The sequence below is a fragment of the Diuraphis noxia genome, unplaced genomic scaffold, assembly GCF_037042655.1.
Source record: "Diuraphis noxia isolate RWA-SAM2 unplaced genomic scaffold, SU_Dnox_SAM2 contig0002, whole genome shotgun sequence".
NCBI classification, from domain to species: domain Eukaryota; kingdom Metazoa; phylum Arthropoda; class Insecta; order Hemiptera; family Aphididae; genus Diuraphis; species Diuraphis noxia.
The window spans coordinates 26,956,401-27,028,489 of NW_028301712.1; the positions used below are offsets into that span (position 1 = coordinate 26,956,401).

General features: G+C 27.5%; 4 protein-coding genes across 6 annotated transcripts in view; 2 read left to right on the forward strand and 2 right to left on the reverse strand.

Moving 5' to 3' along the window:
* The first annotated feature begins 17,109 nt into the window (after positions 1-17,109).
* LOC107168817 (Ral GEF with PH domain and SH3 binding motif) lies at positions 17,110-37,624 on the forward strand. Of its 2 annotated transcripts, XM_089219746.1 has the most exons (13): positions 17,111-17,828; positions 25,099-25,201; positions 29,523-29,692; positions 30,437-30,716; positions 30,777-30,940; positions 31,002-31,144; positions 31,219-31,450; positions 31,523-31,702; positions 31,908-31,982; positions 33,734-33,853; positions 33,938-34,096; positions 34,167-34,279; positions 34,353-37,624. In XM_089219746.1, the coding sequence occupies exons 2-13, from the start codon at positions 25,124-25,126 to the stop codon at positions 34,481-34,483; spliced, it is 1,845 nt and encodes a 614-aa protein (XP_089075872.1). In that variant the 5' UTR covers positions 17,111-17,828; positions 25,099-25,123; the 3' UTR covers positions 34,484-37,624. The 2 variants fall into 2 exon arrangements, with proteins under 2 accessions (XP_089075873.1, XP_089075872.1); XM_089219747.1 differs by lacking the exon at positions 31,908-31,982 and having other exon boundaries at positions 17,110-17,828.
* A 2,212-nt stretch (positions 37,625-39,836) lies between these two features.
* Positions 39,837-42,106, reverse strand: LOC149058288 (uncharacterized). Its single transcript, XM_089221256.1, has 2 exons — positions 41,713-42,106; positions 39,837-40,130 (listed from the first exon to the last, which is right to left on the reverse strand). The coding sequence occupies exons 1-2, from the start codon at positions 42,054-42,056 to the stop codon at positions 39,866-39,868; spliced, it is 609 nt and encodes a 202-aa protein (XP_089077382.1). The 5' UTR covers positions 42,057-42,106; the 3' UTR covers positions 39,837-39,865.
* A 4,095-nt stretch (positions 42,107-46,201) lies between these two features.
* LOC107162000 (farnesol dehydrogenase-like) lies at positions 46,202-52,556 on the reverse strand. 2 transcript variants are annotated; one of them, XM_089219943.1, is made up of 7 exons: positions 52,163-52,556; positions 50,720-50,888; positions 47,831-47,957; positions 47,496-47,628; positions 47,016-47,081; positions 46,534-46,656; positions 46,202-46,464 (listed from the first exon to the last, which is right to left on the reverse strand). In XM_089219943.1, exons 1-6 carry the CDS (start codon positions 52,292-52,294, stop codon positions 46,591-46,593), a joined length of 693 nt encoding a protein of 230 aa, XP_089076069.1. In that variant the 5' UTR covers positions 52,295-52,556; the 3' UTR covers positions 46,202-46,464; positions 46,534-46,590. The 2 variants fall into 2 exon arrangements, with proteins under 2 accessions (XP_089076069.1, XP_089076068.1); XM_089219942.1 differs by having other exon boundaries at positions 46,944-47,081; positions 52,163-52,535.
* Positions 52,557-63,007: 10,451 nt separating this feature from the next.
* Positions 63,008-72,089, forward strand: part of LOC107162009 (doublesex- and mab-3-related transcription factor A2-like) — a 16,005-nt gene continuing 6,923 nt past the window's right edge. Inside the window, exons 1-2 of the mRNA XM_015508690.2 lie at positions 63,008-63,329; positions 69,190-69,385. Of these exons, the coding sequence (XP_015364176.1) occupies positions 63,165-63,329; positions 69,190-69,385 (361 nt within the window). The 5' untranslated portion in view covers positions 63,008-63,164. The remainder of the gene's footprint in view (positions 63,330-69,189; positions 69,386-72,089) is intronic.

A 72,089-nucleotide genomic window follows, 5' to 3' on the forward strand; every position in this document is an offset into this window, starting at 1 on the left:
TTATATAGGATAACATTAGTAAATTTGACAACTTGCATAACATTTTATACGCAATCGTGTTTATTTATTTTTCCTTAAAGGTACTTTTAAAGTTTTAACCCATTTACAAACATACGCAATCGTGTAGCCAAAAAGGATAAACGTACGCAATCGTGTTCTACCTGACTTCCCAAGGTCCTTAACCCTTCGTAAGTATTGCTCCTGAACTGTAATAAACATTATAATTTAATGTATAAACCTATAAACATACATAGTATACCTACGATTCGTAGTCTACGACTAATTAATATTCTATTCTTGCATATGATACACATTACACCAATTACGCTGTGTAATATTATAAAGGTTTTATGCGTATAATATGTAAATCGTATAGACGTCGTATAGTATAGGTACGTAATACAAAACATATTAAGTAACTCGGTGGTACTAAGAAGCTCATATCCCACGATAAGTGGTACAAAAAGAAAAACATTTAAAAAAAAAAAATCAGAAATATTGATAAATTAATCTATTATTATTATTATTATTAATATTTAATAATAATAAATATTAAATTGATAAACCTTTATTATAGTATTATGCTAATTGCTAATAGTTATTTAGTATGCTACTAAAGGTGATGTTGTACTATAAACGTTTACCTATCGTTATTATTACGTTTAATGTGATTGATTTTAAATTTTCATTATTATAATAATATTTTAGTATTAAATAATGAAATCATATGATTCTGTAATTCTAAAGTGTTCTAAGGGCTTTTTAAGTAGTTCATTAGGGTCGGCATATTTAATTTTATTTAAGCTGGGTAAATCATTTTTTGTATAAATTTCTTGAGAATACCACTTTTAACTTTTCCAGAATTATAATCAGTGGCGCACAGAGGTATTTTAAGAGCACATGCAGTTAAAAAAAGTTAGCCACCCACCCACCCAATTTTTTATTTATAACAAATATTTTCACTTATTATTCACTGTAATTCAAAGAAATCAATTAGGTAGTATAGACTATAGTTTTTGCTATAAATGTTTTAATTTCCCTGTGAAACCTACAGTAGTACACACCCACCCCCCTCGATAACACATGCAGTTGCATTCCTTGCTAACCTGTCTGGGCGCCGCTGATTATAACTTTTGTAATTGAAATATTACACATTACACACAAGGATCAGCATCGCTGTACGACTAAAATGTATAACTTCATAAAATAAAAAGTAAAAAGTAACTCATAGTTACAAAGTTACAAATTGGGATAAATAACCGACAAAATTATCAATTAGCTATTAGTGATAACATGAAGTACCTATCATGGTATGATCGAAGGACAGACGAAGACGATTATGATATGATTATCAACGGATTATGAATGAATTGAATGCACTCGTCCATATAATGGTCATCATCACTACAAAGCTTGAATATTGCACCTACCTCAATAAAAGGTCAAAAAACACTTAAAAAAAGTACTGCACTCGTAATGAATTATTATTATTATATTTTATTTTTATTGATCAAATAAAAGTACAGAAGCTATATACATGTAAACTTAATAGGTATATATTTTAGTAAATAATAATATGACTCTTCCATATTATAGTTAGTAAAAATATGGCATAATATCAATAAAAAAATAAATAAAATATAGTATGAAGTTAAACTATATTAAAAATATATTTATGCTATTGTATTATAATATCTAAAACTCTTAAATTAAATAAAAATTGTTCGGAATTTTAACACTTTTGACTTTCATAATTTTTCTTACAAATACACAATAGGTAACTAAATTCGGACAGACCCCTCTCTAAAAGACAGCATGCAATTTGGACATTCCAAAATTTGTGTTTAATTTTTTTGGTATGCAATTTGGATGCACGGATTGTCTACTACAAACGACACGACACGCATTCCAATAGAGAAATTCGAGTTTGAAAACAGCCGAACTGAATCTTATATGTGCGCCGACAGTTGCAGTGCATGCGAGTTTGCTGCAGTTTGGCTGTAGTGATCCACCGATTGCGATGGAACAGACCAGGTAACCGCGACTGTGTTTAAACCCAAATGCCGTTCAATGTGAAAATGGACGAAGCGCTTTATTTAAGTATTAATCAAATAACAACAAAAATTAGTGTTTCAATAGTATGCGTGGATGAAGTAAAACTTATTTACATAGAACTTGATAAAAGAAAAGAAGGTAAACGCGCATCATCGTCAAAATATGTTAAGTTAGTATTGGAAGAATACAATTTTCTATTGAAAATTTGAAATTAATTTATTATTATTATCATCATACAAATATAAGACAATTAATGGATTATTTATTAATTATTATCATAGAAACCATAGTGTAAGCCTCGGCCCGCGGCCTTAATGATTTTTGATCGCGCATGAATCCTACTTATTACCTATACAGGCTATATACCTACCTACTACCCTTCACTAAACTAAATAGTTCAGTCTTCAGTGACGCTACATCACCTAAAAATAACTCTACATCAACAAATGCACCCTGATCAATCGGGGTCCACCGAATTGAGTTAAAAACTAGGAATAAAATAAAACAAGATTATATCCAGATTATGAGATTATTAAGCGACAAACTCTTTTATGATTTACGCAAATAAACGTTTTGGCGTGTTACCTATATTTAATTGGTTTTTATTTGGTATTATTATTATTATTATGTTATTGATTATTATTAATAAACTCGTCAATGCACTTGTGGAAAATTAGTAAAAATATGCTTCTTTTTGGTAGATGTACCTATCATAATATTATATTAAATGTAGGAAGAAAGTGGTTGAGACAAATATGATAAATATATAATGTTATAATGTTATAATATTGTATAATATAATATAATATTATTTTAAGTGAATAAAGTGATATATTTTACATGTGTTTCGATAAGGAGTGTGGAAGGGAAAAGCCCCTCACTGACCTGTTTCATTTAAATATGTAAAGCCCCTACAAGTCAAAAACTGAAATAATTTGCCCTTGTGTAAATAATAATAAAACGTATAGGCCATTCCTATATACGCCTACTAACAAAATATAAGCGGTCGAGATTCAGAATGTGGATGAGAGACAGACTGTTTTAACATAGCTAGTGCTCTCACTCCAACAAAGGGGTTTAATCGTTATTTTTTTTTTTATTTAATTGATTATAGATCCCTTTAAACCTAAAAATATCAAAATGTTCGTTTCAACATTATAAATTCTAGTGGCATATCCATTTGTATTCTTTTATTATTACCTATGAATAAGACTAGTAAAAGAGTAATTTAAACAAGAAAAAATGTTCATATAAATTATTAAAATTTAATTTCCTTCCAAACACGTTATCGAAACATCTGTACGACTATTAGATGCTTTATTTAATATCGAATGGTCCTATAGTCAAACCGGGTGCGTGAATATTTTAAAACTTGCATTTGGTACTGGGAATAAAAAGGTGTTGGGAATCGTTGAGGCACTGATCTAAACCTGACCTAACTAACAATATATTATGCTCTTAGCCATCATATATAAGTTAGACTAAACGTTATTAATATTATATTTTATTAATTAGGTCATATTATAGTGTTTCAAACACTGTGCTTGTATATGCATGTTTCATTTGACCTATACGAACTTCTACTACGTGTTATGTTAGATCAATGACTTCATTTTATTGATATAAGTGTAAACAAAAACTACAAATTATTATAATATCGATTGATAACCAGTTTAGGTTTGAAAAACGATAACAAACTGTCATAGTACCTAATAATTTATAATAAACTTATAATATTGTATACGCACCTACCTATGTGTTTATATATAGCTACGTGTAATACCTAACTATATATGCTATTATATGTTCCGAATGCGAAACGAGTGATTATAAATATTGCGTTTCGTTATTTATATGTTTAATTCTATGTAAAGTCATTAAGATTATTTAAAAAAAAAACATATCATACAATTATGTGTTTAATAAAATAATAAGTCTATAATGTCTATTTATTATTCTTAGTTATATACCTATACATTTCAGAAACACGAAACAAATTATATTTGCCAAAAACTTTTTTTCAAAAGGTCAATGTCAATATAAGTTTATATTGAGTTTGGGGAGGGAAGAAGATCGTAATTCAGAAAGGTCATCAAACCTTTTTTGTAGTGAGTAACCTCCTATGAAATGAATTCATGATGATAAATCGATAAATGTACTAACTTAAAAAAACATGCCAAGCCTTATTTAGCATTTTATAACTTAATTAAATATTTAAATATACTATTTACATACTGGTAATTATAATGTTGATAACACAATAAGCCGCGAGAAAGGAATGTACTGTCATATTTTCAAAACAGATTAAAACACTTCAGAAGTTAGAATTTAAACGCAAAAGCCATGTATTTTATATTTATATAATATATTTGTAAATATGTAAGTTAATTTATATTTCTTATTAATTGCGTATGTACAAACAATCATTGTTACAGTTTATAGTTTGTATCTAGAAAAGAAAAAAAACAAAAGGAGTCATTCGATGGTGACATTTTTCGATCCTGGTCATAAAGACTTTTTTTAGATTTATAATGAAGTGTATTTTTTATTCGTCATATGAACACTGAGTCGTATAAATATGATTCTATACTTCACATTGAGGTTGGTTTCTGTTTGGATTTTTAAAAAGAAATTTTAAGTTCAATTCTTGACGAAATTAGTTATATTTTAGTTATAAAACAATGATTATTCTTTTAAGAGGACGCGCTACACAGGCATTATTGTTAGTCTTACAAGTGTGGAACATACCAAGTTTACGCTCAACAGATCACGATTAGCATTGTTAGCTAAAAATTACAGTGAATGTACTTGTAATGAAACATTGAAACTTAATAGTAAGAACATTGTCTGTGTTTGTAATTTGTATGTGAGTTATTTACGATAGTTCAATATTTTAGCAAGTTTTCCGTATATATAATATTGTAATAAAGCGTAAATTAAAAATGCTTATAACTCATTTAAAAAATGAATTTGGTATCGCAAAAAAACCAATAAAAACACAGATAATGTTCTTACCATCAAATTTCATAATAGTTTGATTAGCTCTATTTTTTTAACTAACAATACTAAACGTGATGAGCAGAACGCAAATTTGTTATGTCACGCATTTGTAAGACGGATACAACAAAATATGTCTGTGTAACAGCAATGGTATTTATTATTTTGTTTTAATTGGACCATTTGCAAATATTGCCAATTAAATATTAAAAATATTAATACTTATTAAGGATTAATGCTAATTTTAAGTTGTTTATACCAGGTTTACCTAAAGGTACCACGATTCTATTTACTAATCACATCATTCTAGGTAGGTACTAGGTACTTTGCTACTTTCCAATTTTTTTATTCCAATTTATTAATTGATAAGTCCATATGAACAATATATGATATAAGTATTAAGTATATTATTTTAATAATTATTGTATAGTATATATGGCAATTTTTCAGTTCAATCAACTGTTATAATCTAATATATTTAGAAATAATAGAGAATGACACCGTCTTTGCTAAGAATCGTTAATGTACCCACCTATATATAGTACACGCATGTCGCATACATTTATTGTTGAATTCAAATTTAATACATTCATTATTGCAATGCACTATTTTTCACTATTATTTTGTGTCGATGGTACATTTATGAACGATATGTAGAATCAAATCTTCCTACACAATAAAACGAATTCTCCGATTTTTTTAAAGAGGATGTTTATAGTTACTCGCTTATGTTTTTACGTTAGTTTATAAGTTTTTTGCACCAACGTCGAGTTCCTGCAGATTAAAACAATTTAACGTTGGAAATGTTCCAAAAAAATGCAAAATATTAGCAGCATATCATAACACGTAGGTATTGTACAATTTAAAATTTAAGCACACGTTTATAACTTACACAAATTTGTATAATATATAATATGCAGACACTATATAATTTGAAATATAATCAAAACAAAACAAGCACGTATTGTGTTATTTATGAGTTTTAATGATATATTGTTCAATAGCATAATAACTTATCATATATAAAGGTGATTACTGATTAACTAATTCATATTTTAAAATATTCACTCGATTATAGTTGTAAATAATTAATAAATATTCTTATATTAATCATTAGGACTCTATAAAAACAAACTGTAGATATAATAATACATTAACATACCGTAACAATTATTAATTAACTAGGTATGTAAATTAATTACATCGAAGCTAAAGATTATTTAAACATACATGTATTTTAATCGATTCTTCTCTGTCATATAGTGAAGATATCGAGAGGAAGGGGTATTAGCAGTCATCTTTCACAATACTTTCTATAGTTTTTTTGTAATTAATTTTGCTACATAACTGAACTATTTCTGATTATATAATTATTATTAAAATTACATTCGAATGATAAATTCGTTTTAAAATAATGTAAGTCTCTAATAATAAGTTAAATGGTTATATTTAAATAAATTAGTCTCCATCTAACTATAGTGTTTAAATTTAAACGAAAGATTATTATTTAGGAAACATGTAGGTAGATTTTTTTGTTATCATATGTTAATAATTTTAAAATAACAGTAAAGTATGAACATTTTAAAATTGTAATTTTTTTTAATTTTAAAATACTTTTAACTTGATTCAAGATTAAAATATAAAAAGCGGATCTACAAGATTAAAGAATATTTTTACCTTTAAATCTGATGACGGGAAATTGTCAATTCCCTACAATAATATTAAAAGAAACGTTAAATTTATTATTATAATATCTAAATATTTTCCAGGTATGTTATTTGTTAGTAAACCTAACCACTGACAATGCTCTCACTTGGATGATGTATTGTTTTATAATACCTCATAAACATTTACAATTTAAAATTTTTACTATTATTATTAATAATTTTTTTTTCATTCAATTTTATTTATAGCAATATTGATAATATTTATTTTGCTATATTTTTTTAAAAATTAAAATCAGATAAACTGTAAAATAAATAATAATTACGTTAACTATATTAATGTAAATTAATATGTAAATATGTAACTATTAAATAAATTGGTAGGAAGCTTTTACTTATTTGTTGGACACTAGAGCCAAATATATAGTGAAATAATTAATAAAAATCAAATATTTAACAATATAGTGAAATGTTTCAGATTCAAACACTAAATATATTATGTAGAAATGTAGGAATAATTGTGGTGTAGATTTCGATATTAATTTATTTTGTGTAGTTAGAACAACTGAAATGACGTAGGTTAGGTATGTACACTAATAAATTATTTCAATATTTCGTCATATTTGTATTAAATCTACCCCCTCTCTGGCTCTCTACCTCTTAACTTTTAAACCTTACAAAGAATGTTTATGTAGGTATATATAACAAACACATGGGTGTAAAAACAATATTATGTAAATAATATATTAATATATACAACATTATAGTATATAATATATTTATAACATACAATATATATTATCTACTATTTGACATTTTGTTGATTTAATAAAATATAAACATATAATATGACTCAGTATGTAATTTTATAGTTCCAAAACTGACTATAAATAACTGTATAGTCGAGGTGGTGTATTGTATTATTGTATAAAATATTAAGTTTATCTATTATTATACTCTATTCTCAATTGTAATTGAAATTTTAGTGAAATAATATTATGATAATTTAAAGTGTAGGCATATCATCTATATGAATAATTTGATATTACAATTGTAACTGTTGTAAATTCGAAGGGCAAGTTGGAACACAGCAGGAAAAATAAAATAAAACTGTATGAAGTGACCTAGGTTTAGATACCTACGCATTGTATTTTATCTCTATTATCTGTAGGTACTATTTTTTTCCTATTGTCAAAATCCGATTTAATAGGTACGTATTATGTTTAACTTTTAACTACAGACATAAAAGTTACAATATTATACTTACCGCAATAACTATATACTTTAGTGTGGCAGTCACATAACATCTGAATATATTTCCAACAGTGTATTTTAAAAAGATTATTTTTCTGTAATATAGTATTTAATGCGATGAAAAAATGGAACATACTCGTAGGTATTATATTATCTACGTCATATAGAAGAAATAATTAAATTATCATATTGCTTATTTTTGATATACTTAGATACTTGTTTATGTAGTGATTTATTTTTTACTATGATTAAAAATTATATTGCTCAGTAGTTAATACTTTAACTATTATTGCATATATCAGGGTGTAACTTCATCTCCATTTTAATTCCAAACTATAAAAATTGTCGACCGTATTTCTTTTGAACTACAGATCAAATGATTTGAACGTAATTGCATGTAGATACCAAGGGATCCACAAGGGGGGGACATCATCGAGCACAGGGTATATACCGGCTATATTAGAGGCTCGCTGAAAAAAACTTTAAATTTTTGAAATTTTGACATTTTGATAGGAATACTTATTTTATATTAAATCATATTTTATGGTATAATTTATATTATATGCAATATATTGACACGATAAGTAAAAATTGTTTATGGAACACTTCACACTTATATATTATATCGCTTAAAATGAACTAATATGTCTTATACTTGTATTTTATTGGGAGTTTTGTGTATAGAGCCTGTAAAAACAATTAATAAAGGAGCCCTGCAAAATTTGATGTGGGGAGACTGTGTCCAGTAGGCATAAATATTAAAGAATGGATAGGTCATTTATGCTTATCATACGGGAACGAACATGAAAATATTTTAATGTTATAGAGGTCTTAACACAAATATAATATATATATATATATATATAATTATTGTACATAATATATGAAAATAATTTGATTTCCAAAAGAAACATTAAATATAAATAATAGGTAATAGTGATGATAAAATAAATGGTCAACTTATAAAATTATAATATTAAATACAGTTTAACTATAAAATACCAATCAGAATCAATATAAATAAGAAAATGAAACAAATAATGCAAGAAAAAACCGGCAAAATAAAATGGATATAAGATTCCCTTTCGTCATAGAAGCACAACTGGACTCTTCAAAAAACAAAAGCTGGAGGAGAACCTTCAGCATTTACAACAGTTGAACTGCAAACTATAGAATGAGTTTAGGTGAATACATGAACAACAATAAGATAATATTTAGAACTAAACTATAAGAACAACCTTTTTTTATTTGAAATTATACTGTATATAGTATATACTCACTAAACCCAAAACCTGATTTCCGCACATAGCCTCATATAAATCAGCTACAAAATTTGATCAGACAAATTTGAAATTTCGATGTAAACACTACTCTTCCCGACATGCACACACACGCACATATTATCAATAAATACACTGTGTGCCACTGACAATATGTAGATTATGTACCTATACCCGTAACTTATAAACTACAATATTATAATAGTTTGTGATGCCGCATTGCCGCATAAATGATAAATAATATTGGCATATTATATATTATTTACCTTATACAAATTGCAGAAAACCTGCTTACACAGATTTTTTCATCTAATAACCGAATGAAGAATATAATATTTATTACGAATACAGTTTTTAATATAAAAGTGATCGAATTAATCCAATATATCGATTTTATTGTAAAATCAATAATTTTAAATTTATATTAAGTATTATTATAAAGAATTTTTTTTAAGTATGCTAAAAATTATAATTATAGATAAATATACCTATGCATTAAGATTATTCAACGACTAAACACCGTGCCCTCATTAGAATATTATAATAATGTGTCCACTGTTCAAATTGTGTCATCACTAATCACAAAAAATGATTGTCATACAACGCAATTCACATTTAGGTAAGTACATTTATTTTTAGGAAACATTTTTGATGTAAATTGATTCCTTTTAGATTCTGAACGAAGTGATCCTTGGTGCATTATAGAGGTCAAAAGTAAACATTTTCCAACAGTTTTCAAAAAAAAATGAGAAAAACAAAAAAAAATGTCAGAAAAACGGGAATTTTTACGCAAAATCAGTTTTCGACCAAATCGATTTTTTTATATGGTTGTAATTCAAAAATAATCACTGTAAATACTTTTACTTTTTATTTGAAGTGTCGGTAAAAAAATGCTGGACGACCAAAAAAACTTGAAAATTAAATACAAGGTTCCTTATGAGTTGTTCTTATTGTAGCTAAAAAAAATTAAAAATCGTTAGTCACAATTTTTTTTAATAAGCGTTTATAGTACAAAATTTTACGAAAACGCGAAAATTTGCAAGTAATTTTGAAGTTGAAAAATCATAAAATTTGTTGAGTTTATAACTAAGGATTAAAAATACAACACTAAGTTTTCCTTCAAGTAGCTATAGAGAAAACTCGAAACATCATTATAGGAAACATTTTAAGTGCGTTTGAATTTTAAATTTTTACGAAATAGCGTAACGATAACGATTTTAAATATTTGTTATTATTCAAAAAGTATAAGTCGTAGATACTTGAAAATTTTATCAGTTATTTATATTGGCATTTTCTTTACATGATTTAATTTTCAAAATATTTTGACTTTTTTTGAGATATTTATAGACGACTGAAATTTTAAATTTGTCTGAAATTTTTTTTTGAAGTGTCGATAAAATTTTTTTGGCCCTATCAAAATACTTGAAAATTTAATACAGAGTTCTTCATAAGTTATTCTTATAGTAAATAAAAAATTATAAGAATACATAGTCACAATTTTTTTTTATTAGCATTTGAAGTTCAAATATGAACAAAAATTCGTCAAAACCATGAATATATTTTTTTTGTGTTTGTCATTACGTTTTGGGGCAGTAAAAATGCTTTGACTTTTAACTTCAGTACCTTGTTAAATCAGAGAGTGAATCTAGTTGATACTTTGGGGGATCAAAAGTAAAAAATTCTTAATATTTTTCTAAATAATCGGGATAAACAAACTAAAAATTAACGGAAAAACAGGAAATTTTACGTACAATCAGTTTTTGACAAAATCAATTTTGATTTTTTATGTAACTTTAAAACGATGGACCATTGATACATGAAATTTTCACCAAATGTTTATATAAGTACCTATGTTCTATCCACCATGAAATTTTTAAAAGAATTTGACTTAAATTGAACTATTCATAGGTATATGAAATTTTCAATCATTATTAATTTTTTTTTAAATTAAAATCGATAAAAATTTATTTTTTAGGTACCTACTTATTCACATTTTGATTTATAGCATTTTATTAATATATAATAGTTTAAGATACATATTACATATATTATCATAAAGATATACATAAACCTAGTAATGATACATAATAAATATATATTTTTTTTATTGATCACGAAAAAATAACATCGACAGCAAAGGTCACTATAGTTGCAAAAAGGTTAAGACGTTTATATAATTAAATACAAAGATAAGTTAAAGTGATTGGGATACCAATTTTTTTTTTTGAATAGTTGATTGAACAATAGATTTTGATTTTTTCGTAAAATTCAGCCAAGGTATATATAATTAACATTCGAATTGTTAAAAAATTCATATGTTTGACGGATATGATATATTGTATTTATATGTATATATAAATGCATATATAATATATACCATACACTTAAAACTACTATAGTTTATATAAGTGACTGAAATAATATTATATTATCATGATTCAATTAATACTTGAGTTGAGACTCCTAACATTTAATTTTAGTGTTTCAGTCCCTCTTCGTTATTCCATAGACACCTTTGCATTTATAACATAACGTTAAAAATGTAAATATTCTTTTGATATGTACTAAAACATTATTATGGTGGAATGTGGAACACGTTGCAGTTTCTTAACATATAGGTACACCGAAGAGTGAGGGCTATGCAAAGACGAAGGGTTCGAATTCGATAGGGCGCTGATTCGACAATACTATTGTACAATATGATAATATTATATTGTAATTTATTGTAATGTATAATAAACACATTACGGTTTTACAAATGCTGCAAAACCTCTCACGTCTCGGCGTCTCGCCACAATGGAGATTTCTGATTTACCCACTCGAGGTCACCAAGCAAAATATTCACCCTTATACAGTAAACATATATGTGTATAGATATACAGTATATAGGTTATACTGTTAATTTAACACACACAATATAAGCAGCGGCTAAACTACTGTGGTTCTTAGAAGTGCAGTGGGTGCAGTGTTAAAGCATCATATTATTATTATGTAGACATCGTCAAACATACGCGTCGTACCTCTATATAGTTTGCAAGCGACTCGTCTTAAATATTTTAATACGAGTATGATACGAGGTATTCACAACAGATGGTTTGAAATAAGGTTTACCCGAGACGTAGTGTACATCAAGAATTAATATAATATTATCTATAGGCCAACAGGTGAAATTATCACCTGTAAAATCGTTTCATGATGATTATACCTAAGCATTAAAATAACTATAAAATATTAATATCTCTTGGTTGTTTCAATATCTAGTTGTCAGTATTACAATTTCTTAGATAAAATTAAAATATACATACTATTATTCTTGTAATAGATAAATATGTTATACTCTGTACCTATTGCCTAACAATGTACATAATATTGTCAAATATTATATGGTACCTATATAATTTATCATGTTATTATACAACCTATATATTATGTATAATAATATAGTATACATATACACTATACATATCATGTAGATTATTATTAGATTTCAAAAATTTAAAATAATTATAAATTATAATCCTTTGTCCAATTTTGCATCCTCATTGATATGAGACTATACAAGGTAGGTAATCGTTAAAAACAAAGAGAAAAGGAAAACACGAGTACTATGGTTCATTTGTTTGAATATTTGATAAGACTAAGGATTTTTTATGTGATAATTGTTTAAAATATAATTATAATTTCCAATTTTACCCTATTTCACATGAACAAAATAAATTGTTTACAATGTTTATAGTTATAGAAGTTTTAGCAACCTAATTATTTTTAATTTTTTCCAAATTCATTGTTGAATGATTTTTTTTATAATATAATATAGATTCATTTACCACATAGCCTGTATTTCTGAATTGCTAAACCTATATTAGTATCTAAAAAGTAGTAACAATCTAATTATTTTAAATATATGGGGCCTTGAAAGGTCTACCTTGCACCTCGAACCCGAAACCACTCGAGAAATCTCACCTAATTGGTATATTTTATCGGTAATCGGAAAAAAAAAATCCCCAGACTACAATATTACTCACAACCTCAGTCACAAATATTTTTTAAACATTAATATATTATATCTATATAATTACCACATTATTAATATTTAATTACAAATACATATATTATATTATATTATATTATATTATATTATATCATTCAATAAATTTGTTGAAAAGTTGTTAGAAAAACAAAGTTTGTAGGTATTAAAAAATTATATTTTTAAATATTTTTTATCCTTATAATTTTTAAGTTTTTTACTTTTTTGAACAACAATATCATTGACTTTTAATTTCATATTCCAAAGCAGAATATTTTAAAAACTAATTTTATGTTGGTATAAGTCTGTAAAAATTAAATCCCCGAAATAAAATATTAAGTTTTTTGTAACATTTTGACGATAATTTATACGATGCAAGATTTTCAAATGTTATTTAATATGATTGTTGTGTGCAGTGTAGTCTGTACCTACCGGTTACTTTTGATAATATATATTATATGGTAAAAGCCAAAAGGTTACAACTACCTATTTTATAGGGCTTCAAAAAGAGTGCTCAAATTTTATACGTTGGCGGTGTTCTAAATTTAGTTCTTTAAGAGATGTCCGAGTGTACTTAAGACTAGTTTAAATATTAATAATGTGCTAATTATAGATAACAATTAACGTTTAAAAATATATGTTCAACCATTTTCAAGAGATGTGAGTAATATTGTGGTCTGGGGATTTTTTTCCTAGGGTTGGGGATTTTTTTTCCGCAATTCATTTTATCGTATTCATCATGTATAATATATATATATTATGTATATATATGCATTAAAAAGTATGTAGTAATTTATTTTACTGTAGTAGCAGCGATGTATATGAATAGTTTACATACATGATCAAATGGAGCTTTCTAGATTCTGATGCCCCCTAAATATTCAAAAATAAATTTATAAAATAATGATTTTCAGTTTGATATAATATAGGTACCTAATAATCACCTAATAACAATAAACAATTTTCAAGAAAAAAGTATAATAATATATAGTGATATTTTTTAATCGGAAACAAAATTTGGTGTATATAATTTGTATAGCATGACTGAGTTATATTAAACTGTATACAACAATTTTATGACAGAAATATTAAAATAAAATAGTAATTTAATTTAAAAGCACATTATCCACAATATATCATTAGTTTTACTTTTTTATGCGCATAGGACACTTTTATGAAAAATGATTTATTGAAGTATTAAAAATTTGCAAAACTAAAAATTTGTTTTAATTATAATTAATGACCGTGTATCAGAAATATACGCGGTAGGTATAGGTACCACTTATTATCACCAGAAACACACTTTGTGTAGAGTAAGTACTCATTGAGTTTAGTTTTTGAATTCCTATATAATATGCATATTATGAAAGTACTTCAAAAAAGTTGTATTAAGTTTTGAGATATTTATTATTTCTATTTAGTAATAATTAATAATATACTCTCGGGCGTATTATTATAATTAAATCGAAGGTATTCGTCGGAATTTTTTATTATTAAAATATGTTTTACTTTTTTACCTTAGGCCTCAACTTAAGCTGAAGAAATTTAAAAGTGTCCTTTCGATGGCAAAATAAGTGTAATCTATACTATAGGTATACGTCTGTTTTTACAAGCTTTTATGACTATGTCCTACATGCACGATGGCTCCAAGCATTCTCAATTCTCATCACTTTTTTCCTTCAGTACCTAATGCAGTTATTTAAACTCTGATTTGGAATTTTCAAGTATTATTACAGATGTACGTATTTTAAAATTTTTGTAATTTATTTTACTATTTAAATAGTGTTCTGTACTCCCGAGGAACTACAAACTTCTATTTTTCCAATGAAAATCAACTCCTATTATACTGTAATATTTTTAAAAATCGTATGCACTACAATCAAAATTTGAACGATTTATTTTTTAGTTATTTAACTTAGTGTATAGGAAGGATTTTGTTTCCTTAATAAAAAAAAAATAACACCAAATAAAAAATTCATCACTACATAATTTACAGTAGAAAAGTGGAGTTCTCATTTTTAAAATAGAAATGTGTACCACGGTGGGACTTAAGTAATACAAAAAAATCACAAGAGTTTTAAAATATGGTATTTATATGTTTTAAAAATTACATAATTCAGAATTTCAATAAATTCACTCGTAAAGGAAAAAGAGAGCATTAAAGTTAGTGGCATTATTCTGTATACAGGATGTCCCACAGAGATCTGACATTCTGACAAATGAAATAACTTTTGTTCTAATCAATATTTAAAAAAAAAATTCTTTCAAATATAATTCACCTTGTAATTTCAAATAATAATAAAGTTTTTTAAAAATATTTTATAAGGACATTTTTAAATAAGTGCATGTTAAAATCTAATTATTTTTTTATTGTATTTATTTTAACAATATGTGATGTATACCTAAACTATAAATTACTATAATTTACCTAACGAAAATATTGATATTTAAAAAAAATTTAAAAAATCAGCCTTTTGACTTAAATAAGTGTTTTTACCATATACATTTTTCTGAAAATCAAATTTACAAATTGGCTATATTGAATATTTCGAAAAAAAATTTATCAATTTTTAAGTTTTTTATTTTCAGTATTAAAAATAAAAAATAAAAAATGTGTTCTAAAAATGTAGCGCAAGTGTCTATGGATTATATTTAAAAGAAATTTTGTAAAAATATTGATTAGAACAAAAGTTATTTCATTTGTCAGAATGTCAGATCTCTGTGGGACACCCTGTATAAATACTAGGTTATTGTAGTCTGTAGATACACTGTACCGTCTGTACCTGGTATGTAGGTATGTTAGGTATGTCGTATGTAGTTAGGTATGCACTTATTTTTCTTTTAAGTCTTAGAGACTGAATGTTAATGAAATATGAATAATTATATCAAATGACTTGAGCACTCTATTACTCTATAACATAGTGTAATGAATATAATATGTAAATAAAGGCGTTGTGTTTGGTCATTCGGACTTACAGTAATACTAGTAATGGCCAGTATAACTGAGTGTGTAACAACTTTATAACCTACGAACTACGAAGTTTAAATTAAAATCTCATAAAACAACTTAAATTTTATCAGCTGTACTAATTTATATATATTTTGTTTTTTATTTTTCAACAATTATTAATATTTAATTTCGTGTGTCCTTGTTCTGATATTCTATAGAACTGCAGTACGTATAATACTGTTTTGTGAGGGTTAATTTTATATCAGATGACTGAAGGGTTTAGCTCTCCCCCAACATTTTTCTGGATGCCTTTGAACATATATATATATATATATATATAGGTATATGTATAACATTGTAGTCTCTCGGAATTTGGATTAATATTATTTGAATGCAATACAAATTAAAATATCAACAGCCATATTATTCCATTTAAAACTGTGGTTTTTGGCGTTTTCTTCTGTTGCATGATAAGCATGAATGTAGCTAGGTATATAATATTATTATTATAGTTGCTATAGTATGGTACATCGCTACATATAGGTATAGCCAGTAGAGGTAATAATAATAATATATTATACGATTACAATTATAATAATAATAATAAAAAACCGAAACGCTGTTTTGTGGTGCGCGACGTACGGCAGCTGCTGCTCAGTGTTAACTGCTGGCTGCTGATAGCCGTTAGGCGTTTTGGCGAATTTTCCTAAGGTACTATTATATTATTATTTTATTATTCGTCACAGTGACGACGACAGCCTGCCGGTCGGACGAGTCGATGGTGTTCCGATCGCGCGGCAGAGGGCGTGTTTTGCGCGCTTTACCACGACTCGTCGTAGTACAACACTACAACGACCAAAGACTGATTACGCGACGGTCGGCCGTGTGATAACAATCAGTAGGTAAGCACTAAGCGCGCTTGTGTGTGTGTTGTGTCGGAAGACACAGTCGGCAGTCGTGTGCGCTCGGATCTCATTTGTTATTATCATCGCCGTCGTTTTATCATAATAATAATATTATTATTATAACTAAATATAACATTGTGAAGTTTACAACAATACTGCCGTCAGTTGATGTTTGGTTATCCGGTTCAGTTTCCACTTTTTCAGTACGACAGTTCACGACAGCTAACTTCCTCCCCGGACCACCGGGTGGCCACTTCGGGTAGATAGTGCGGTCGATTCCCGAGCTGTTTTATTTTTCGCCTCCGACCGTCGTTAGAGGTGTAAATTCTTCGGGTGCGTGTCCAGTTGGCGGTGCTCGTTCGTGGTTTTCGTTCGGTAGTTGACGAATACGAACTTGCTCGGACGCTCGGTACGAGACCTCATGACATTTTTCATCAGGATCGCATATAGTCACCTTTCGATTTTCTTTGACGAGAAAATTGTCCGCCTGACTGGCACCCGACCGTAACGACTGGATTTTACTCCAATAACGGACCAATTAGAAAAGAGTGCAGCAGCAGCAGAACACCTGTCGTTGCAGAGTTTTCCATTTGTCTACAAAATCGTTTGATGCAGTGCCCCCAACTACCCCTCTACTATCGTTTGATCGCAAAACAGTACCCCCTCCGCACAGCGATTTTGATTTCGATCTACAACGTAAGTACATTTATTTGCTTGTTTTATAAGACCAACCTGCATATTAGTGCTTTTCAGATTTTTGTATTGATATATATTATATATTTGTATGTATTGAGTAGTGTGGATAGAAAATGTGCTCGCCATATGCTTACTACACATTCTGTTACACACCTATCACAAAAAGTATTATTACCATCTACTTACCTACTTTTTTTCTGTTTTGAGCCAATGGTTCAGTGCTTCTCCATAATCATCTGCCAAATGTTATAAGTTGTGCTTACATTTTACATACACCTATCTAGCTAAAAATATTATTTTTAATGGGTTAAAAACATGCACAATTTTATTACTTACCTACCAGTTTTGCGAGTTGATAACATGGTTTTCCAAATCATTTGTAAGCCTATAGGTGAATTTAATCATATCAAATTATGTTGTTTCAGTAAAAAAATTTTAATATTAATTTATGGCTATTAGTACCTGTAAGGTTAGTAAATATTTTGTATTTTAAATAGCCCATAGGTTGGTACCTATATTATTATATTTTTTTATAATTCCAATAATTGGTAACGTTTTATAAATATATAATTTATCTTAATTAGGTACCTATCATTTACTGATATTAGTACTTTAGGCTTTATTCAAAGCTTTATATGTTATATTATAGTATTAGGTTGGTATATCTGCAGAATGTACAATATGTAATTAAGCATTAGATTACCTACCAAATTTTTATTTGTGGATTTTACAATGCATATTGGATTAAACAAAACAAAATTCACTGGCTTATAAACAATATAAACCTAGCAAACTTATACTTTACGAGATATATTAGATAACACGCTTTCTGTTATGTTTTGTAATTATTTATTCATCATTGATCATTAATCATAACCTATTATTATCTACCTAATGATTATTATTTTGATACAAATATTTATTATAAGTTGAACTTATAATATTCGCTTTAGCACAATAGCATATATTCAAAACAATAATAGTATAATCTATTTATCCAAATACCCAATACTCCAATGGTTAATTTATTGTATTGATTGTGAATTATATTTGTATATTTTTTTTTACTTAGTAGGTACCTAATATTATTATATTATTATATTGTTTTAGAATATAATGCCAGTGATATGATTTTTGGTTTTTATGATGTTAATAATTTATTTTAATTCGTGAGGAAATGTTATGGTTGACAGCGTTTGCTGATCCTCTTGACAGGGGAGACAAGATTTTAGCTGAGGAAATTCAGGCATCTGGACTACACTAGGTGTAATATTATTAAACCATAATATATTGATCTATATTGACTATACCAGAGGTATTCTAACTTTTTAATCTAGCGCTCCTTTAGGTGTTCACAACATTTTGACTGCTCCCAAATTATCATGAAATAATTGAAACAACACACAGATACAATATGACTAATATGGGTGATAATAACAGTGACTTTAGTACTAGAAATACAATTTCAAATGGTTGCGTGATGTGTTTCGTTTACAAATAATATTTATTACAATTAAACAAGACCTAGGTATAATGTTGGTTTACGTTGCTTTGACACCACTCACTTCTCAGACTCTCGTGACGCCCCTGGAAGCCGTTACGCATAGTTTAAATACCTCTGAACCATACAGTTACACTAAGCATATAAGTAATACAGCAGTTTTCAATAAGTATTCTTTAATAATAATATTTTTTTTTCAAAAAACATAATTTAGATACCTAACCTTCAAAAAAATGTATTCCAGTAAAATGTTGCTATTTTATTTTAACAATAGGTTCTTAGTTTTGAGAAGGATCTTTCTTAAGTGTAACTTATTTCCTATATAGTAACAAATAACCATAATTCTATGAAAACACTAGGAGAAATATTCTGTCTATCGTAACAAGTTAATTTGTTCTTCACATTTGTTGTACAATAGAGTTGTAGGATTTTATGATTTTGAGATTACATATTGAAAATATTTTTAAGAAACAATATATAAGTGTTTTGACGGAAGGTTTGTGGAAACTGAAAATCTTTCATAGTGTCATACCCGAGTGCACGCTTATGATGATTGTACGACAATATTCAATGGTTATTTACTTTGTTTAAAAGAAATAAAATTAGGTACTTATAGTTAACAATATTATTGAGTTTTAATAAGCTAGATCTAAGCATACAGTATTCAATTTAAGTACTTAGGTAGCTAATTAATAATAACACTTTATCTTAGAATGTTTGAATATATTTTAATGTTATTTTGTCTTTTACTAATTATTAAGAAGGTATGTAAATGTATCATACCTAACAATTTTTATTTGACATTTTTTTTAATAGTGACATTTATTGAGTATTTACACTTTACCTACAGTTTATACATTATATACAAAAGTAAATTTGTTAAAAATATTTTATGGATCTCAGGTAAATTTTCTTTTTAGTATGAGACCAAGATATTTTGCTTAAGAATAGTGAGGTTTATAGATTGATTAAGGCAGTGCTTCTCAACTTTTTTTGTTATAGGGCCCCCTTAATTGAATGTAAAACTGTCAAAGCCCCCCCCCCCCCTAACAATTTTATTATTATTTAATAAAAGTAATCTAACATTAGACTTTATCGACTATGATTAATCATATGGTCAATTATATAACTAAATAACCGAAAATATTTTAAATAAATAAATATTTCAAGGCCCTCCAGTCATATAGCCAAGGCCCCCAGGTCGAGAAGCACTGGATTAGGGTGATTAGCAATCAGCCTTGTTGTCAGAGTAAAAGGTTTGGATTTTTTGACTGGCAATGACAGGGTTAACGTTAAGGAAGATGTTGCTACTTTGATTGAGGACCATTGGATAGTGCTTCATAATAGGTTGATAGTTTATGGTCTAGTATTGATTCTGTCTCTGAACTATCTGTTTTCAATGTACAATTAAGAGTAGATATTAAGGGATTGGGAATATTTATTTGAGTTTAAATAGTAATGTGCAGGTAGTGCAGATGGTGTCAAATACCATCGCTACTTTTAGAAATACCCTCAGGCAGTATTTTTGTATTACAAATGTTGAGAAGATGAAATTATATCAATTACTAACCAATAAAAGTATAATTATCAATTATTTATATCATCAAACTCAAATATCAGGTAATATCTCCTATTAAAATAAGTGTCTTAAATTGTATTAGGTATTTAGTCTTAAGTATCTATATAGGTACTTAAATCTGTTTCATCAATACAAATATAAGTAAACCTTATTATATAAATTATATTTTTGTTTAGTTAGTATATTTTAATATTTTCATACATGACTAAATTATTTATTTAGAATCCCACATTCCCACCCCTTACCAAGGGTGGGTGTCACTGTAACAATACATTGTATACCTGCCAAAATCTGTTAAATATTCTTCCTTATTTCCAATGTACTACACCAAGTAATAGGATTGGGCCAAACCTCATATATATAATGTATAAAAAATGATATCAATTAATATATTATGACTAAAATGTTCATTAATTTAAATGGGTTTAAATTTAATTTACATAGACGTCATAGCCACATACTCTCTTTAAAATCTTATAAAGTATAGTGATCTTTGTTTATGAATTGAGCGCCACTGAAACATAATATTATCATCTTCTATTACTAATTCTAACGATTGGCTCTATTAAGTATTGGGGGGGGGGGTAACTTAAAAAAAAGTAATTAATTCAATATTTATTACTATTATATTTTTATTTACTTATGATTTTATGTACCTACACATTTGTAAAATAAAAAGTATTTAAAAATATGTATTACGTATTAAATACACTCAATGGCCATTGTTGACATTGATTTCATTAATGAAAATGAATAAATAATTAATATATATATTTTTTATTTTATTCTTAACTGCATATTATACTCGCAGTTGTCACATTATGCTAATATTATGTTATCTTGTTATTTTAATTTATTTAAAAGTTATTTGTGTAAATTTAAATTACAAGGTTTATGTTACTATGAGGATATGAAATAAATTATCATATTATTCTATATATTATGTATTATGAGTTAATTTAATCACACTGATAAATATGTAAATAAATATATTATGCAAGTATTTGCGTTAGTAAAACTGCAAAATATATAAAATATTGTTTATACCTACTTATTAGGTATATAGAAAATTACGATCATTGTTTTAATTTACTTTTCATATTGATCATCGATTAAAAATGCAATAGTATTTTGTTCGTTTTTTAGAATTCGTATGTGTTTTATACGAATCGATTTTATAATAGTTGTGTAATAATAATATTATCGCAGTATCAGTTGCAATTTGCAACTTGCAAATCAAATAAGAGTATAGATATAGTCTATATTTGATCTAAAGGTCGGCGCCTCTGGATATAGACCCCACAATGGAAATGATTACCATCTTGGGTTATTGACCGTGCGAGAGAATGAAGAACTATTTAAGAGTTTGACGTTATTGTTTTATCTATTCTGTAAGTTCAACTGCCCAAGTATTTCTGTCAAAAATGTATTTACGCCATACGATACACGTGAATTCAAGACAAATTCTGAAAAACCTATTGTTAGAAATAATTAATAAGATATATTATTTAGTACCAAATAAATATATTAATTATTAAATTATTAAGCATTTATACCTAATGCATGTTGGGCCTTGATGTATTTGTTATAGGCCAATATATTATTTACATTTTACTGTCGTATGAAGTATAGTTTTTTAGAAAAAGGCGAGTATGTATATAATAATAAATCGTATATTAGAATAGATAATCATTAGAGTGTATAAAAATATCCAAATCGTCGTGTTGCAAACCACTCCCCTTAAAACTTTAAATATATATATATAAATACAGCCTAAGCCCTTAATATTATTTGTATATAAAATAATTCAATCTCGAGTTTAAATTATTGTATTACTACATTTCTGTTAAATCTGAACCATTTTTGCGTTTAAGTTCTGAAAAAGAAATGATTAATTATTTTAACTCTTTGTATTGAGTTGAATTTTAAATATTGGTTCTATTTTCCATTTTGATCTGTTTCTGCACTTACAAATTTTAACGTAGGTAGGTAACGATGTTTTTACAATAATATTAAGGAAAATTAAAAAATCTATTATTATTAGAGGCAATGTAATACAATTGAAAGTTATTTATAACAAATTGGTTCAGTAAAATAATTTAATTGGCTAGATTCCAAACGAGATTAGATACGTGAAAATTATCCATTAGTTTATAGTTATAAATGATTACTTTTTAAGAACTAAGATTTGAGAAATTAAAATATTTTCTCAATCGAATCTGTCATCTAAGTGACCAAACAACTAAAAAAACATGGTTTTTATGTATAATATTAACAGTTTCGTATGATATTTTTGACAACATGGGTATAGCCGGTAAAGGATGGTTGAATAAATTCAACTAATGCTGGATGACCGGATGCAGTTCGTCCATTATCTATTTTGTTTTGAATTATTTAATACAAATATTAAATGTTATTTTTAAAAACATATCTATTCTATTTTAATAGTAAATTCAATTTTTATGATTTTTTTTTTATTATATCGCACCATTCACCAATAAACTAAAATATGTAGAGTCGTAGAGATATTAAGAGATTAAAAAGACATTTAGTCGCAAACTTTACGTAGAATAATCCAATGTTAGACTGTTAGAGTGAATTTACAATTTCAAAATCTTTGAATCTGACGATCCTTCAATTCATTGTAATAATAAAATTAACTGAATTAAACGATTATTCGGAACGTAAACTTTGCTATCATTTGGTATGTTATTGCTTTAAAGGAGACATTCCATTTGAGTACCATTTGCGTCGTCTTTATTGTTAGAAATAATTAATAAGATATATTATTTAGTACCAAATAAATATATTAATTATTAAATTATTAAGCATTTATACCTAATGCATGTTGGGCCTTGATGTATTTGTTATAGGCCAATATATTATTTACATTTTATTGTCGTATGAAGTATAGTTTTTTAGAAAAAGGCGAGTATGTATATAATAATAAATCGTATATTAGAATAGATAATCATTAGAGTGTATAAAAATATCGTCTTTATTCATATTTTTAAGGAAATAATTAATGATGGAACAATTATTTTTTAAATTTCTGTAGGTACAAATGTAAAAATAAAATATCGCAAGTTTCTGTGAATTCATTTAATTTTTATATTTTTTAAAACATATACTCATTAAGTACCTAATAACTAATAATAATAATTATTTTTAATTGCACAAATCATTAAAAATTTTGAAAATGTCTGAATATTTATTTTTGTATACCACTAAAAATAGTAAAAATGTTATTTGAGTTCAGATATAGATACACATAAATTACATCACATATTATTACATGCCCGTTGGTTCAATTTATTTCAATAGAAACAATAATTGCAATATAAATACTTCCTTTACGCTCTCTTGTCAATAAAAAACTGTCCAGCTATCTAACAGAAGGTTAAAATAACCTACATGAAATTTTTGACAGCTTCTTTTTCATGAATAACAATTTGTATTATAATTGTAACATATATTATAGGTCTCGACCTTTGGCACTCCTATTCATACTAACTTCATAGTTCATTATGATGTATTGACGTGTATTATTAATATACAGTAGGTATTTTTTTTTAACTCCATATTGGTTCGGTTTCCTGTTACCAATATATTATGCTGTTAACCGTGTTTTTGTATATTATGATCTAAGGTGTTTACACACTTTCCTTTATAGTTTATACTATACGCCTATGCACGATGATTATATTTTGACTGTAACACTTTCCCCCTAAAATATACCTAAGAATTAAATAATAAACTAAATAGCTTGTTTTCCTTCTTAAGCCAATTATGTATACAATTAACTGAATTTTCTATATCACAGTATATTATATAATTAATTTTTACAGATAAAAAAATATCCTATCATTAGTTTTTCATTTTTTGGTATTTTTAGAAATTATTTTGTATTATACACGTCACAAACTATTTCATGATAATAATTTTTTGATAAGAATAAATTAATAAATAATATTTTGAAACATCGTTTCAATTTTCTTTTAATTTACAAGAAATGAAAACCTTACTTATTATCGTAATTTATGATTTATATGAAATTGTATGTATTTCGTGGCAACACATTTTCAAACGATAAATATTTAAAATACGTTACCTATTGTCTTATTGTTATTTTTCTATTTTAGTAATTTTATTTATAGATTTATTTTTAATTAATTTGTTTTGATTTCTAGATTGTATAATGAATACCAGTTATCTATGGCAAAGATGAGGTATGCAGATAATATGCCCAGAGATGTTTCTATTGACAATTTCCCTTCGCTCAACGTGTCTGAGGTAACGCTTTCACAGTTAATGTATTACCTATATTAATGAATCTATCTATATGGTATTATAAGTTGAGTGGTTATTAATATTTTTAAAATTGAATTTATCGTGATTCTACAGTGCATAAAATTATTTTATCCAAGTGATATGGATGTATAAAAGTATAAATAATTATAATACGGTCGGAATATTATTTTTAAACAAATACGAACAAAATAGGTAAATTGGGAAATATAATATTATAATTTATAATTATAGTAATCTTATTGTACCTATATAGTATATACTCTTTGTATACCTAAATTCATTTAAGGAACTGCCATGTGAATGAGTAGACTATAAAATTAGTAGAGCTAGTAGATGTATATTGTATATTATTTTATATGTTATTAATGCAAGTACAAAACATTCAAAGTTATAAGGATTTTACAAGATTAAGCAAAAACTAAATTTTAGGAATATTTCCATTTACTGTCATTGCTATTGCTATATGGTTCTAAAAGTAATGTGTACCTGTATAATAATTAATAGTTATTTAGTAATAAGTTTATTTCTTTAATCTGCTATTATAAAAAAAAAAACAAGTATCGCATATTTAAAAAAAATAGCATACCTAAAATGTATTTCAATACTAATATTGTATTTCGAGATGTGAAGGTTCCATTTAAAAAAATGTTTGGATATTAGTCGGTATACTATTTAAATCATAGTATAGAAACATTTTTCTTATTATTTTCTTCTTAAAATATGTGACTGACAAGTGACAGGTATAAGGATCGTTATTAATAAGATTATCACTTAGATTACATTGAATTAACGACACTTCTACTTACATGTTTGTAAATTTAAGGGCTTTTGCAATATTTAACCCAAAGAAAAGAGATTATATATCATTTATACTCTGTCTCTGTTGGAATCATACATAATGATGTTTTGTTTATTTTTGACGGATACTGCACCTTAAACGCTAAAAGTGGCAAATTAGTTATTACTTATTGCGTTGTGCTAATTTATTATATTATATGATTTCAGTGATTGAATGCATTTTGTATTTTCTATTGCATATTAAATTTATGCTCATATGCATATCAGCTTTTTACCATTTATTTTGTTGAAAAGAATAAATAGGTTTTATATTTCCTTTATTTTGAGAATTTTATCCAAACCGGATTCATAGGCGTAGCGTGAAGTTTTTTTTTTTTAGAAAATCTATCTTTAGTCATAGAATTTCGTAGGTAGTCATGTTTTTATTCGCTTCATTACTGAAAATGATCTCTCACATATTGACGTATAAAACAGTATACAAGGGGCTTAATAGAATTCTGGAGGAGGCTATAGCCCCCTTAGGCCGCACTATTCTACGCCTATGGTCGTATTACAAATTGAGGGAAAGTCCTAAAGATTGTTAAAAGATAATATATTTATAAAATAATAACTGAGATATTAATAAACGCGTTATAACTTATAAGTAAGTAGTAAGTATAGCCGGTACCTATAATGCTAGTGTCTCATATTATTTACAATATTATTATCTTCTTTTTTTTTTTTACAATGAATCTGTTGCAAAAAAGAACAATAAGAACAACTGAAGAAGTGTTTACAATATCTATGTATTCTTAATTTCTTATACACGAATTATAGCTACTGGCGCTACTGCTAACATGGGTATAAAATTCTGCAGTACCTATCCTACTATGGCTACTACCTACTTATCTTACTAGCGTATATTAAAGTTCATTGTATGTATATATTGAGTACCTAGTTTATAATTCATTATTCAAGAATAACTTTGTGGATATAAAAATTTAAATCAACATAGTTGTAAAATTTTAAATTACACAAATTTCGTAATAGGTGTACGTAATAGGTATTTTAATTTGTTAGTTGATTATTTCTTTAAATTAATTTTAACGTTTTAGATTGACAAAAGATGAATAATAATACTAGTCGGCGTCGTATAAAATAAAATGTATAGGTAGTCATTTTTTTATGTTAAAATTATATTTTTTTTTAACTCAATTGTTTAAATATAATGATGTTCTTTAAGCGTGAAGTAATACGTATTTTTATCGTGTCAGCTGTACCTATTCATACTTTATAGTTTCACTTGGTTTATAAAAATCAGCCACGAGAGAAAAATATCCTCATCACGAATTCACGACATTTTATGGATAACGTTCATTGCTCCCCTCCCCCATATATTTTCTTAAAATTCTGTTAATGTAGCTTATGATGGATTGCATAAAAATGATTTCTAATTTAAATTATTCCATGTAGTTGGTAGGTACTAATGTATTAATTTAGAATTATTCTGATGTCAATGGTATCAAATGGTTAGAATAATAGGTTACATTAATAGTTATAGCGTTTTCAAATCAATAGTTCGTAATTTAGGCTGGAAAATAAGAAGCGCGTGCTATTATAATCATTTTAAATTTCTTGCCTTATTCACGTGCTATATGAGTAATCCAAATCAGTGACACTAATATAAAATATTTATATACAATATTTTTTTAAATGCATTTTAAAAATTATTTATTCATTTTTGTATGCTTTTTTACAATAATATTATTTAAAATATGCATTTTCATAAAATAATAATATATTATAATAAGTTATAATAAATTATTAAATTATTTGTATTAGCTTACTATACTATTGTCTGTCACCTAAATATTCCAAAAAGCAGAATTTTAATAAATGCATTAGGATGAAATCTAACCCACCCTCAAAAAAAAAAAAATGAAAAAAATGTAGACCTATAGATAATATACTTACTTGCCTCTAATGTTGTTACACTCTTACACTAGTTATACTTGTATAAAGTATTAAAGTGTGTACTTCTATCTATTTTAAAATAAAGTATAATATAAATCATAAAGCTTTATTTGAGTCAATAATAAAATAAGGATAGACAATTTTTATATGTACTTTAGAATTTGACAACAGTGGTAGTGTTATAAATGGGTTTCTGAATGTTAGTAACCTTTATATTGGAATTTGAGTGTATAAAGTCATGATTTACAAATTTGGTGCGTTGGGAAAATATTGTGCAATTATTTTTAATAGGTATGATATAAATATTATAGTCATTTTTATAAGTTTACAGTTAGTAATAACCATTTGGTTTGGTAGGCTAGAATGTTTTAGAACTATAACTCAATGGCATAATTAGTGTTGGACGAAGGTATAATTTAAAGGAATAATAGGGGTGTCGGATATTTCTTGCATGTATCCCAATCATCAAGATAGCTATAGCCTAAAATACTCATGGTCTATGACACTGATTAAATGTTAGAATGTAAGATGCATACACATTTGGTCTAATATTAAAAACGAAGTAGCAAAATACTAGTTATCATTTTACATATTGATTTACATAACATTCAAAGTTAACAAACATTTCAGGTTCATTTAGAATTCTATTTCTATATTGTAAATTGTTTTTTTTTCTTGCATGAAATATTTTCTTGAACATTTTTTTATTTCCGGGTTTTTAGCTTATTTTTACGATTTGAGTAGTTAAGTACCTAACTTAAATGGTTTATTTCTAGATTTATTTGCGCGTTTTACCCTGAACCTGAACATTTAATATATAATTTATATTAATCTTTGTTTCCAGAATTTTACAAATTTATAATGTTTAGGAATGTGACCATTAAAGTCAGTGTTGTAAAATAATTATGGATTTATCATTTGTTAATTATTACTTATTAGAATCAAACCTCATAATAATCGGTCAATTATCAAAAATTTTTAGGTATGTTATCATGTCATTGGCTCTAAATTTTAATGTAAATCTCAATAGTTTTTTTTTTTATTTTAAATTATTTATGTTAAAAGTAGATAAAGATGTTCTCAATTTCATAATTAATATCAAATTACAGAAGAATTCATCTAATATTGCTGACCTTGCTTTAAATTTAATTAGTATTATTTTAATTAGGTACCTAAGTTAGAAGATTTATTATAATAATTAAATAATAAATAGTTTTAGTTTTATGGCCAATATGTAACATTATAAATTTATAATATGTTGGTATTATTATATATTTATTCCCAGTTTTATTATCGTTTCTAGATATGATAAACATTAACTAATAAAGATAATGTATTCAATTGGTGTACTTTCATTTTGTAGTTTAGTATTACAATTTCTCTCATATAAACTAGTCTTATAAATTCTAATCAATCATATAAATATATTTTTTCAACTATATCAAAAAAATTTAAATTGTGGATAATTTATTAAATTATTTTTTCAAATTGCACCCAATTTTTTTTACCATTCATTTTTTAAGAAGTTCAAAAAATGTTGTGTTGCATACAGAAAGTAAAGTCAAAGGCATATGATGATGATGATAAATTAGAACACTTAGTTTCCAACACAGAGTACAGAAAATTAACCACGTACAACTCTTTGAAAAAACATCCATCAAATTTATCAACTCCGTCGTGTGAACAAAGGCATAGAAGACGTCTTTCAGAAACATTAACATGGTGAGTAGATTTATTATTTTGTAAATATAAAATGATTTAAAAATTAATATTATTTTAATTTTTACTAGCTACTATTTAGTATAATTACATTGGGTATAAACTATTAAACAATAGGTTAAGAAAATAATATTACTTATTTATGATTACTATTAGTTAATATTCCTATCAAATACAGTTTATGTGTGAACATATGTATCTATTATACTTTTTATTCTGTAATTAAGAACAATTATATTAAAAACAAAATTATTTTATTGACATTTTTGTACAACTGATTTCTTGAATTTATGTTAAAACAATCTTAATAGATATATAATAATAAAAGTATCCAATAATCTAGAAAACTTGCATATCTGGTTAATTTGTTTTTACATTATGTCGAAAACAAGAGTTAGCATAAATGGTAGTATAATTAAATGCATTATCGTCTAATAATAACAGATTATATTAGGTTGCTGTATTTGGCTTCATATTTGTGTTGGCGTATGCTGGGACCAAAAACATGATAAATAAATAATACTTACGACATAATTTTATTAGACATTATGGTAAACAAGTAATTTGTTATCATAATATTTGGTATCACTTTAGTTTTGTGTAACAACTAGACTTTGTTACAGTACCTATAATATAATATAATAATGTAATATATTGTAAATTTATTATTAATAGAATGTCAAGCATTAATTACTGAAAAAAAAAAAATTTAAAGTACTAACTTGTTTTTATTTTTTTTTTTTACAGTGGCTTAGCAAGACAATGTAAAACTCACAGTCTTCCTTGTAATATGACATTAAAACATCCTTATAGTGTTTCGCCAGTCGATGTAAAAGATGTTGATAAGACTAAGGGTGTTTTGTCTCCTGGTATACTCCCAGAAGATTGGGCTGCCCAACTCACATTATTAGATTTAAATATATTTAGTCAAATATCTCCAGAAGAATTATCTTCATGTTCTTGGAATAAGAAGCAAAAATTAGAAGTTGCACCAAATGTAGTAGCATTTACTAGGCAATTCAATCATGTAAGTAGAAAATTAAATAATAAAATGATTTGGATTGAATTTTAAATGATACATTTTCAGGTATCATTTTGGGTTGTTCAAGAAATATTGAAAGGCACCACTCCAAAACTACGCGCTGATTTGATCACTCAGTTTATAAAGATCTCCAAAAAATTGTATGAGCTTAACAATTTTCATTCATTATTTGCTGTTATTTCTTCCCTTCAAAGTGCTTCAGTGTATAGGTAAGTTATTAATTCAAAGTGATTGAATTCAAATTTCCAAATGTGTTTTATTGGTGATTAGATTATCTAAATCATGGAACAATGTGTCGAAAAAAGATCGGCAATCATTTGATAAACTAGCCAATGTTTTCTCAGAATGCAATAACTGGAGGAATCTTAGAGATCACCTAGAAACCTTACGTTTACCATGCATACCTTATTTAGGTAAGTCATAAATATATAATATAATAGGTTTATTAATATGCATTAATTTTTTCTAAAAACATGTGTTCATCTAGGTGTATTTTTGACTGATTTGGTGTATGTTGATATGGCACATCCTCATAAAAGTAGTGGATTATTAGAATCTGAAGCAAGACGCCTGAAAATGAATAACATTCTAAGAGTAATATCACATATGCAACAGAGCCGTTATGATCATTTGATACGGTTCTCTGGAATAAATGATTATTTAAACTCTATTAGATATATTGAAGAATTACACAAGTTTGTTCAAGACGACCAATATAAGTATGCACTACAATGTAGTAAATTATGCCTTAATTATTTTATACATTTTTATTTCATGTATATTGTGTTTAGATTATCATTAAAGTTAGAACCTTTATCCTGCCAAACAGAAAACTCTAGAGGCTCCAAAGAATCCGTCAATCAAGTCTTATTAGATTCTTTGAGTTTATCACCAGCAAAATCAGCAGATTTAATGCGAATAAGAAAATTTTCTTTATGCAAGCAACCACAACAGAAAACAAATTGTTCAAAGTAAGCACATCTAAGAATATAATACTTAAATCTAACTTATTGTTATTTTTATTATTTTATGGGATTAAATACTATTATCCATCTTCAACACTCAAAAATAGGTTTTAATAAAAAATAAATTAACAATCATGTATTCATTTGCATTATCCATACATTATCAATGACTATTCTAGTCATTTTAAACATAAATTTATTTTTGAATCAGATATCGCAGTGCAAGTCTACCACGTAGTTTTCTTAAAAAACCTGTGAATCAATCTGCAGTGTGTAATAATAATAGGTAAGCAGTCAGGTTTTGGAGTGTAGAGAGATTTTGCACATAATCTTTTGTTTGTTTTATCAAAACACAACTAATATAGTCCTTGCTGTTAATTATTTTTGCTTTTGGCTGAAAACATAATCAATGTGCTTTTTTACTACTTATTTATTTTTGGTTTAGTAATTTTATTTTTTGTATCTTTAAAAATGTATATGATTATTTAGATACCTCTTAATAATAAAATAATATTTTTTTTAACAACAAATCGTATGGTTTAAATGATATTTTTTGAAATATTTTTGTAACCTTTTACTTTATATTTGTATTTATAAGTGGAAATAGTTTACTGACTTTAATTTAGTTTGAACCGTCTTAAATAATGGTAAATTGTTGTACTATTGATTGGTATTAGGTAATAGCTATATGTAAGAATATGTGTTGTTGACACCGATACACTAATTCATAATACATATATGTCAAACATAGAATAATATATGACTCCTATCGTAGTGACAATTAAATATGCATACCATGAATTTTATTGTTTAGGAAGAAAAAGAATATTATTCTGTTTTTATTGGAGATAATGGGACTGTAAATATATTTTATGATATATATTTACATTTTTTAGAAATGTTATCATTAATGTTCACACAATATTTTTATATGTAATTAAACAAAAAAGTTGTATTGATTCAATTAGTTTTCATATTTTGTTTTCGATATAATGGTGAAATTCAATTTAATTTTTTTAAGTTATGTTCAATTATTAATTTACTGTACAGTATTTAAAATGTCATTAGAACTGTTAAATTGTTGTTCATATACAGTCAGATTTTATATTTTATTGATGTTATAGTGCCAACTGGCTAGAAAAACATTATAGTATTACTTCTTTTCAATTCAATATTAATTGTCATACGAAATATATATGTATATGTAAACTCTTTTAGATAGTTGGATATTAGATATTATATACTTCTTCATGACTAAACATCAGTTTTCCATACACTATAGTATAGGTATAATTACTATTATATTTCGGTATAAGTCAATGATATTTTCTTATTTGTGTCTCTGGAGAAGATAGTCTCAAATCATTTCATGCGTTATTCATACAGATACAGATAATTAAGCTAGTATATTAGAATGTATGATACAAATTTTCAATATCTCATAATATGTAAAATAATAATTTAATGTGTTGTAACTTAAAAAAAAATATTTGAATAAAAAAGTGTTCCTGATAAGTGATTCTTCTGTATTCATTTTTTATTCAAGTATAAAATACTTCAAAAAAATAAATAGTTACTTACCTTAAATTCCTAATTTATTATTATTTATAGTAGGTATTCTAAGAAAATTTTTAACTTTTTGCTATTATGGATCTCTAATTTATTTAGATACTATATCAATAATAGTAATTACTTAATGGTTTTATGTTTTTTGTGTGACATAGTATTTCTAAGTGCCTAAGTATTTAAATTTGTGTTTATTGTTTTATACTAATAAAAAAAAACTGTTAAACATATTATATGGTTTAAAGTGAGTATAATAAATGGTATTTAATAAATATTTACTTATTAATAACTAATAATATATTTTTAGTTTAGATGAATAAATTTATTACTCTATAACTACCTAATTCATTAATTTTTTTCTTATAAAAATCTCATAATATTTTAAGTTTAAATGAGATACCTATGTTGTCTTTAAATCCTATTTATTGAATTTACCTTCATTCAATATTTCTAAATATACACTTTTTTTAGTTTGATCCATAAATCTGATGAAGGAATATTGTCAACTGTAAACTCAAGGAATTTATTAGATGACTCGCTCATAGAAGAAAATACATTAGATCTGTCTAATTTGAATCTATCACCCTCTCAGTGAGTACCATACTTTATAGTGATATTTCTAATGATTATAATTAAATGTATAACTGAATTATATTAAAATGTATGTTTAAATAGAACATTAAAAGGAGCCCATAAAATAAGTTTAGAAAGTTGTTTAAGGCGTAAAGTTGTTTTGAAAAATGGACGAAAACCAGCTGTGACAACTTGGCAACGTTATTGGATACAACTATGGGCATCGGTATTAATTTATTATTCACCTAAATCGTTTAAAGGGTAAGTGTATGATTTAAAACATCAATATGTATGATGTATGCATGCAAGTATAATATTGTCTATTGTACAGTTGTAATAGGAATGACTTTAAACGAGAGCCTTGCAAACTTTGTCCATTAAAAGGATGTACTATTAGTCTTGGTGATAATCCAGATACATTTTTAATCAAGCATCCTGATCAAAGTAAATATCTCAACTTAATTTGTTTGTTATTTGAAATAATATATTTGTCTAACTAAATTTATTATTGTTTTAGGAAATACATATAAATTTCGAGCAGAGAGTGACAATACAGCTTTACAATGGTACAGACGATTGTACCATGCAGCACAGTCAGTACACCAACCCGACACTAAATTACCCGATAACCTTATAAGTTTCGACTGATTAGTTTTAATGTTTCATGTGAGTTTTTTTACTTAAAGATAAAAAAAATTAATTTAAAAATCAGATTATTTTATGATCACAACCTTTGAGATTATTATAATATAAATAATATCTATATAAGAGTTAAATTATACTAAAAGTGATAATTGTTACCAAAGATGATTTTTAGATAGAATATACATATTATAAACATAAAACATTAAAATAAAGTTAGGTTAGTATGAGTTGTTTAATATAGACTAAAATATTGCTATAAGTTAAAAAATAATATAATATTTTGAAATACATCAGTTGTTTTAAAATGTAAGGCTTATCCTTTTAGAACAACATATACATTTCCATAAGAAATACATAATTTGTTTTTACATTTCTTGCCTCCTCTGACTAAACATAAATTTAAAACAATAAAATTCTTGCCTTAAAAATAAATCATGTTTTAATATACTTAATTGAGTTAACTTACATTATTAATTTTAATTGCTTTGTATATTTTAACTGTCTTATGTTATATTTTCATTTAGTATGTTGTTCTATACTTTTAATTTCTCTTCTGAAGTCTGACTTTATAAAAAAAAAAAAAAACATTTTATTTAATCTATTGGCTTAAATAATTATTTTATTTTATATTTCAGTTTACTTTGATTAAAGTTGGTTCTTGTGAAAAAAAAAATTTAATTTAATTATATAATACAACTTATGATATATTTTAGTTATAAATATTTATATCTCTATTGTATTACAAATTTATTAATTATTATTTGCATATGAGCACCTGCTACTTGTTCTCCCAATATATTATAAACAGTCTTTGTATTTAGTGGACACGAATCAGATAATTTAAATAGTATATCTCTGCATCTTAAAATTATTAAGTTTGCTATAACTAATGTTATTAGTTTATTGATGTTTTAAAAGTATTTTATTTTTTAAGCTGGCTGTTTATATAATTATATTTCATTACGATTAACCTTATCTACGAACACATAAATCACATTTTGCATACATAAATTAGTCCCTAAAATAAATTAGAATTGGCTAAAGCTTAAGTTCCTTATACTAAAATATCTAGATAATTATGATTATGATCTAAATCTGTTCATTTTTTTTTTTTTGAAATTGTAGTTTTAAAAATATGTCTTGTTAATATTTTTTTCTGGAGCAAATTATATTTTTATTCGCAAAAAAAAAATTATGTTGTAGAAAATATGTTTTTGATATTTTAAGGCTACCTACAGAATCATTTTTAAGAACATCATATTTGAAAATAATGCAGTTAAAATAGCGATGTCATAAAATATTAATTAATAACTTTTGAGTTATAAATAATCAATTAAAATGTCATTTAAAAAGTAGGCTGTGAACAGACTTCAAATATTGAAACTACTGTCCTTACATTTTATACTTATATAGTTATAGAATTGAGTTTAATGTAAACCTATTTATTATTCACTTAAACAGTTAAGACATTTTGGTTCTTGTATAAAACTATTCTGAATAATCATGCATATTTTGTATGTATTTTATTTTTGTTCACTCCTGTTTTGCTAATTGATTGGAATTTTTGAGTATTATTTTTCATGAGACTATTAAGTTTGTTTATCAACTGGTAAAATTTCCCATTATTCATTAACTTATGATTCATATTTACTTTAAAAAAAAAAAATGATCTTTGCCTAAATAGTGAACTGTATTAATTAAATACTGGGATAGAATAAAATGTTGTGTTTAAAAAGTTTCAGTTTTATAGCTATAACTTATTTTTCACTGTTGTAGATCTATAATTAGCCAGTTTAGCTTAAGATCTCCAATAGCTTATAAGTTGTGATGAAATAAATATTAATAAAATTTAAAAAAAGTTAATATTAAAGTGAGTGATACTTAATGAGTTTCATGGATTAATAAGATTTATTAATATATTTTCATAATTTGTATAATGAGCACAATGTGCTATTATTTTTGTTTTCCTACATAATTTAAGTTAAATTTTATTTGTTGTAATAAATTACATTAGCAATTATATTCATTTTTTATTTTTATTTTTATAAATGGATTCAGATTTTGTTGTGTTCATTTTTAATTTAATTGTTATGTTGTTATTACTTATCAGCTTAATATAGCATATTTATAAGATGGTCAATCTGTGAGAGAATTATGATTTTATCACTCCACCATAAATATACTTGAGACAGTAGTCATTGTTTAATACTAAATTATCTAAATCTGATTGTTTTAATTATTAATTAAAGTATTAATTTTTTTGTAAACGACACAACATGCTCGTCAAAAAACATACAATGTGTATACTTATGTTATAGTTAGTGGTTTTGTATTGTTGTGGTAAGAGCTTAAGTCGTTTAGATTTATAAATCTGAGTATGTTTCTGACCAAAAGTTTTATTTTGTTAAGTATTTAACATTGTGCTGAAATAATAATTTTCTTGTGGACTTTAATATTATACATTAGCATCTATCGATCTCAATTTAAAGAATGCAGTAATATCTTTAAACAAAATAATTTTAAAATATTGTAATGTATTTTAAGCAAATGCAAATAAACAATTCAAACCTTAATAATCAATTTTCTAGTAAACACATACCTACTTAATATAGTCCATTTTAAAATTATTATTTGTCTGTTGACTTATGAAATGGTTAGCAAACGATACTTACAAATTCTTTTCCCTACCAGCATTTAATTGAAATTACTATTATTGTTATAATACATGCTCGATGCTTTGCTCATGCTTTTATTCCAAATCAGTTAGTAATGATTATTTATAAATTATAATAGGTATTTAATTTTGGCGCCGCTGTTTGTTTTGTTAAATTGTTGTGTTTGAAATCGGATATAAACTGTTGATAATTATCGTTTAGTAATATGATGATGATGTAATGTACCTTTGTATTAATTAATTGATGTTCGGAAATGTTAATATATACCTTACCTATTATCATGATCTTGTATATGATTACTATTTTATAAAGTATATTACAGTTGTGAACTTGCATATGACACTTTATCTATTTTATTCTTTTATATGTATAAAAGCAATAATTAAATGCTTAAGATTATTTATTTGTACAATACTTATATATATGTTGTCCACCCAAATGCCAAAACAATAAAACATCCTACATAATATTCTTGTGTTGTGTTGTTTATTTTATTATTATTATTATCATTCAATTTATTTTCAGGACAATTAGTTGTCGTTAAAATCTAACTGTATGTATTGTCTTATCAATGTTTTTACTTAAAAATAATCTACATTTTATGCATAAGTCAGTTTTTTGTCATGGATATGTCTTATGGCTGAGGTCATTCTATAAATTTGTGTGACACTGAGAACTTTACCATTACGTCATCGTGTTGAGGCTAGGAGAGTTAAAATATTGTTGTATTTTTCTTACTTATTCCATGTTATAGTCACCATGACAACTAAACAATAACAAAGATGAAATTAATGTTTCAAAGTTAAGTTACCCTATGGCAACCAATGATTAATAATAATAATAATAGAATTACGTTACTTATCTTTAATCTGGCGTAACGGCAGGTAAGGAAAATGGTTTTTTAACCATAAAAAATTGTAGTGCGAATTCTAATGACAGTCGTCCCATTTCGAAATATTGGAAAATTTTTGGACCATATTTAGCATGTAATTAGCATGAATTTGCATGACTAAAATTAGCGCCAGCCCGGCTCATCAAATTTTGGATTTAACCGTTAAACCAATATCATGCAAATTCTAATTTTAGTCATGCTAATTACATGCTAAATATTGATCCAAAAATTTTCCAATATTTTGAAATGGGCCGGGCCGGTGCAACGTACGTAGAGTTTTTATCATCTCAACAAAATTTATATGAGTTACAAATTCAAACAACATTGTATTTTAGAACTTTCCCAACACGGAAGGAAATAGAGAAGATTATCATACAATTACATTTTTCAGTATCCATATTTACACCTTTTATACAAAATAAATAATAGTAATTAGATTATACACTTAAATAATTATCATTTATAATAATATACCAATTTGGAGTTGTGACCTGCAATTATGGATTATAGGCTTCGACAAGCTCAGTGGCTATAATCAATTTTTAGATACCACTCCCAATTGGCATTATATTATAAATGGTAATTATTTAATTGGAATATATTATTTATTCTATATAAAAAAGGTATGTGTGTATTTTCGTGTTTGCGTGTAGGTATACGTTTAACTTAAATATAGGTATGTGTGATGGATACTGTGAAATGAACCAATGTCTTCACTATATACCTATTGTGTCGGGAAAGTTCTAAAATACAATGCCGTTTGAATCTGTAATTGTATATGACACGTTGTTGAGATGATCAAAAACTCCTACCCCAAACTTATGCCATGGAAAACCCCTTAAGTTTATCATAGTAGTGTCGTTTGAGATACCAATAATATCGTTGCTATTTGAATTAGGTAGTTTTCTTTCAACTTAATGTTATTTTCATAATTTTTCCCACTCCAATACACATACAATTTGGGACTAATTTGTTTGTAAATACTAATATACAGTGTGATCACGATAAGTGGAAACACTCAATAACTATGTGCAGGCTTCATATATTTCAATTCTGCTTTTTCGGCTAACTAATAAACATTATTATACACATTTTCAAATAATTAGACTATTTTTTTGACACTTAACTTTGCGCATGCGCACAATAACTTTTTTTTTTAAATGGCATGATCCATTTTTGACCACAAATTATTATTTTTTGTATTTTTTTATGAATTTTAGTGGTTGAATTTCTTTTCTAAGTCAAAAAATGACCGAGTTATAGCAATTTGATTTTACGTTATTTGCACGGGTATAACAGATTATAAAATACTTATAATGCAATTACTGAGATAAGTTTAATAAAGATAAACACAATAGGTAAACAGGTATTTCATAAATTGGATTAGTTATTTTTATTTTTTTATTGTTAACTAAGTATTTTATAATCTGTTATACCCGTGCAAATAACGTAAAATCAAATTGCTGTAACTCGGTCATTTTTTGACTTAGAAAAGAAATTCAACCACTAAAATTCATAAAAAAATACCAAAAAAAAAAAATTTGTGGTCAAAAATGGATCATACCATTAAAAAAAAAAGTTATTGTGCGCATGCGCAAAGTTAAGTGTCAAAAAAATAGTCTAATTATTTGAAAATGTGTATAATAATGTTTATTAGTTAGCCGAAAAAGCAGAATTGAAATATATGAAGCCTGCACATAGTTATTGAGTGTTTCCACTTATCGTGATCACACTGTACATATTTTATATGAACATTGAAACCAAATGAAGAGTAAGATCGTAAGTTGAAAGTTGTTTTTAAATTTATTATTCTGAAACCTATGTGGAGTGCCGTGGAAACCCTACGAAGTCTATAGTAGTAGTGTTGTTTAAAATATCAATTGTCGTCGTTATTTGCATTATTTTACCAAATCCAACATATATATATTTGGCTATATTACGCAATATAACTGGATTTCTTAAATGATTCAACAAAAACTTAAAAATGATGAGAATGTTAGTAAAATATGGTAGTATCATTTTTGGGTACAGCCACATATCTTTTTCCTTCTCTTCTTCCCGTTCCTCTGAAGGCATTATAAACCTATATACATTAATAAATACCTGATTAGTTTCTCATTAAAATTAATTTTTCGTAAAATAACATATTAAGTGTTATTTATACTATTAAATATTAATATACCTAATGTTTTAAATTAATTTTTCGGAATGGAATATACATCACTACTGTGTATACATATGGTTATTTTATCTATTTATTTATTTATTTTTTTTTTTAAGAGGGAATCCACTCAGGCACGTCGTCAAGGAAGATCCCCTAAGAAATGTCAGTGGCCTCGGACTAGCCCCCTTGATTTTGATTTTTAAATATTATGGTGTGTAATATAATTGTCCCAAGCCGGTTAAATCCTAATTGTATATTAAATGGTACTCCATAATATAGTAAAGTTAACGATCATATAACAAAAATTAAATTCCGAAATTTTATAAATATTCGACAATAATACAAGATAGACAATAAGAAGTCTATTAAGTATTAATAAATTGAAATCTAGGAATGCCAAATACGGGTATCGAACGCACATTTGATAAACACAACTACAGACAATACTATATAGAATAGTGGACCAATACGGTAATCGTATGATAAAATAAACATGCCTAATAACAAAATGATATGTCCCAATATAATATTATTATCTATCGAGTTAAAGACTTAGCACTAAGCAGCGAACCATAGAAATAGACGACTTGTCCTAATATATTTTTTTAAGATGTATAACAAATAACAAAAATATAATGCTTAACTAATACAGACAATACATTGTGAAATGTATTAATATTTTTTATAGATATTGTCTGATAAGGAGAGGAGTGGAATTGGGTACAAAAAACATAAAGGGGCCAAAAAATATTGGCCCCCTTATAGAAAAATGTCTAGTTACGTGCCTGAATCCACTGCAACATTGGCCATTATGTGTGGGGTGTTACGGTGGGGGTTATTTTTGTATAATTTTGTTTGCAGGTTTATTTAGTTATTTTATAGGTACATATTATTTGCAAATTAGTTTTCAGAAGTTACGAGTTAATTGTAGCTTGTAAGACTAGTATACAAATAATAAGATTTACTCTACCCCCCTCCATATATATGTAATGACTTCAAAATAATACCATCAATCATTCCCCGGCCTAACATAAAAATTAGTAAAATCGAAGGGTCAAATTAACATAGGCTCCTCCTCCCAGTATTTAAATCTTCGATTTTAAAATGGTATTAACATTTTAAAAATGATTATATACGCCTTTAGTAAACCAGTTTTTAGGAAATATGAAGTTTGTTGGTTAGTTCGAGGAGTTAACTTTACGTAGTTTGATAATCGAACAACAAATTATGTACTGTTGGACTTTATTTTAACCGGTAAAAAGTTCCCCAGGTGGTGACATTAGTGACATATTTTATATAAGACTGGGAAATAAATAGCTAATTCTGAAAAGCAGTTCGTTAAAATAGGATAGGTACAAATTTTCAAATTAATTGGCTTGGATGTATAGGTGCCTGGGTATAAAATTCATGCTTACAGTTTTTCGTCTACGTGTCTACCGCGGATCTATCGAAACGTGTTGCCTAATAAGTAATAATAATTCGTTATAATTATCAGTAATACCTGACACGACATGGTTTTTTTACAACGAATGTCTGAGTGCCCGTCGAAACCGGTGAATTGTTTTTGAGTTGCATCAACAAACGTTTATTCTCCATCAAATCTAAAATCTCCAACCGCATAGCCACTGCAGCCCTGTGCCTACTAATTTCCAATTTCTTGATCTTCTTCAACGCACTAGCCATTCGTGTACTCAGCGCTTCCAACGGTTGTAGTTCATCCTGTTGGATCTTGTTTGACTTTATTGCAATGTCGATTATGGGAGAAATACTTTCATCTACGGGCTGTTTAATCTGTTGACGGCTACTCTTCGCTGATAAAAAATTTAACACGCCGAAGTTCAACATAGTTGTGGATACGAATATAATGTTATAAAATATTAATTTTTTATCGTCTATTACACGCATTAAAAACTGAAAATAAAAATAATAAAAATATGATTTTGTATTTTCGATTCTAATATAACTTATATTGTCGTTGTTATGGAAATAAAATGGAAAGTAACAAATTCACATCAGTTATTTTAGTTTCCACTTATTTGTAACTCTAAAAAATAACTGTGAATTAATAGTCAACTTATTTTTGATTTTCACTTACAAAAACGTATGATTAAGCTTTTATTATATTTTCAAGTTTTTTAACTGAGTACAAATTTTTTTATCGACAATAATTTTAAAAAAAAAAACTAATAAAATTGAAAATATCATATACCTATCAATAGCTTAAAATAAAATGAAAATGGCCTATAGAAAATTCTAATACAAACATACAACAGTTGTTTCTTATATCTATTGAAAGCGAATGATAGCTATAGATATAGCTGGATTTTAAATGTTGAACTCCCGAATGCACCAACTATATTTATACTTTTCCACCAGAAAATATGCTGAAATTGAAATTAGTAGCATTATTTTTACCACTTATCGTGTACACTAGTCAGAAAAAAAATTAAAAACTACATCATTGTAAAATTCTGTGAAATAAAAAATACAACTATAATATTCAGTGTCCATTCTATGTTCTACTTAATAAGGTACCTATCATTATAATAAACTATTCGGAATAATTGTCGTTTAGGAACATCAAACAATTAATTACATCTGATAATTAGTTTTCAACTTTTGTCATGTTTACTTCTTGTATTCTGTTCTGTATCAAATAAAACCTGCTACTAATAGGCTAAATATTTCGGTGTTTCCTAGTTGCGGACTAAGTGACAAAAACCATGTGAGTTGCGGACGAAATCTAAAAAGGTAATATCCAAATTGCGGACTCAAATACCTACTAATTATGGACAAATTTCCGAACGTTGGGAAATTACTGTTCAATAAGAACAGAAGATAACAGATATAAATCTATATATAAATTATGATTGACATTATTGGACTGATTATTTATCAGCATTAAGATTGTGCTGGTGCTTTTGAGACGGCTGTCAAAAAATATGATTAACTACTGTAAACCCTATATAAATTCCTATCACAATAAATAGATAAATAATTACAATAATCTATGAATATTTTATAAAAAAAAGCATTTAACAATTTTTAAAATAACGATTGCTCTTTTGCAATACACAAATATTTTTAACCCCATCTACCATTTTTTTGGGGAATGGTAAACTCCTACAAATGTAGAGTAATCTCCTACAAAAGATAGTGTTAACTCCTACAAAAGATAGTGTTAACTCCTATAAAATATAGTGTTAACTCCTACAAAAATATCAGTCTTGCAATATATTAACACATAAATTAAAAATGGTTTGAAAAATATAATAAAAATATAAATAAAACATAATCAGTATCATTTACGTTTAAAACAAAATTTTTAAAATATAATAAAAGTGTTAATTAAATAATAGCCATAATCATTTAATCCTAAAACAAAATATATTTGAAAAAAATAATAAAAATGATAATAAGACTATAGTCATAATTACTTAATCCTAAAACAAAAATTGTTTGAAAAATATAATAAAACAATAGGTAGGTAGTAATAATCATAAACGTTTAAAATAAAAATTTCTATGTAGGAGATTACAATATCTTTGATTTTCAGGTAAAAAATTTAAGAGGTTATTAGTGTAGGAGTTTACATTTAATGATGATTCAGGTAAAAAGGTTATTCGTGTAGGAGTTTACATTTGGCCATTTTTTTGGTAGCTTGTCCTAAGTCCTGAAAAAGTAGTGAAGGGAAATATTTTTTGTGTCTGCAACTCGTGTGATTTTTTATTTAAAAAAATTCGTATACGCAACCAGTATTATGATAACGAAACTCGTGTCCGCAATTGTTGTGTTATAATATTGACCTGAATAATTTCGTCCGCAACTAGTACCTATCCGAATATTTGACTAAATATTGAAAAGAAATATTCAATGACCCGGAAATCAACTCATGTATACGGTATACCTCTTGATGACCCGGAAATAAACTCATATTATACCTCTTGATAACCCGGGAATCAACTCAACGTTATCTGTGCAGGTAAACAGGTACCCGGAAATTAACTCGTACGCAGCCGTCAAAAGTTTCTAATAATACAACACATACTACATATTTTATTTTTACTGATGACAATACAATTAAAAGTAATTAAAATAGAGGATGCCACGGACCAGCCACAGTTAGTTTTAAAAATTAAAACGGCCGTGACCCCCGTCAGGCCTATTAATTAACCTACGTATATTATTTACTAACACATTTTGAGGGCTAACTTCAAAAATAATATTGACTCTGCGACCTGCGTTATCATTGTATAACTACCTTTATACAGTTTTCAAACATCACTGATATGTTTGAGACAATAATTTAATAGATTTTACCGATTAGGATATTTTTTGTAGGTACCTATACTAATTATTAAAAAGCTTTCAAATTTGTGGTAAAAATATTCTCTTTTTCCTATGCATGTGACTGAATTAAGATTATTTAATGTCCAATAATTTATCTATGCATCCTTCCTGGTTTTTTTTTTCAAACAAATAATAATCATCTTAACCTAACCTATCTACATCAATCATAAATATCATCGTGATATAATCAACAATATAATTATTGTCATTTAAGCAGTTTTAAAATCTTCGATCTATTAATCATGATACTAATAAACGGTTTGTTGTTGGTATTAATACTCTCAATTGGCCATTAAACATTACAAAAATCGTATATCACGTGACTTAAACATCAAGCACCAAAATTGCCAGGTGTATGTATTATTATATTCTCGATTTGTGGGCTTTCGCGTATCAGAAAATTTTGTTTAGGTGCAACTCATAAAGTCATAACTTATCGTTTATTTTATATATTTTTACGTTCCTATTATAGGTATACTTACCCGACACGCATAAAAAATAGTAAATACCGATGTTCAGATACTTGAGACTTTCAGTTATTATTTGGATATCGGTAAGTACTGGTCATGCAGTTTTTATAATAATTAATATTAAAAACAAATTTCAAAGTAAAAATGGAAAAGTAGAAAGGAAAAGTTGTTATAGTACAGCCGTACAGGTGCTTCTTCTGTGAATCGGAGAGTAGACTTGTCGTCTCGCGTAGGTAGTGTAGTTTTTTATGAATTATACTGTAGCCTGTTAACGATAACCTAGGATTATAAGCAGAGAAAGTATAAATGGAAAATCGCCCCGTATCCAGGAGAATACTCCAATTAGAAGAGATCAACATGATCAACGTGAGAAATGTGAGGATTTTGCTTTGATATGATATTTATAATATATAAGTTCCTGCGAATCATCACAGATCGAAATAAATCATGTTAGAGTGTGAAAAGGATATCAATGTTCTACCTATTTCCGTTTTAACTATGTCCCAATAGTTAAATAACGACTTATATTATATTTTGGTACCAACCAAAATAAAAATCTGAAAGATTATGTTAATACAAATTAAATGCTTAAAAAACTGATAGAAAATTTTAATGTACCCACGAAAAATAACGGATCAAAAATATTTCTACGGAAAAATCGGATCAAAATGTACATGGTAATCATCTATTACCTTCGCATAAGTAGGTTATAGAGCCACAAAAGCACTGACAAACTAAATTTGTAAATAATTAATAAGTATTATAATAGTATAATGGAAACTAAATATTTAAAATTAATAAAATAATGTGAAATGTATGTAAAATACACAGAAATATGTAAAAATTAAACTTGAAATAATCGGCTAAATTTGATAAGTGATTTTTACAGTGACATAATTTTTATTTTGTTTTTAGTTTATTACCTACTAAATAATTATAATCAACAAAATATACTGTAATAATTTATTTATCTATTACTAATTAATACTTATTAAAACATTTTCATAGAAAATAAGTATCAATCTGTTGTAATTTTTATATTTTCAATAAACAAAATGTTTTGTATTTAAAGTCTAATAGGCTTAAAGCTTTAAAAGTAACTCAACAAAAGAAAACGAATACTAAATACCTATATACAGAGAAAAAATTACAAAATAAACACCAACAAAGTAAAATAAAAACGTTTTTATTACATTTCTCCAATAATACAATAAAATCTATTAATAGTATTTTTATTTTATTTTATCAAAAAATAATTTGATGTCAAATAAAATAATAATCTGCTAATTGGGTACTAGATGTAGGTTAAATCGGGTTCCAGTGGTATATTGGCACCTTGTCACGCTTTAAGTTATTTAAGATTTATAAGATACGTAAAGGTTGGCGAAGATGGTCTCAGCTAATATCTTACAACTTGGTCTACAAATACATATCTGTAAAAGGATAGTTATTATTTATATATATATATAATAATTTGTTTTTAAACACTTATAAGTACATACTTCGAGTGCATTGTTGATACTTGATGTACGCGGATATGTATTTATCTTAATTGATGTCTATAGAATTCTCTTAATAAAACCTAATGTATTTTCGCTCATTGGCCTTATGATGATTTCAGAGACCTGTAAGATTTAAAATTTAACTATGAAAATATAATTTATGCAAACAGTATTATTAAAGCGAACTGAATAACAGTTACCTAAGTGTACAAAAAACTTAAGTACCTGCAGCAGCACGAATGCATAAAATAATTATATAACAACGAATTATCGGTGTCACACACTCGATGATAATATTTATAAAAGTGTATACAGAAATAATATTTCCGATTACTCTTTGAGTTTATTGTGTTGAATATTTATGATAGAAATGTATTGTGCCACTAAATTTGTATTTATATTATTCTTACGTTAACACGTTGCGGTGCGCTCAGCGCGTACATAATAGCGTCAGCAATGTCAATAGTTTTCAACATACTCACTCCTTTCAATTTGTGTAAACCAAACTCTACAGCCATTTCGGTGTCCACTGCACCGGGACTGACACTCTGAAAATGAAATGGAGATATTCGAATAAAAAATAATAATAATAATAAATATGTATCGAAATTTAAAAAAAAATTGTGTGGCATGGTAATTTTAAATTCCGAGTGGTTTGATGAATGTATTGAGTTTATTATAATGGTAAATAATGCGTGTTTTTTTTTGTATGTGTGTGTTTGTCGTCGCCTTTGAGAGCAGTAAAAGTATTCCGATTTTCTATATCATCGTATTTTGCTAATAGGAAGTGAATCTAGTTGGTATTTAAAGAGGGGCAAGGGGGCAAAAGTAAAATTCTCGGTAGTTTTCAAAAGCGTATGGGAAAACATAAAAACAAGACTTTTCAAGCAAAACCAGTTTTCGATACGACAACGGGGGATTTATATCGATTTATGCAGCCTATATAATTTTAAAAACTTTACCGTCACTCTGATAGGTAACTCTTTCATGCTCATCAATTCTCTAAAACTTTCTGTGATTGAAGTAACGCTTTGTTTGGTAGCAGCATAAATGGAAATATCCTTCATGTATGGAAATTGGTAATGACCAAAAATACTACATTAAAATTAAATTATATTAAATTAAAAATAAAATCGTTATTAGCGTAGGTATATAATTATTAATTTGTAATTTTTACCATGATCTGGATAAATAAAGATTTTTTTTAGGTAACCAATCATAGTAAATAATAATGTTCATTTTTCTTTAGAGAAATAATATTTCGATATTAAAATTATATTAAATTTTAAATTGTTACCTGTTAATATTTATTATATGGCCCACTTTGATTTTTGTTTCTTCCATGATTTTTATAGTCTCTCTAGAGCAAATGTTAAGACCTATGACATTTGTCTCAAACATTTTTTTCCAGTCATTTGAGTTTCCTGGAATTATAGAGATTGGAAAAATAATTTAGTGACTTGGAAATGAAAACGATTAGTAATTAGTAATTACACGCATCAGATACTTCTAATTATTGTATTTAAATATATGAAATTACTTGTAACTAAATTTAAAAACAATAAAATTTTGAATCAACACTATAGTTAATATTTGCTCAAATGATTTTAGGATACCTGATATTATCGTGCTTTGTTAATTGTTATATTAAACTGATAATAACTCATGAACCTATACGAATTTAATTATTTTTAATTATTGTTAATTAAATATCTACAACATAATGAGTGATGGTTGACAAATGTTTAAAGTTATATAGATAAGATGTATGTTGAATAAAATGATTGTCTATTGGACTAAATAATCGATTAATTATCACTTTGATATCATTGTGAGTAACTTATTCGGACAGAAATACAGATTTTTTATAAATGAAAACAGTTTTGTAGATACCTATGTTGGTATTATTTTTAAATAGGTATGAGTAATTTAAAATTGACAAAAATATTTTTATCTTTAACTTTTATAATTTGTAAAAATACTTGAATATTGAAAATAAACGGATTATTATGAACATAAAATATAAATAAGCCTTGAAAAACAGTGTCGTAAACGTTGGCTTAACAGAAACACAATTGTCAAATCGGAGATATTAAGGAAACCCATAGACGAAAAGCCAAAAGGATATTTTCGCTGCAGAAAAACATCAGGTAGGTACTGTATCAGAAAATGTATCTTTAATTAAATGAAGATAAACGTATATTTATGAGGTTTGATTTAAAAAGTCTAACACAACACCTCCCCTCCTCTGTTCAATCTTAAATCTACTCTTTTCTTATTTATTCTGATTTAAAAACTTTCAAAGAATTTTTATTCTGAATATGTAATTATTCAGTACCTATAATTATTAACAATTCGTTAGGTAGGTATATTTAATGTGTTAGTATTATTCATGTCATGATTTCAGTATTTTTACTTATAAATTATTAGTAAAAGTTAAATCAATTACTAGCTGAACCCGTGCAATTTGTAGCCCGTTAAAAATCCTACCTCTGATATATGTCTCAAAATGTGTGTTAAATTCGTTTCCTGAGATTATGCTGGCAGTAAGTAGATAGATAACGGTTAAAATATAAGCTGTATTACCCTTTGATGCCGAGTTAAAGTAAAGAAAAATATTAAGATTGTTGAATAATTATATATATATATATATATACAGTATACACACACATAACAGTGGTGCATTTACAGGTGGCAACATGGGGAATAAATCCCCCATGGTCTATTATTCGTTACTTTTTTTTATAATGTTGTAATGTCGATGGTATAAGAGAACTCCACTCCTCTTCCCTTAGGGAAATTAAATATTTGCTAAAGTATATTCTCCTCCTTGACAAAATCCTAAATACGCCACCAATAAATAAATATGTGTCTTGGTGTGGCGCGGTCGTACGCTCCAACTGTAGAAACCCTCAGAGTGTACGTATACAAGCCGGTGTTGCTAGCACCCGAATGGATGACCACTCAAGTTTTTAGTAACAAATCCTTGCCACACGTCATACATTACGTGTTCCAATGCTCCAAACCGATAGTTTCCCCCTACAAACAGCTAATCAGAGGCGAAAACTAATTAAAATATGGAGGGGGAACAAAACAAAAGTATTCAATACCCACCTATTAAAAAAATTTCGCTGTACTCATATAATATAATATACCTACTAATAACAATCTTGCTATTAAAAATATATATATATAATATATATATATATATAAATTGGAATAATTAATATCAATTAAAGTAATTAATACTACAATTTATCAAATAAAAATATAAAATATAATTTTCTTTGTGATATGACAGTGTCTACCAACATATTTTTGTATGAATACCTAACCATTACCTAATCTAAAATGCATTTCTAAAATATGAGTAATAATAAATTAAACTGATACCTAATTTTTCTATCAAATTTATATTTATATTTATTGTTTTATTTTATTTAACCATAAGAAAGTATAAAATATTTTTATACCAAATGTTCTATGTTGATAAAGAGACAATTAAAAAAACTAACTTTTATTCCATATTAATCATAATATAATTTAAAACAATATGTAACACTACACCGAAAATTACACAAAAAAGCTAGAGGAACCAGCAAAATGTGTAAACTATGGGGGAAACCCCACTGTCAATTATAAAGGATGTGAAACCTTTAAAAAAATATTAAGCCGCATAAAATCCAAAACCAGAACAACAGAAACAGTTCATCAACACATTCAAACACATACTGTACCACCTGCACCCCATAGAAGAGGACATGATGCGCTAAGCTCAAACCTAAAAGAAAAACCCTCATATGCCGAAGCCTCAGCGAACACTCCATCACCCGATCAACCTCTTCAAATTGTCACCAATTTCCTTAACGAATTAAAATTAGTCCTAAAACCCCTCCTAGCTGCTCTAACATGCCTAATAAATAAAATCCCACTCCCACTCCTTAATAAATTAACATACGCATCACATATCTTCTGATCTTACCATATTAATTAATAAATAAATTCTTAATTGTATTAATAAACTTGTTATGGCATGTAATATGTTGACACATTTTAAAATATAATAAATGAAAAAATAAAAAAATAATAATAATAAGTAATATATACATAGTTAATCAATGTAACTCAAATTTTAAAATTGTTCTAACTACAATCATAAATTAATAGTTACATTAATTTAATTTACCTAATAAATCACTTGGCTTCCAAACACCTGCATTGTTAACCAGAACGTCAACCGTTTTCAATGTTTTTTTTACCCAATCAAAAGCTTTCAAAATATTTTCTTCTGAACACAAATCAACTTTGAAATAATAAAATTTTCCCAGTTTTCCTTTTAAATCTTTTTCCAATGCCTGGAAAAAATGTATTGCGTTATAAAAAACACTCTGCTTTATGAGGTGCTAGTAGATTTGTCATTGTTAAATTATATAAGGGAAATATTGTATTATGATTCAATAATTTTAATTTTAATTTTTTTTTATTCTTATAAAGTGTTCCTGACATAATGGTCATCAAATTTATTGATAAGATAATAACAATATTTAACATTTAGAATAATTAATAAACGCAATTAATTACAATATTTACAAGAAATTACAGTAATTGACATTGAATGATTTAATAGTAACTTATAAGTCACTGAATAAGAAATAAGAAATAGTTTATATTGTTATTAGAAATTGTATTTTCCACTAACTAATCAAATAGTTAGACTGAATAATGAACAAATTATTTAGGGAATCGTGTATTAGATTGTCAAAAATTTTAAAAGCTTGACATTTGTATTCCTATAAATCCCATGTAAATATTTTGTATGCCTATAAATAGCTTAGGTAATATGTTAAAATATTTTGAAAATTTTTAAACTTGGCTTAGGAAGAGATACATTAAGCCAAAACGGAATGTCACAAATGTTTAAGATTAATATTGAATAATAATTACAAAATAACAAAAATGTTTTGAGTATATAAATAGTTATTATGCATATATTATAAATAGGTAGACAATAACATCAAAATCTTAACTTTAACCAATCCTAAAAAAGGTTGTAATTATTAGGTACGCTAATTTTTTTTTAAATTTACATTTAAAATTTTAAAGGAAAACTGGTATTCAATTTTCAATTTTAGGTAATGGAATGTAAATGTTATGCGTTTTTAGCAACATAATAACTCACGTATTATAAGAATTTTATAAAATGCACACGAATTGTAATTCAAGTCGCCAAAAATTGTAACTTGAGTCGCATATAATAAAACTGTGGTTATTATTTTTTGATAATGTTAAAAACAACTTATGAAGTACCTTGTCTTATATTTTCTAACTATTTTACTCGAAAATAATATTATAATCATATATAAATCTAAAATTAATTTAAAAAAATCAAATATGTCAAAAAGTGAGAAATTTTTTTAAAATCATATAACTAGGTATATTATCTTGTAGAAATAGAAAATGCTCATATAAATATATGACGGAATTAGCTCTAGCCGGATATAAAATGGAACGCGTAGAGCTATTTTATATAGAACAAATGAGTCCATGTTGCATCACAAAATACAAATGTTTATTAAATTGCCTTTAAGCCCAAACATTTTATTTTAATTTCCAACTATAGTGTACTTACCTGAAGTTTATGTTCTCTTCTAGCAATACCAACAACAATCATTCCTTTTTCAACAAGTTGTCGACAAGTCTCCTCTCCGATTCCAGAAGAAGCGCCTGTTACTACAGCAACTTTTCCTTGCCACTTTTCCATTTTCGCTTTTAAATTCGTTTTGAATTATAAAAATATACAGTTGCTTATTGGCGTCTAAACATCAACTAAAGCATTATTCTGAACAGCCGTCTTTATATAGGTATGTGTTCCGTGGGTAAATCGAATAATGTCGAAGAGAAAATTATAAGTAACCATCAATTAATTATTGTAAAGACAATTTTCACACAAATAGATATGCTACATTAATTATTCAAGAATTAACTTGAATATTATTGTATTGAATGTTTTAGGTCACGAAAAAAGGTAGCCATAAAATAATCTTAATAATGAATGGTAGACACTTTTACTAATATAAAGGTTACCCTTGTACATATTGATGTAATTAGATAACATTTTGTATATTTATTTTCGTTAATGATGGATATTTAATAAATCACTTGTGACTATGATTATATTATATTGTATATGATGACTTAATAGCAATTAAATAATGGCGTGTGGTATAGATATTTATTTTAATAGAATTTTTACTTGTTAAAGTCATTAAAACTGAATGAAAACTCAATATTATATGTCAGTATAACATAGACAATTATTAATATTATAAAGTCTTACTTCGATCAACACGTGCCAGATAATTGTTATTATTAACTTTTATTTATTTTTATAATAAAGTGTTTCTGACATGCTTAGATACTTTCTAACAATGGTACTTTATAGTCTATATTTATTAACAGAATAATTGGAGATCCCTAGTTTCTACTAAGACTTCAATAATGTAATCAAAGGTGCAAAAAAAACAGCAATAAAATACCTTTCATCGCATACGCTACGGAAACTATTGATGATAGAACAGACAATTTAAATTACCTATATTAAAAAACATAATATTACTGTAAATTTTTACATAAAAACTATTTTATTATACAGGTAGATATTAAGATTATACAGAGTGTGGTTACATCTAACTGTTTACAGATTTATATACTATGTACATTGTACAATACTACAATATTCATACATAAACATTTAGTGAGAAATTCAAATAAGTATAGGTATATAATAATATGTTTATTTTTCTATTAATTCATCAAATGAAAATAAATTTTCTTGAAAACTGGTTTTATGCTTATTTATATAAATTATAATCTTATTGCTAATTTCCCAATCAACATGTTATTATATAGGGATTTAATTTTAGATTCTTAGCGAAGCGAGGAATGTATTGTTTTTACAATGATATTTCATTATTTTTCTTTTTTATTCTGTGAACACTTTTTTTCCCTCTAAACTTGCTCAAAAGTATCAAATGTAACATCTTTTCTGAAAGGTAATGTTCTTGAGCTGGTACTTTAGAGAGGTCATCTTTTGATTTTCGAAATGGTACTCGAAATAAAAGCGGTTAAAGAAGTAAATACGTACGATTTCACGATTTTATAATATTAAATGCTTACGGACGACGTTTTCTATCAGAAATATTGCTTCAAATGAAAAATGACAAGAAATATTTTTTTTGTATTTTACCTTTTGTTCCTTATGGTTTAAAGTTCGAAAAATTTTAGCCATTTTTGAGCTATTCATAGACTTTTGAAATTAGACATTAGAATTTTGGGAGTTTTTTTGTTGTAATTTGGTTAAAAACATTTGTAAAAAATTGAAATTTGGGTTGTTTACTTATATTAGTCTTACCTATACATGGTGAAATTTTGAAAACATTTGAACGACTCTTTCTTTTTAAATCTAAGATTTGAACATTTTTAATAATCTATAATATATCCAAGATGGATAAACCGTCTTCGCTCAGAATCGTTTTTCGTATACAATGATATAATATAATTGGATTTAAATTTGATTCCAACCATTACAGTAACGGTTACTGTAATGGTTAGGTTAGGTTACTGAGTAACCCACTTGTAAGTTGTAACCTACTGTACAACAGAGCGACATTACGACTTATCAGCTTTTTTTTATTCATAGTCACGTATATGAACATATTACATATAGTTGACTGACATTTTATTGAATTTAAAATAAATAGCTGTTAATAAACGAGTAAAAATAAATATTTTATTTTAATTATAATTAATATTGAGTTTATACATATCATTTCATTTTAATTATCGAAATATATGAAACATAACAATCTTGTTTTTTAACAAGGTTTTTAATACATTTCATTTTTTGAATGTTAATATTATGATTAATTTTACATGTTCTAAAATGGCAAGTTATTAATTTTCACCTTGAGAAATCTATATAATCAAACCTATTAATAGGTAGGTATAAAGAGAAATTAGTGTGTATTTTTTTTAAATTTATGTGTGAAAATGAATGGTAATTACTAATTAGTATTATTGTGTGGCAAGGGCGAAAAGAGTGTCCTAGTAGAGTGCTGCATTGTACCAAAGTCGATTGAAATGCAATAGGTACCACGCTATAACCACACGTCGTAATAACTATTATTATTAGCTTTTACTACTTATGGATATCACTTTGATAATGATCGTTATTGTTGCTATAATATTGTTTGTAATTCCGGTACTTGCCAGTACTCTGTTTACAGTTTATCTCTCCACCACTCTTATTAAATATCGCCTCGCCATAAAAAAAAATGGTTGACAAAATATTACTGAAGGCATGTTTTGGGCCCAGTAGTAAATGAAATGGACAATTGTGTGTGTCGGTAGTCAAGAAACAGTTAGGTAATTATTAACTCTTAAACCCTTTTTAGTCCGGTGACTTTTTTTCTGACACCGACATTGCGATTCCTTAACAAACATTATATAGACGTTTTTCACATATTTAACTTGAATTACCTACAGTATTATTTTGTAAAAATGTAATATTCTAGTATCGTTGTTGAAAACAACTGTAAGGATATAATGTAAGTAATTCACTGAAATTCGATAGCTTAGGTAATTAGGTTAAAAAATTCAATTGTAGGAACAATAACGACACACTATAATACAACTTCTATGTGTTGTAGGGAAATAAATTTTATACGATGTACTAGCGGGGCGATAACTAACAACTACCGTACCTAATTATTGTGGATAGTAACACGGCTATCATAACGTGTGGCATACGTGTATGACTAATCAATTTTAGAAACTTTTATTGGCCATTAGCTGTAAATAGTGGAGGAAAAAACATTATGAAAAAATAATTATTTACTTAAAATCCGCTGGACCGGAAGAAGTCATTATGTCCCAATGCTTCAACCGGCATCAAAAATATTGCTATTCCTGTACGGCTGTACAAACAAAAAAATATTTTCTTGGTATAGTATTACTTACCGGATGATTCCAAATTTATTACTCAAAGTGTCCATTTTCGTGTACTTATATAGTATATAAACACATTATTACATTCTACACATCAATCAAAACTGCCCGTTAATTAAACCAGTATCATTGGCATTAAATCCAATCAAAATTCCACTTCACCACGAACACAAATAATTGTACCTATGTACTACATACTCGTATACCTTTACGATGATAGCCGACAGGTATGCACACATTCATCATAACACATAAAATTGTGATCATACATAATATATTATTATAAAATACCATTATATTCGATCGTATGCAGTTAAATAACATTTTTTTTTTTTTTTGGAAATGGGACAAAAAAACAAAAAAAAACCAAATACCGTCGAGTCAACAGTTATAAATCCATACGATTCGACAAAATCGGGTGACCTGTCATTGGCATATTTGTTTATCCGCCAAAACATTCAGCATATTTTTACATATTATTGTCGACGACGAGAGGCCGGACAAAAAAAATTATAATAAAACTAGAATTTTTTGACCATTTGCCGGGTCCGATCACTATATATTATTGTTATGGTATCTAGCGTTCAGATTGTGTGGCTGACGTCGAGGACTCGCGGCGGTAAAGGGGGTGTCCGAAAAATGACCCTTTTTGTCACGTTCACAACCCTTTGCGATATTTCTGAACACTATAGTATAATATATAAATATTTATATATATATATATATATATATGTATATAAACAATAATAATAAAAATACACACGCGCGGCGTCGCGTCAACTATAAATCGGTTGTCATCGACAGTTCGAGGCATTTCGAAAAAAAAAACACTATACAAAATACGCTTTTTTATATAATTTTAATATATAAATTATAACCTATGTACGATAGAGTGTAGTAAAATGTCAAAATATGAAATACATATATACATAATATTTTATTTATATGCAGTGTGGTGTGCAAAACATAATATAAAGTCTGCTGACCCGAGGTAAACTATTGCAATTTTAAATTTTTTTGCACCCGCCTCGACTGCGTACGTACTAATTAGTATTTTTCAGAATAAAACAAGGATGGTTTTTATTTAATATTAAATTTTTTGATAGATATCTGATATCCAATTTAAACTAGATTATTTTTATGTCTGTAAATTGAATAAAATAATAAAAATAATAAAATGTATTATTTAATATTTAACAATAGGCACTAATGATTCTAGGTCATTAGTAAAAGCATCTTTGGTAATTGGTTCAGACCTTTTTAATATGCCTCATTCCAATGTAGACAAAGTCTGCGCACGCCTATGACAGTGGGGCTTTGACAAAAACTACGCGGGACGCATTGTCTACATATTTTGTAACGATACACACTTAATTTACAAACTATAATTTGTATTTATAAATCAACTTAATTTTTTTTTCTTTTGTATCGCAAGCCAGAGAAGGAACCGCGTTAGCATTACATCTCCTCTGACTCCCATCGTTTATTCATTACAATTACATCAACAATTATTAGCGGTGGGATATTCCCCACTCACTAATATTAAAACAAAATTTTACTAGTTATGGGTACAATACTGGGAGGTCTCCCTAGGTACCTTCGCCTATAATCAATTGCTTAACTACGAGTAGTTTGATGTCCGGATTCTGCGTCAGGATCTTACCGCCACACCTCCGTGGCCTGGCGGACTCGCTCCTTTTCTACCTTGAGTGAGAAGATGTGTTCGACTATGCCATAGAACATCCGAAATGACTCCTCCGCATTCCTTAATATAGCTGACTTTTCAGCCAACCTTTTCCTGGTCTGCTGGAAGCTGGTCAAATGGCGGCCCGCAAATTATGTCCTGGATGTCGGCTGTACACGGTCTACGCCCCAGCTGGGTGGACAGAGGGTCACGGAGGGCGTTCCAGTAGTAGCACTTAAACAGAGTATGTTCCACCGTGTCTTCGCCGCCTCTGCCTTGCAGACACATCGCACTGGCTCTTCTATAGATATATGACTGGAAATAGCTATATCCTGTTAGCGCCGGTGATATGTGGAACGCCAGGGGCACTACCAGGACCGTTATTCCCAGCCAACGTCCTTTGTATGGGATGCAGAATCGGGTCCAGGACGTTTTCCTGGTAGCATCCTATCTCTGTTGTCACTCCTCGACGGTGTGGGATCTTTCTTCTCTTTTCACGGTCTGCTTGGACGGCCACGTCTCTCCTGGTGTGATGTCAGTAAGGAGTCGGGACCGGGCCCTTGCCCGTTCCAGGCCGAGTAAGCCGGTGGGAACCGTGGAGGCCAGGACCAGGGAGGCCTCGTCGGAGACAGTGCGGTATGTGCGGATGGTTCTCATCGTAGACTATCTCTGTGGACGAATCAGGTTCGCTTTGGTCTTGGCTACCGCTACCTGCTGATCTAGACAGGGGTGGCGTACAGCAACTGACTGTCGACCATGGTCTATCCATCACGATCTTCGCCCTGGATGCAACATTTATGATTTAGTTTGGCGCTCCAATCGTGTCCGTTGGAATTCTGTGTTGGTCCAGGGCTGTCCTGGAGGGGACCTGCCACATTAAGTTTCTTAATAATCAGTCCGTCACTGGCAGCGGAGGTCTTTGAAGACGCTTCTGCTGGGGTTAGGACTGACCACATGGTCGATGCGTGGGTTCTGGTTCGGTGGGTCTGGTACATTTGGCTGCTATATGGTCTGACATGTTGTCACCAGGGGTCGAGCCCTGGGTGCCTGGTGTGGTAGTTGACTTCTCTTTCAGTCGGTTGCTGCTCCGATTCGGCTTGCTGTGAAACAGGCGTTTAGAGCCCAGCGCACTGGGTTATATAGGGTCCCGCAGAGGCGTTTCTGTGCTTGCGCAGTCGGGAAATGTAACGGTTGGCTGCTAGGTGAACTTAGCGCACGTGACTCGTTGCAGTTGGTTACGGGCGTGTCTAAGCGCATGTGACTTTCTGCGGTTAGTCGGTGGATGTGGCTTATCTGCACGTGAACGTTATCAGTTGCCGTTGGCGTGGTAAGCTTCTGCGGGAACGTGACTCGTCTGGTTGGCTGGTTGGCGTGTCAGGACTCAGGACTGAGCGAGCGCACACGGGACAGGGTTAGCTGCGATAACGGAGCGACATGCTAAGGTGTACGTCCGTACTGGAGGGCATACATGACTCGACTATTTCTAAATTAACTAAAATGTATTATGTTTTTTAATATTATCTATAACCTAAGTGTCGTTCAAAATCGTTTATTGAATCTTTGATTTATTTTAAATTCATTAAAATTAATAATATTATACAGAACACCATTTACATAAAAGTAATATCACAATTTCAATTTTCAACCGCTGGTCTATAAATATTTTGAAAGACTCTGCATCGTTTATATAGATGCAAATAATGTATAACTTAAAATAAGTCTTTCGAAACATAAGTCAACTTAAATAAGTACCCATCAATACCCAAAGCCAACGTAAACAAAGTTAGTAAGATAGTTGACAAATTTTCAAATTAATGAAGATTTCGAGTATCAAAACAATCCTAGCTAAACACGTATAAAACACTCATAACTTTTAGTTATTCTTCAAAAATTTTCATTTTAAAATCAAGTTATTAAAAATCAATACATTACTACTGATCTATATGACCTTTATATACATATATAATTATTATATAAATATTATAATTATTAATATATATATATATATATTATAATATATAATACATCTGTGATACAATTATGGCAAATGTGAATTATAGGTAAGCTATTATAATTGTCATCACACATATTAAAAAGCATTTTGATTAACTTAAATTTCCATAAAGTTGGTGTTAAAATTTTAATCACAATAACTTAATACAATACAACTAATATTATAATATTATTGTGCTATTATCGAATTTTCAACTGAAGATTATATTATTTCAGAACACTAAACTATAAAACATGACGTGCCCGTGAGTTTGTGTCACTCACGATTCCGGGAATCGAAAAATAAATTTCTATTGGTGCAACCAAAATCAAAATATTGAAAATATATGGAGTTAAAATATAAGCATAACATGCGGTCTTGGCGTAAAGTATCTGTGGTAATAAAATAGAGTCGTTCGTTGCTTCTTCTAGTAAACGATGTGCGTCTTATTATCCCTAGGTATGGTTCCACAGAAATCGATTATGCATTTTCACGAATATTAACGAGCGATTATGTTCACTGGCAATTCGATATAAAGACGGTTTAGAGTTCGGAAGCAATTATCAATTGCGAATTTCAAAATATTCTAAGTAGAATATTTTAAATAACAGATTCAAAATATATGAGGCTTATATACAATAATTATTATTTATTACTGCAGCTAGGTATTGCATAATATTAAGAAAATAACTGTAAGGTATTTGATCCCCCTGCTCTCACTGGGCTGCCAGTTGCAATTTGAATGATTAAAAATAAAATTTTATACACACTTTTAGTAAAATATATTTGTTACATCGAGGTATCATTTTTTTGTATCTCATATTTTAAAGTAAGAATATTTGATTAAATTAAAAAACGTTGTTTAATGTATGAAATTACTTCAACGTCTCACCAGGGTCATGCTAATAAGAAAAGAGTGCCTTAAAATGCATTTTTAGGCAATACAACATACGAAAACTTGGCGGGTATAATATTACTAGGAGCAACACGATTCATGAAAAAAATTTCTTGAGAAAAGATAGCACGTTTGTAGTTACATAATGACGTTTTTTTAACACAACAATGCTATCGGAAATTGCACGTAGATTTGCATTCTGTATTTTTCAAATCATTTTGGACAATATCAATGGAGTTATAGCCAATTTAACTAGAAAATTATTGTAGTGTATTTTCAATGTTTTATTAGAAAATATTCAACGCTGCCCGCATTACAGTCCACTATCCAACACTAATGGCAACCAATATAGAATAATAAAAAAAATACTAATTTCTACTTATATTATAATTTACAATCAATGGCAAATGTGTTCCCAAAATAATAAGGTGTCAACAAAAATTGAATTATATCCCAACAAAAATACTTCGCCAAACTTCATTTAAAATAATTATGAAATATAAAACACAATTTTAAAACCAATAAGAAGGTGAGAAGGTTTTCTCAAAGTTCAATCCTATAGTAAATTTTTTGAATTATATCAGTATATTAGACCTAAATCAACCTATTTTAGTTATTTTCATTTTAAATCGATAAAATCATAAAATTAGAGAATAAAATGATGCAAAGTGCAACTCTGCAGGTGGTCCCAAATCAGAATTTCCCATAAAAAAGTTTATTATTATTTAGCATTATTTAGCATTATTATACCTATAACTATTATTGTTTTTGTATGGTACGAATTCAAGTGTAACTTTAAATAGGCTAAATACTGATACATAATAGTCAATAGCATGCACGCCGGTGTTTATAAAAAATAGCCTTAAGTTAAATACAGAGCATAAATTCCCCGTGTTATAGTTGGAGTTTCTCAATGTCTACAATGGGTTGTCAAGTGTTTTATCCAGTTGACCACCTTACTAGTAGCTTGTGAAGTTATATTCCAGTAATGTCCCATTGAAAGCATGGGAGGGACATGTCGCTTATATCGGGGAATAAAATTATGGATAGTATGCGACACGCTTTGCGTAGTACGAAATGTCAAGCATTTAATACAAATTAATACAAATTTAAAAGATTGTAATGGCCTGTAATAACTATTAAATTTTTTCTTCACTGTATGGACTATACACCTATAACCTTTGATATGGTGATGTAGCATTGTAGCCTGTACTCTGTAGATAAAGAAGTATAGAAATTGACCATAACCACCCTATATTTATTTGTAGGTATGGATTAAATACATTTTATTTTTTGGTGTAGGTGGGGGGGGGGGGGGTAGCAGAGCCCCCTACAACGTTAACTCCAAGTTTTATAGTATAAAGTGTGTAATAAGAAAAAATATACAGATGGGCTGTATGGAAGTAAGTGGCCATAATCGCAATCTGGTTGGTCCTTTATTTTCCATATTTACAGAACATTATTATTTCACTGGAACGGCCCCGTCCTGTGCGTTATTAATTAAGTGTTACCTATCCATTCTTGAAACGTTGGGTGCTGTAGTAATTGTTTAGTAACCATTCGTATAAGGTATAACCACACATTTGGAATTTGTAGCTTAATTTTCACTCCAGAAAACAAGTACCTATACCTATATGATGCTATATATATATATTATAGTGTTATTGTTTTTAGAAAATTTCTTTCGGACACTGGTAAGCTATTGATTCGAATACGAATACAAAAATCCGTAAAATATGAGACGTATAGGATATACCATACCCTATATACGTTTACTGAAATATAATATAATATTATATTGTATATAGGCACACAATAATAATAATAATAATAATATTATAATAACTAATAACCATAATATAGTATAAAGATTAGTGGCAGCCGGGTGTTGTGCATTTGGTTTGGTGGATATAGCCCGTGGTGTGGGGATCGTGGGTATGCATAGCAGGATGTCTTTTGCTGGGACTATTTTAATAATATATTATACACAATTTACATGTATATATAATATAATAGAGGTACCTATAGCCCGCCGGGATTGAACAATAACCGACAAAAATTTAAATCATATATAGGTATGATGTATATGTAATATATATATACAGGTATTAAGCATAGTTTATAGTAACCTATACATACGCTGCACATAATAATAATAATATATATTATGCTAGCTGATATATACCTACCTATAATCCACATATGATATTATATATTATATTATATACATTATACATAATATATACGCACAATATCGCACGCGTATACATGTCGCTTCGTCGCGGGCCATATTATTATTTATATAATAAATTATATTCACATATATCTATCTATATATATATATATATATATACACGTATCCATGTACATTTTATATACATAATCATTTATGAAGTGTATCTATAGATATATACGTAGGTATATATACATATATATATAATACTTACACCGGTACATGTACCTATATATAATAAATTGTACACACCGCGGGGAATTGGGTGGAGTTTGGCTGGGTAAACGCGGTCGGTGATTCGACGTGGCCCCCGCCGCCGACTTACCCTGCGAGACGTGTTATGATTATTATTATTATATCATTTCAGTATAATAATAGTCGCGTATATATAACGGTGCGTGTGTACGTGCTTTATATACCTATATACAATACTATGTACTATTCACCTGAAATTATTATACTGCACGCCCGCACGAGTGTATGCGTTATTGTTCAGCCGAAATACAAAACGAACGCGATATATAATAATATAATATATATAGTTTATATATAAAATGTAATACAATGATAATATAATAATAATATATAAAATTATATTTACAGTGTGTATGTGTGTGTGTGTGTGTGTGTGTGCGTGTGTAGAGCCGTCGCGGAAGAGCTGTAAGAATAAAAATATAAGCGTGCCGGCGGGGCGGGACTTTGCGGTGTTTCGGGGGGAGGAGCCAGCCCCATCGCCGCGCCCGTCGCCGCGGGTCGGGCGCGAGAGACTCGTCGTCGCCGTCCGGGCGATGTTGTAGACGCATAACCGACGGCAGTAACGATGAGTTTGCCCAGCGGTGTGGACATGACCGCTGCCCTCATGTCGCAGCATCCCGCACTCGGAGGACTGTCTCCCGCGTTCTTCTTGCAGCGAGCTTCCGAGCGGTACCAGCGGACGCCCAAGTGTGCCCGGTGCAGGAACCATGGAGTCGTGTCAGCCCTGAAAGTGAGTGTGTTGCTGCTAATTATAATATGTAGATAATAACGTAGGTACTTATAGGTATCGGTATAAATACCGACTGCCACTGCGATGGTGGATGCTGTAAGAAAATATATCGTTTATTGAGGCAGAGGGTGGCTTATTCAACCCTCCCGCGTTCGTCACGAACCGCATTGTATAAGTGTTGTATGGTATCTAATATAATGATATTTTTAATAGGTGCACGCGTCACATACCTATTATTTATGAAAACATTTTTTTTTTCCAAAACATTAGAATGTTTTATAATTGTTTTATATTATACGTAGGTATACACTAAAGTAAAGTATGAAATTCACTATATTTATTAACAGTGCACATAAAGGATGTGTATTGTGTATATTAGGTATATATACATTATACACCCATATAATAATATGTTCATATTTGTATCCATATTTTTTAAAATAATTTTTAAGCAATTATTGCTTTCGACATTTCAATAAGGCTCATAACAGTATTATAATAGTAGTCATATAAGAAAAAGACTATTTAAGCTTTACAAAAAAAACTTCAATTGATGTTCCTAGCGTTCCTGTATAGAATAGTTTAATATACATTTTGACTTATAAATTACTATGCGTATAATAAGCTTCAACTACAATAGGCCATTGATATAATGTTCTATGCATATACAGAATGTAACAGAAAGACCTGACCAAAAAAAAAAAAAAATTATGCTAATTCAACGTATGATAAACATTGTATTAATATTATATGATAAGTAAATAATTTAAGAAATATACTCATGTCAGAAAATGCTCAAAAATCATATTTTTAAAAAAGTTATTACGTTCTAAATTAATTTAACCAAAAAAATTCTAAAAAATAAGCCACTTGACTTAGATGAATCTTTTTAACATAACAATTGTTCTTATAATCAGATTCAGAAATAGGCTATTTTGAATTTATCCAAACAATTTTTTATTAAATTAATTTTTTTTATTTTCAGTACTAAAAGATAAATGTATCATACGTGTAGCGTTATGATCACTTAATGAACAAAAAATAAATAAATAAAAATAATAATTTGAACAAAAGTTATTCCAAAAGTCAGTTATATCTGATACACCTTGTATACCTCTATAATATTTCTATAATTCATCTTGTCTATATGACTATATATCATACATCCGATTAGATCCTCACTTATAGCACCTACTTATTCCTAATTTTGTATGCATAATATACTTGTACTCTTTAGTGATCGTTGTTGCACTCATAATAATATTACTCGTATATGAACAAGACGATTGGTCATAAGATGGTCTTGTAACTCTTGTTGCGGTCTAACTTTGATTGTCATAGTTATACCTATAACATATGTATAAATATATCATATATATACACAGGATAATTCTACACTTCTATTTTATAACAATACATATTATATTCAAATATTCTAATGTTTGAAATTTTAGGTATATCCCCATGCTAGTCTTATAGGTTTAAAAAATATATGCGAGGATTATAGATATTAATGTTTTCTATAAAACCACTATTAAAGCTTAAAGACTATATTGGCTGTTACTCTTGATATATTAAGTTTAACAACATAGAAACCACTAGTCCATTTACAGGGATAAATAAAAATAAAAATAAAAATTTAGCTGCAGTACACTCGTTGTAGGTTATCAAACTTTTATGTATTGGAAAAAAACATATGGAATTTAATTGCGTGTATCTAAAAATATTACTATAATCAGAATTTTAATAAATGCACAATATGTAGGATATGGGGGTGATAACACTTGGAGCTTGGTGAACCACATTGTACTTTGTTGTCATGCTTATATGACTAGATATTTAGTATGAATTCTTAATACTGTAATACTACAAGTTTAACAATTTAAATACCTACTATATATGATATCGGCTTCACACGGTGTACACATTATTTTGTTTTGTTTTAATCTTTTTTTTAAGTTTAATTGAATATTGAAATATAATATAATCTTATGTAACCATTTCATTAACAATATATCCATACATAATATAAAATAATGGCTATATGCCTATAATAAATTATTACTGCCATTAATATAAAAATATATACTATGTACTTCTCTACCAATATATTATACAATAAATAGTTTTCTCAAGGCTAGATCTGGATATGACAAGTTACAACTGTTAGGTAACAAGGTTAGGTATAGGAACCCATTTTTACAAATATAAGGTTAATTTATTTTATATCTTATTAGTTATTACTATAATATCTAAATATTGATAAGTTATTTAGTTTCAACATGTATTGTATTATTGCACATTAACGTAAATTAAATTAATTAATTTTTGTATAGTTATCTTGAAGTTGGCAATTGATTTACAATTTATAATGGTAATGCACGTATCACAAAGTTATACCACTTTTCTTTAACCAAACTATATATGTATATATATTGATTTGTTATTATTCACTAATAAATATTCATAACTAGAGATCAGGTTTAATCGCTCTAATAATATCTATCAAAAAAGCATTTAACATGCAAAATTGTATAATTACATAAAAAAAAATAGTAAAAAATTTAATTTAACTAATTTAATTTATATTGTATTATTGTACTACACTGTAATACTTCGATAAATCGTATGCAACTGAATTGGCTGATTGGTTGATTAGATGATAGATTATAAATTTCAGTCTTGTCTAATTATTTAAAACCAGATTATCTGATGTTATATAGTTCAAAATGAAAACGATTTACATATTATTACATAGTATTAAGTGTATATTTCAATTTATTCAAATTGCGTCTAGTCATAAAACGAGAAATAAATAAAAAATGTCTTGACAAATTAAAAAATTGCATTTATATCGTAAAAAATGCTCAAATGCTAAAATATTGAGGTCACGACATGGAATACTTATAACAAATTTGTAGCTTGGAAAAAATTGTTTAAGACATTTCAAAAAAAAAAAAAAGATACAAATGCATTTAAATCCAAGTCCTACTTATAACCAAAGAAACAGTAAATATTACTAATAAATTATGATAAATAAAATAAATAATAATAATAAATAAAAAATTATTATATAATTATTGTTATCTATTATTCACAAAACATATTTACATAAATCTTGTATAGTTGTAATACATGTAATTCATTTAGGTACTTACTCATATACTTTTCTAGTTTTCTACTATTTAAGAAAAAAAATTCAAAAGTAGCTCTTCAACGCAAGTACAATTCTACGAACATAAATCAAAATTTTATCGCGCCTTCATTGATGCGTATAATTTAATTTAAAGAACAAACTACCCTTATTTAATTGAATTCAAACTATATATACTTCATTATTTCCTAAGTTTTTGCTTAATACTGTTTAATAATTCGGGGTTGTAAAGAATTTTTTTTATATAACTCTTTAATATAAGTACATTTAATTATACTGTCAAAACATATTCGGTTTAAATATTATAAATAACGAGTGGGGAAATTCGACGTGATACAACTTGTCAAAATATTACATATTATACTGGATTAACATTTTAAAAGCCAACAATATGACTTTGTACATCTACTGTCTCGAAAAGCACTAAGTCCAACCATAGGTTTCTATTATGGATAAGAAGGTCTGTAAATTAAAATTGTTGAAGGGTTGTATATTGAACGATTGCAAATGTACTTATTTTTGTACGTACACAATTAATTGATATCGATTAGACGTATAGATATGCCTAATCATCAATTTAATGGATATTTAAATAAAAATGAATTATTTGCACTCTTAATATACCTAGTCAATAACAAGTATAAATGATGTATAAACCTATACACAATTGTAATTATACATTTTAACGTTAAAAATAAGTAAAATTGTCGAAATTACATATCATACTCAGTACAGTCAGTACCAATATATTTCAACTAATAATTTGTGTTTTAATTGTGCAAGGCGTACACATGCAGAATATTAATGAGGATTCAATTTACGAATATTAATTAAACTTACTTTGCTCAATACGAACAACAATTTTATTTTATATAATTATTTTTAGTAAAAACTATGTATATATCTACGTATATGATTATAATGATTTAACGAATATAATGTTTAATTAATTTATTGTATAATAAACTATAGCCCAAAATAACTAAAAGTATATTATTAAATTTTGTTTTGTTTTTATTAAAATATTATATAGTATATTCTATATCATCTACATGACGTGTAAATAAATTAAGATTTACGTTATTTTTTTGTTCGTATTTAAGTTTATGTTACAGTTAGGTAACATAAATTAACTTTTAAAATTTTAAATGAACGATAAATTGTTTAAATTTAACTGTTAGTATAAAATTAATATATCCGTTCTTAATCGCTTCAATTACATGATTGCAGTTTATGTGATTATTAATTATTTTATTAATGACTTAAAAAGCGTAGGTACTCCGCCACTGTAAATTGTCTGTGTTCACTGATAACTAAAAACATTTTTATGTTTGTAAATTTGTTGAAGAGCTTTATGAAAAGTGGTAAATTGAATTTGTTCGTTTCTCTAATTGGTGTTAGTACCGTTTAAAAAGTGCATAGATAACTACACCAAATACTATGATATTTTACATTTATATTCAAAATCATACTTATAGGTAGGATTGTAGGAAGTATATAGGTACGGAAATACGCTATTAAATCAAAAAATATAAATTTATTTATTTTGTTGAACACATTATCATGTATTATGTATAATCAAATAATCAAGTCATATTCACTAATATTTATATATATATTACCTTATATGAATATTAAATATGTATGTGTACAATTTGTACTTATTTACATATGATTAATAATAACGTTATTCTCACACTTAATATATATTATAGTTCTAACATGTGTAATTATTCAATTCAATGCATTCAAATGCTCTTATGAAGATGAATGTTGGTTTTTAACCAAAAATAAGAAGTTAGAAAACAATATTTGGAAATATGGTTGCTAAATGATATTTTCTAAGTTTCTCTCACTCATAGTATTATTCCAAATATTCAACTACCTACTGTTGTTAAATTGAATAAAATATATTATTTTACGCAATTGAACAAATATAGATTTAACTTTCAATACAACTATGTAAATGTCATATATTTTATAATAATATTGCAAAACTAATGTTTTCTATTGATTATTAGTTTGTAGGTGTAGGTAATTACTTAGTAAAACAAATAACATTATTACAATGAATTCAAATATTATAAATTGTGTTTAAGAGGATGCCACGCCCGCACGTGTTGTCTCTGTCTTAAAAACGTACCTACCTACAACATAGCAAAAACCGTTTTGCGCAGGAAAGAACCAAAAGGTCTATAGGTAGTCATAACTGAAAAATAAATCGTTCACACTATAAAAATGAGAACATATTTTATCGTACAACATCTTTTTTTCTTTTTTGATATCACAAATATAAAAACGTCGATGTTGCACGATAAATTTTCTCATCTTTATAATGTGAAAATTTCATAAGTTATGATTGTAACCTACTCGATTCTTTCCCGCTTAAAACATTTTTTGTTATATTGTACATTTGTAAGACAACAAATGTGGGTGTGACGTCCCCTTAAAATAATAATGAATGTGCTTATATTACATTATATAAAATGGTAGGAAGGTATAGTTAGTCTAATTATTATTATTATTATTTTTTTTTTGAAATTTGATCAACCCCGTATTTTATAACTGTTGTAGTATAAGTATTACACATTCGTGATATTAGCTCATTTACACTTTTAAGTGGTTTAATTTTCAAATAATATCATATATTATTATGTTTGAAATAGCTATGAATTACTAATACTATATTATTATTTTATTATTCAGGGACATAAACGATACTGTCGTTGGAGAGATTGTGCCTGCGCAAAATGTACATTGATAGCAGAAAGACAGAGAGTTATGGCTGCCCAAGTAGCTCTACGGCGGCAACAAGCTCAAGAGGAAAACGAGGCCAGGGAACTGGGATTGATATATCCACCACCATCGTCGTCGTCGTCAGCTGCTGCTAGATCAAGTCCAGGTATATTCATATACTATCTTATAACATCCCAAAACGAAACATTATTCCCAGCTTATGTATAATATTTGTAAATTATAATATGTAGCCGTTTGGATATGTACTTGGTTCTTATAGTGAATCTATTATAATTTATTTATACCTATTTTTAGAAATTATCCTTCAATATTTAATTACACAAGTTAGCGATGCGTCACAGATACAATATCATTTCCACCCACATTTGAAATATCGAAGGTTAATATGTTGAATCATGCACGCACCAACTGAAATACGAAATTAAGAAAACAAAAACGTGTTTACTTGTCTGTGTGCTTGGCATTTATTGAAAATATATTTTTACGTGAAAATACGTCAATATTGATAGTCTATAAAACTAGGTTACACCGAATGACGTTTTATTTCTATATATTATCTGAAAGTAAAAATGTCATAATATTTCAAATGTAACACAATATAATAATTATGTACCTACCACAGTTTATTCCAAGTTGAATTTTCTAACCTCATTACTTACAAATGATAATAATATAATATACGTATTACGCACAACTGCAGTATTGTGTTTTATAAATGAATATAATATATTACTATTTAATTGTCGTTAGACGGGTAATGCGATGACGTTCGGGAAAATATTTTATGTTGCCAACCGAAGGAAGTATATGATATATATAATTATTATTATGGGCTGTCGTCGATAGCGAGGGTGTGACGAGCAAAACAGAAGACCCTGTTTATGACTGTGCGTGATGTATATATGAACGTACACACGCCGCACACATAATAACCACTAGTAACATTATCCGAATTCCTCTTTTATTGCCGCAGAATTCTTCTTGACCTCAATTGCTTGCATTATTATATTAAGTTTATTATATACGATTTCCAACTCACCCCTAATCGTCTCCATTGTTCGGGGGTATATTATATAGGTGTGTGTACGTGTATATCATATTTATTTATACATGTATATGTGTATGCATATCATATTATACTTTATATAATATGGGGAAGGGTGTTTCTTATTAAGGAGCCGCGTTCTATGCGTATACGTTCACAATGGTGGTGGCTAAGAGGTTATTATAAAACAACGCACACACAACTTAAACACAACTACCAATTAACCTCTACTCCTTACCCGCCTTAACTCACTTTAAACTTTTTGTTTAACAGATAACATTGTATGAATGTTCCAAAGACGTGGTTTTACACAATGTTATCTTACGAACTTAAACGCTTGAGCAGTTGTTTGTAGGGTGGAAAGGATTCGCAAAAAGTGGTAGTTGAGTAATTGCTTTTACAGATTCAAATTTTGGCTTGCCGCAGATATTACACGATAAAACAATAATATCATTTGAAATTCACTTTTGGTCACAGTATTATTGGCTATACCCACTGTATTCTTCGCCGAGATAGTGTTTTTTTTTTCTATATAGTAAATTATTAAATTAAAAATAAACGAATACGCAGACCACCGTACATTTAAACAAAAGACGGTGGACAAATATAAACGTATATATTATATTATTCAAGTGGTTGAATATGCTAAGGGTGGCGTTATGTTTTTTTACGTTAAAAGAGCAGTTGCTTAGGGTTACAAATCGTAGCTTAATAGAAATGCTTCCAACTACATGACGTTATCTCGATCTATTGTTGTTAATAATTATTACTTAAAGACTAGAGTGCACTTAAAAAGGATATACAAGTATTGCAATTAAAATAAAATAATAAATAATAAGCTAGGTACAGTATGTATAAAGGTACCTATAAAGTTGCTAATAAAAGTTCTATGAAACTATATTTGCGATGATATAATCCTACTATATTATATGTAAACCTAAAGTTTTAATGGAATAATTTTACTAATTTACTACACGTAAAGTTTTTTTTTTAATTATCAACATATCTTTTAAATTAACATACGAGAATATTCAATTTGGAAATAGTTAAAAAATAATAATAATAACTGAGTATAAAATAATGATTTTTACTTTACATTTGAAAAAATACGTATCAAAATATACTGAAGTATTTCATTTTTATTTTTATTTTTTATCGTAATTTGCTTTTCTCTGATATTTCAAATACATATGTTTATAATGGATGTAAAAATATTCAGAACAAATATATATATATATATAACTTTTAGGATTGAGTTTTTATAATTTAAAGCAATTTTTTGTCGTATTTATTTGGTTCGGGAACACTGTACACTGTAGTGGTAATAATAACAATATAATATAGAAACCGTTTTTAAAAATAATAACTTTCAACTTTCAAGTGCGCATTAAACTCGTTAAAGTACCGTTAAACGTAAAGTTAGCTTACCTACATAATAATATAATAATAACAATACCATAGTCTCGATGGTACAAATATATATACCTAATATAATAATAATAATAATACAATGTGGTAGGATTGTACGAAGTTGGGTAATTGATTATATGGTCGTGATATATTATAATATACCTAATATATAACATAATATATTATAGTTCTGCGTAAACAAAATTGTACAGCGTCGGGTGGCGCCCTCCCCCACTTGCACCATCATGGTAGTTCACCTACATAATTATTATTATACTCTATTATATATATAATATTATATTATATTATATGGTTGTGCAGAAAACAACTGCGGCGCAGGTACCTATTTAAACGTTTCAATAATTACGAAATCCCGCAGGCGAGTTTGTACAAT

What these genes read in the sequence shown, in the direction of transcription:
- LOC107162000 (XM_089219942.1), bottom strand. Translation starts at nt 52,294, where the DNA reads ATGGAAAAGTGGCAAGGAAAAGTTGCTGTAGTAACAGGCGCTTCTTCT. An exon ending in GAAGCCAAGTGATTTATTAG is followed by an intron (nt 47,958 to 50,719) that starts GTAAATTAAATT and finishes CTATAATTCCAG; the next exon opens with GAAACTCAAATGACTGGAAA. An exon ending in AGTTACCTATCAGAGTGACG is followed by an intron (nt 47,082 to 47,495) that starts GTAAAGTTTTTA and finishes TTTCATTTTCAG; the next exon opens with AGTGTCAGTCCCGGTGCAGT.
- LOC107168817 (XM_089219746.1), top strand. Translation starts at nt 25,124, where the DNA reads ATGGCAAAGATGAGGTATGCAGATAATATGCCCAGAGATGTTTCTATT. An exon ending in CTTTCAGAAACATTAACATG is followed by an intron (nt 29,693 to 30,436) that starts GTGAGTAGATTT and finishes TTTTTTTTACAG; the next exon opens with TGGCTTAGCAAGACAATGTA. An exon ending in ACCATGCATACCTTATTTAG is followed by an intron (nt 31,145 to 31,218) that starts GTAAGTCATAAA and finishes GTGTTCATCTAG; the next exon opens with GTGTATTTTTGACTGATTTG.
- LOC149058288 (XM_089221256.1), bottom strand. Translation starts at nt 42,056, where the DNA reads ATGTTGAACTTCGGCGTGTTAAATTTTTTATCAGCGAAGAGTAGCCGT. An exon ending in AAAAAACCATGTCGTGTCAG is followed by an intron (nt 40,131 to 41,712) that starts GTATTACTGATA and finishes TAATGTATATAG; the next exon opens with GTTTATAATGCCTTCAGAGG.